We start from the raw sequence: 72,089 nt of genomic DNA on the forward strand, positions 1-72,089 counted from the left end.
TAGTAAAGGGTTTGTCAGTTTGTTGCCCTCCAAATGTTTTAGATGACATCTGGAGGGGACCAGGTTGGCGAAGGAAGCTTTAGTTCCCCATCATCTAGCCAATTCAGACATACCATACTTTTTTAAAGCACATACCCCCCCGGTCCCAAGAATCCTGGGAACTGTAGTTTACTCACAATTTCCAGCACCCTTAACAAGTTACAGTTCTCATGATTCTTGGGGTGTGTAGGTGAGGAATGTGCTTTAAGTGTATGGTGTGTATACAGCCATATGGCAGAATATGTTGAGTAGGGATGTGGGATGGAAATTTTTCCACTGTTATTTTTTCCTGTAGATTTCCCCCTTCTTTTAAATAATGCATTTTAATAAAAATAAGTCTGTTCAGAAGCAAGCCCCACAGAGTTCGGTAGGACTTATTTCCAGTAAAGTGTGGCTAGGATTGCAGCATTAGTCATATAATGGATGTATACAGCACACAAATATGAATATGTTAACTGTTTTTTGTGCCATCCTGTTTTTGAAAAATAAATGTATGGGAAACTAAAGCTGTTGATTTGTCATGTATTAAAATATTCACAGTATTCTAATAAAATAATTCAACTCACTCAATATGTGCCCTGTTTTTTAATTTCCACCCTCAATCAAATATTTTAGTTCAACTGATTTTGGCTATTGGGAAAAACAGCACGTAAAATTAATATGGCATAGTTTTTTTAAAAAAAGTGTTGTTACTAAATTTAAGTCAAATATTTAGGAGTAGAAACGGGGGAGAAATTCATCTTGCATTTAAGCCAAAATTATAAAATTCACAGTTTCTGAAACAACATGAGAACAGAAGCATAGCCATCCTTTGAAATTGGGTTTTATCTGAATTTGGGGCTGCAGTTCTCCAACCAAACAGTGTTTACAAAAATGCATATATTAGAGGTATGTGTGCATAAAAATGAATATATGAGTGAAAAGAACATACAAAAGTGCATTATTTTAGGAGAAATTGCTTGCAAAAGTGTGTACATTAGACAAAACTGCATACAAAAATGGGTTTATTAAGAGAAATTCACACTAAAATGCTGAAGAACTTTCATGAGGATTTTTAAAAACACAATTCATGAATTGCTGCTGTTATATGTAAAGCTTAATGGAAAAATGAAAGATCCAACATTGAGAGATCATTCCATTCCTACTTGGGAGTGAACGCTGCTGAACACAGTGGGACTTAATTCTGAGTATATGTATAATATTGCATTGTAAATCTGATCTTGTGTTCTTGTTCCTTTGTGCTGAATATAGACCTTATCAAATTATTAAATTTGAATGTTCCTATTGCAAGTTCCTCTTTATCCTCAGAAAAGGTCAGAACTACCCTGTTAATCCATTAAATGTTTTCAGAATGGCAGAGTCCACATCCACAATGATGGTTTCTGTCATTGCCATCAAGGCTGGAAATTTAAGTTTAGATTCCAATGGATCTGGAACTTATATTGACAGTTTAATTTGTTTATCCACTGTAGTTTGAACTGATCCAGTTCTATGGTTTTGTTCCACAGGCAAAAGTCATGTTTTGCTACCAAATAGGAGCACAGGATTGTATTCAATTAAGTCTACTCAGAATAGACCCATTGAAATTAATGAACCTTAGTCATGTCTACTAACTTCGGCGGGTCTGCTCTGAGGAGGACTAGTGTTGAATACCTTCCTAAACCAACCAAGACCGATGGTCACTTTCTTTCATTTCCTCCAATTCAAATCAAGGAAAGGGTGTGAAATATTGTATATTGTAGAAGTGAAAGAGGTTTGGAAAAGGGCAACCAAAATGATCAAGGGGATGAAGAAAGGTTGCAGCATTGGAGGCTTTTTAGTTTAGAGAAGGCTAGTAAGAGGTGACATAATAGAAATGTATAAAATTATGTATGGCATGGAGAAAGTGGAAAGAGAAAAGTTTTTCTCCCTGTCTCATAACACTGGAACACATGGTTAAATGTTAAACTATGAAATTTGCTCGCACAAGAGGCAGTGATGGCTTTAAAAGAGGATTAGACAAATTCAAAGAGGATAAGGCTGTCAACGGCTACTAGCCATGATGGCTATGCTCTGCCTCCACAGTGGGAGTTGGTATGCTTCTGAATACCAGTTGGCACAAACTGCAGGAGGGGACGGGTGCTCTTGTGCTGAGGGGGCTTCCCTATGGGGCTTCCCAAAGGCATCTGACTGGCACCTGTGAGAACAGGATGCTGGCCTGATCCAGCAGGCTCTTCTTATGTTCCTAAATCTAGAGAAAGTAAACTATTTTACTTTACTTTCATTTTCCTAGCATAGCTAGGATGTGTCAAATATATTAGAAGTTATTACTGCTGACCAGTTGGTTCTCCTGTGTGGGGGTGTGGCCAGTTGCAAAACTGGGCAGAGCAACAAATGTTATCCCTCCCTCTTTTGTACAATACTTTCTACATGCACCCTGTCTTTCATCCCAGTAGGCAAGAGACATGATCAGAGTTCAAGGGCACCAATGGAACCAATTCCCTAGGGAGGTGGTGGCCTCTCCAACACTGGAGGCCTTCAAGGGGCAGCTGGGCAGCTAGACAGCCACCTGTCGGGTATGCTTTAAGCTGGATTCCTGCATTGATCAGGGGGTTGGCCTCATTGGCCTTATAGAATCTAAAATTCTATGATTCAACCAGGCAAAAACACTCAAGGAAGGTGTGAAACAAGAGTGGTGAGGGGCGTGGCCTGCAGAGAGAGGATGTAGCTGAAAGGGTGCGTGGAGAAGTCCAGAGTGCTTGCTTTGCAGCCAGAGAGCTTCCCTACTTCAGAATGAGAAAGGTGCCAGATAAAAACAATGTGTACATTTGCAACCAGCATTTGACCAGAAAGGGAGAGGCACTGCCTGAGAGGCTATATATACTTCCCAGTCTCCCATGGGCCTGTGCTGGGATAGCCATTCCTCATTAAGTTATGAGCTTGCCTTCAAGTCAGCTTGGTTGGCTTGCTCCCAGGTGTGGGCAGCTGATGGTGGACTAAGTGCATTCCTAAATAAAAGTACAGGGCCTTGTTCCTTGAATCCATCATGTTGGACTCTGATGGTAAAGGAATAACATGAAATGAAATGGACTGCCTTCAAGTCAATCCCGACTTATGGCGACCCTATGAATAAGGTGTTTATGGTTAGCGGTATTCAGAGGCGGGTTATCATTGCCTCCCTCTGAGGCTAGTCCTGCCCAGCTGGCTAGGGCCTGCTTAGCTTGCCACAGCTGCACAAGCCAGCCTCTTCCTTGTCTGCAACTGCCAGCTGGGGGGCAACTGGGCTTCTTGGGACTATGCAGCTTGCCCATGGCTGCACAGGTGGCAGGGCACATAGCCCCTGAGTCACTCGCTGTGGGGTGATCTTTAGCTGGCCCTTGACACCCAGGAGACACGAGCGGGGATTGAACTCACAGACTCTGGACTCCCAGCCAGCATGGCTTTATTGGGATGACTACCATGGACAGCTCTGGGTTCTTGGGGGGGGGTATTAGCTGGAGCAACTCCCTAGTCAGAGCGACAACTCTTTCTCTCTTTCCCTGTCCAGTAAGCTGCCAAGGAAGCTCTTGGTGGAAGTCTGAACTAGGCACACCATAGGAACATAAGAAGCTACCATTGGTCCATCAAGCTCTTTTTTGTCTATACTGACTTGCAGTGGCTCTCCAGGGTTTCAGGCAGGAGTCCCTCCCAGCCCTACCTGGAGATGCCAGGGGTTGAACTTGGGACCTTTTGCATGCAGGGCAGATGCTCTACCACTGAGCTAGAGTCCTTCCCTGATCACTGGTGAAGGGCTTTTGAAAGTACTCTTAGGGCCACAAATTGCCTACTCATGCAGCAGGCCTGGCAACCGAGGGCACCTCCAGACTGTTGTTATTTGGGGGTGGGATTCAATCACAATGACAGTCAAACAAACCCACCTCTCCCAAAGATAGGACTTTTTTGAGGTAAGGAAAGTGATGAGAAAATGCACTGGAACGTGTGGGGTAACACTTGCTCTGACACATCATTTAACTTCTCCATAAGCAAATCAGAATGAAAGCTCATAAATAGCCTAGGCTAATCTCCCCGCCACCAAATGTTCAGCAAAAAGGCCAACTGGAAGCACCCTAAGTGGTGGCGGTTACTGGTACATATCAGGATTCAGCAGTAGGTTCTTGGTAGTTGCCTGATGGTCCTAATCCCAGGCACCAGCCTCAAGCTGATGAAATGGAAAGGTGTATCTCAGAGAAGCCAGCAGAGGCTGATCCATTAGGGCAAGTGGGGCACTGCCCCATAATGATCAGTTTGTCCTCAACTGCCTGACTTAGAACCAGTCTAGGGAATGGGAGTGGCATTGTCTATCAGCCTCTTCCCTCTACGCCTCCTCTTACATCTCAAGCTTAGTGTTGCCTTTGTAGCGCTCAAAAGAGAGGAGCATGTGGACAAAAACAGAATTAGTTGGCTCGGCCTATCATGGTTCTGGCTCTGCTAACCATTTGCTCTGGTTCCACCTACTGGTTGGCCTCCCTGTCTTCTGCCCCACCAGTCCTAATCACCAGCCCCCCCAGGGAGAAGCCACTCCTTGGCTTGTGGCCCCAAATGTATCCTGATTCAAGAAGAGCCATTTTGCTGTTTTGCTACATTCAAAGGAAGATATAAGAGGAAATTGAAGTGATAACAGTTTTTTTTTTTGTAAAAAAGAAGGCAGACACTTAAGATGGGGCAGGTTTTTTTTTAATTTTCTCTCAGAAGGAATCCACCACAGGCTTTATAATGTTATGCATCTTTTTTTTAATTATAAAAATAAGCAGAGAAAATAACTTGCATCTTTTCTTGTTGCTGCGATAGGTTTCAAATAATCATTATATGAACATATGGAGTTATTTTCTTCTTTTTTAAAAATGCAATTTAATAAATAAAAATGACATATACCAGATATGCTCACTGTTTATTCCAGTACTTGGCAAAAAAATTAAATTATAAATACATACTTAATATTATATATATTTTATATATATATATGTATGGAAATGGCACAAATTATCTAAAGTGCAGAAAAAAAATCACAAATCATGCAATTTTTTTCTTTTAAGATAAGCCAACTGCCAGTTTGGAGTGGGAATCTTCAATATTATAAGGCCAAACATATTTAAGAGTTGGATGAATGAACGTCAATCATATTTTACACTGAGTGATCACCTTTTCCCATCAAAACTCTATGGACTTATTCCAGTGGTTGTGTTATTAATTTACTGTAGGCTCATTAAAAAAACTGTTAGGGCTATCCCAGGCAGTTATTAAACAATGAAGGGCATTTATAGTGCAATCTTATACATCTCTACTTAGAAGAAAGCCCCATTGACTTCAACAGGACTTGCTCCTAGGTAAGGCTGCAAGTCTAAGCACACTGACTTGGGAGTAAGTTCCACTGAACTCTATGGGCTTAGAAGTACTCAATGGACTGAGTAGGGATGTATTTATTTATTTTATTAAACAAAATTTATATACTGATTGAATGTAAAGACCTCTAAGCAGTATAGGATTGCACTTTAAGTATGTCTTGGACTACAGCCCTTAGGCTTCTGTCTTGTTGTCAACAGGGATATCTCAAGCAATTGTGATGGGCCAAGTGAAAATTAACTGTGCTTTCCCCTAACCCTTTTATTGTAGGAATGGAACTGTTTCCTTAGCAGAGTCCAGGCTAGAGGAGGACTTGTGTTCCCTCCTTTAGCAATTTCCCCAGTGAAACTCCTTTCCCTGTTCTTTGCAAGTGAATGCAAGAGAGAGGGACCACAATCAGGAAAACTGGAGGAGGGAGGAGACAGAGAGTTGCTCCTGAAATTTAAGTCCTATTATTCTAAGAAGCTGAGAGGGGGAAGAATTGTGTCCTCTTAGTGGATTTGCCAATTAGCCTGGGGACAGTGGAATCCCACCACCCTAGGCAACTGCCTATTGCAGGGATAGCCAAGATGGTGCCCTTCAGACGTTGCTTGACCATAGCTCCCATCATCCTTGACCATTGGCCATGCTGGCAGGGAGTTGGAGACCAGCTAAATCTGGAGGGTGCTAGGTTGACTATCCCTGGCTTATAGGGTGGAGCCACCGTGACCTCCATTATTGGCATACCTACAGCAGCACCTACCCACTCTCAGTCACTTCCCCAATAAACTAACTAGCAAAAGTCCTATTGATTTCAGCAGACCAAGGATTTTATTATCTCTAAATTCCATGAATCAAACCATGTGCAAGTCAGGAGGTTAACGTAACAGTGGAAAAGCTAAAATGTAAAGCAAGACCCAATAATATGGTAAAATACTCTTGAAAAGAGGCTTCTCCCCACCTCCCACCCCATTCCAGCATATAGTTGAGATCTGGGCTATATATCAGCTGCATTTTGGCTTCCACACCAATGGCCTTTTGAGTAATATAGACTTTGGGTTATATCCAACTCATTTCTACTCAGAGTAGACCCATTGAACAGACCTAAGTTAGGCCTGTCTATTAATTTCAATGGGTCTACTTTGAGTCAACCTCATTGGATACAACTCACAAGGACTGACCCATAGGGTGCTAACTACTGCCCAAGATCAGGCCAAAATCCAGAAGGGGATGAGTCCCCCTCAACCCCTCCCAAAATTAATTTTCAAGCACTTTGAGAAAGGGTGCAATCCTGCAAAATAGGAATCTAGTTTACCTGAAAATGTTAAGATTATATTCTGCAGCAGCCCACCTAGACTGAGCTTGACTGCATATTACAGAGTATAAAAATGTCCTGCCATTTGCAATTTCTTCCTTTTTTGCTGCTTATAATCCTAGAACAGCACTTTCTGGGCTACATACATTGTAAATGAAGTCAGCAAAGACTGTGAAGTGCTGTCCCTGGCTTGCAAGACATTAGCAGCAAGTTGCTGCTTAAAGGCTTCATGGTAAACATTCTATTGCTTTTGATAGTTTTCCATGAGAGGTGTACTTTCCAATGGTTCTCCCCCATTTCCCCCTCCTTAACTAACTGGTAGGCAGGCAGGCAGCCAGCAGCCATGTGGCTGTAGCTTCCCTCAGCTGAGCACTTGGAATGTACATGGAACCAATCCTTACTGATGTGGACCGCATGCGACATGGTTTCTCATCCTTGAACTGAATGCACCCTAGAAAGAGGCCAAGTTTGATTCTTATCTGGAAAGTGCAATATGTAAAGTGCCAGTTCAGATTCCTGTTTGCAATTTTGTAAGCATGCAGGTTGAAAAGCCCAGCTTTGCAGGGGAATTGTAAAGCCTGGCCTAGTCAAACAACTTGTCACAGGGTAAACCTATCCTTGGAATTTTAAACTGCAGGGGTGTCGTGGAATTCCCTGATGGAATACATGCTCCTATTAACAGGGGTGGAGAACTTGTGGCCCTCCAGTTGCTGCTGGTCTACAACTCCCCTCATCAATCATTGGCCATGACTGACGGGAGCTGTATGTAGACCAATGACTCCCGAGTCCTGCTCTAAACAAATTACCTGCTCAGAGACGACTAGATTGTCAGAAAGATACGCTGTATGTTCTCTTTGATACATTAGGTTTTTTTAATTCAAATGTACATTGCAGGAACAGCTTTGCCAGGTCTGGCATCAGCAGCCAGCATCCTCGAGCAGGCGCTGAAGGCACCTGCAGATAGCTGTGAAAGGTACTTGGCTATTTACATTTTGAAATGACAAGATGGTGGGCTTGCAGCAGCCTGCTGTAGATTGTGCTGCTGCTGCTGCCTATAGTCAGTAAGCACACAGGGTGGGTGGGTGTATGTCAGGAGAGTTCATAAGATGGCACTTTGCTGGGGGTGGTGGCTTGAACCTGGAGCCAGCCCCGAATTTTACTGGTTTATCAACTGATGTTTCAAATGCCACAGCAGAACCAATTGATGTACAGCAGGGGTAGGCAACAACATGATACCCTCCAGGTGTTGTGGACCACAACTCCCATCATCCCTGGCTCCTGGCCAGGGATGATGGCAGTTGTAGCTCACAACATCTGGAGAGCACCAGGTTGGCTACCCCGATGTACAGAGTTATGGCACGCCCCAGTCAGATTGCTCAGTTACTTTTAGACTCTCCATGCATGGATTGGTTTTCTGAAGTCATTCCTTCCAAGCTGTTGCTTGAGAAGTTTTCTTCAGTTTAGCCATAAGTAGAGGCTATCTGACAAGGAGCAAAGGAGCTCTCTTGTCCAATCCCTTGTCTTTATTAAAGTAGCAGCATATTTTTAATAGCATGGTATCTTCAGAACTGGGGTGCCTGTCCATGCACGAATGCACAATGCGATCCTAAATATGCATTACTCAGAAGTAAATCCCACCAAGTTCAATAGGGGCTGACTCCCTAGGCCAGGTAGAAGGAACCTGTAGCCCTCCAGGTGGTGTTGGCCTCTATCTCCCACCATTCCCAGCCAGCATGGCCCATGGCTAGGAATGATGGGAGTTGTAATCCAATGAAGGCCGGAAGGCCAGAGGTTCCCCAGCTATAGGCAGTGTGCTTGGGATTGCACCTTCAATCACTCTAGGGGCACTTAAGCTGTGTTCAGCAGTTCTTAAATGGTATCTATGGAGAAGCAGTGTGGCCTGGCATGTTGGCCCTGCTTCCTATACCCCTGATCAACAGGGAAAGGTTTCAAGGGGGATTGCAAGAGCATTCTGCTAAATGCACTTAGATGTCTCCCCATGGGAACCCTGGTAACACTAAGCTCCAGATCGCATGAAGGACTGCAGCCATGTTAGGCCCAACATGCTAATGATGATCCCCTTCAGATATTTCCACTCAACATGGATTGAAGGAGCAGGGTTAGTATGCATGGGTCCACCTATCTGGCAGGAATATAATTTAAGAATGCCAGAATAGGGCTTTAGAATAAAAAATATATAACATTTTACTAAACAGGTGCCATGCTTTTAATGGAGGCGATGTTTAAAACTACCGGTGCCCGGGGGGAAAGAAAGTTTGAAGTCACAAAATTAAAATGTATGTTACAGTGTTATTCTGTTTTGCCTTCAAAAACAGACTCCTCTGGAAATGATGTACAGTACATGAGTTGTACTACTTGTACCACAGAGTAAGGCTTGAGACTCTGTTATCAAGACAACTGCCTCTTGCTCAAGATTCCTTTTAAAGCACTGAATGAAGATACAGTACATAAAGTTATCTGCTTTCTTTAAAGCAATGCAAGAGCTATGCAACTGCTGCAGTCACCTCAGACTTTTTTTGGGGAGTAATTTCGAACACCACAGAAAAAGTACCCTAGTAGAAATAGAGGCCTAGTGCTTACCGAGATGGTAGTTTCTGGACTGTATCACTTCAGATGGCAAGTAGGGGCTCCAATGATTAAATATACCTCTGTCTTAAAAAACAACCACCACCAAACAAATCCTCCCTCTACATAGAATCAAAGTTGGAAGGGACTTTGCAGAACATCTAGTCTGACAGAGGGGGAACCTTTGGCCTTCCAGGCATGGCTGAACTACAACTCCCATCAGCCCCAGTAAGCATGGTCAATGTCCAGGGATGACGGCAATTGTAGTTCAGCAACATCTGGAGGGCCAAAGGTTCCCCAAACATGATCTAAGTCCAACCCCCTGCTCAGTGCAGGATCTGCCATGCAGGATGCAATGACAGCATCCCTGAGAGCTGGCTCTACTTAAATACCTTCAGTGAAGGTGATCCTACCTTCTCCTGAGGCAGTCTGCTCTGCTGCCCAATAGCTGCTACTGCTAGCAAATCAAAGAGAAGGGTTGTAGCTTAGCCTACATGCTAACGTTTCATGGTTGGTACAATCTAGACACAGGTTTACCCCATCAGTGAGAACTAGGCTAGGGCCTATTTTGCACTGCTGCTATGATCTCCAGCAGGGTCTCCAGTTGTTGCTGGCCTCCAACTCCCATCAGCCTCAACCAGCTTGGCCAATGGTCAGGGATGATGGGAGTTTGTAGTCCAACAACATCTGGAGGTCTGCAGGGTCCCCATTGCCATGACCTACAGCAGGTCTGGCCAACTTGCAACACACCATCCATTTATGGTAGCCCTAAAATGGAGCACAAATGACCACCCAACATTTCCCACCCCGTTTGCAGGCAACAAAATTGGAGGAGGGGCCATTTCACTGCATGTGCTCCAATGGAAGGAGGAATTCTGTAACACAGAGATGGGGGACCTGTGGCCCTCCAGATGTTAACAGCCCTTCAGCTCCTGTCATCCTAACCATTGGCCACGCTGGCTGGGGCTGATGGGAGTTGGAGGCCAGCAACAGTTGGGGGTACCAGTGATGCCAACATGGCTTCTTAAACATTCCCTTAAGTTTTTTTTTTTTTGCTGCTGCTGCTGCAAGTAACGTTAGCAGCAGTGACCGTGGTAGTGATAGCCTAGCTGTGATATAACATCCCCACAAAGCTCCAGATCTAGCATTGTTCTGGAACACAAAAAGAAAAGAAAGTTAACACAAAAAAAAGAAAAGAAAAAAGTGGGAATATTTGGCAAAAAGACCCACTTTTCAGGGGTGGGAAGAGAAAGCACTCAGACTCCCCCCCCCTAAAAAAAAAACCTCCTGAGAATTTTTGGCTGTTCTATTGTCGATAAACCTGTTTTTTTTGGGGGGGGGAGGTGATCCTCATTCAGCTAGTGTGCACAGTCACAAGCGGTGCTAGCATGGCCTACAGCAACTATTGCAACAGGATTCTCTCTATGATATGGGTAGGGAACCTGTGTACCTCTGGGGGCACTTAGGCTACAACTCCCATCATTCCTGATCAATGGCCATGTTGGCTGGGGCTGATGGGAGTCCAATGACACCAGGAAGGTTACAGGCTTTCCCTCTTGTTGCTCTACAGGCAGCACAGTGCTAGAATCCAATTCTGGCATAAAGCAGGCATTTAAGGAACCACAGGCTTGAGGAAATTAAGACCACAACACTGAGACCAAGAGTCCAGATATGACATTCATATTTGGGCATGGCCAGAACTGCTCGTAAGACAAGTTCCAAACTGACATCTATAGGCTGTGCAACAGTTGCATTTCTGACCTGCCATTGTTTACCTGCCAACTTAGTTTAGCAGAATTTAGTCTACACTAGTTGATTGCGCTCTCTTCAAACGGCAAAGGTGTTTGAGCTACAGTACAGTGATAGTTTGGTGCTTGCTGAAGAAGTGCTGTTAACATTGCTTTCAAGAAAAGCCCAGATTCATTGGATTTCTTTATGGAAAGGCGAGGGAGAGAAACACAAAAGAGGATATTTCCATTTCAGGAATTAGGGGATCCCCTCCCCAACCAGAAACCTAGCTCCATACAGCTTGTTGAAGAGGGGGACAGCAAATAATCAGAATAACCCCCCTCTAAAACAAGTTTCCAGGGGCCAGTCTATACATTCATATCCAGCATATAGTATAGGCTTCCTAAGACTGTACCACTTCAGAATGTGGATAGGGGATTGCACGGCTGATTTGCCGAGGTGGGTAAGGAGCAGGCATAAACTCCTTCTTAATGAAAAGCTAAGGTGTCAAGGCCAGGGAGAATATCATACAGTAGTTCCCTGCAACATGCTAGTTTCTTTTTTAATGTGTTAAGTCTGAACTTGTAGCCAATGCTAGTGTATTCACAGTAACCAACTGAAATCTTAATGGACTTAAGTTACTCATGTGCACTGATTTCAATGGGTCTACTTTCATACAACCCCGTGTTACAGGATTGAGCATTTAAACTATGTAACATCCCCCATCTGTACAATGAAGCAGTTCAGTCCTAGGAGGACTATACTACATGGTTGGTTTTTTTGAATGTGTAGATTGGCTCAGTGTTCTTTAAAATCAGTTTACAGTACATTGCTGATATGTATTGAATGCTAAAGGAAAAGAAGAAGTAAATTTCCTACTTTGGTAGAGCTTGGATTCCCTACACCAGCTTCACCAACATAGTGCCCTCTGGCAGTTTTGGACTACAAACTCCCATCAGCCCTAGCCAGCGCTGGCTGGGGCTGATGGGAGTTGTAGTCCAAAGCAGTTGGAGGGCACCAGGTTGGTAAAGACTGCCTTACACTTTCCACTCTCTTGTGGAATCTTACACACTTTCTGAGGAAGTACGTTTAATGTGGGACTGAACAGGTCCCTCTCCCCGGAGATTCCTGAAATAGATTTTTAGCTTCTGAGGCTCAGTGATACGTCTCCGGTTGAAGTCTGCTCTAGGATGGATTTGGGCGCAATGATCCGTTTGCAGGAGGTGGAAAAGGCTGGCCATATTTGGTCCGATTTTTGCCATCAAACTGTCTTTTATGGTCCCCACCGTCTCTTCGTCGCATTCCAATAAGCTTCTCACGAGCTTGTTGTAATACCTGTGTTAAGATCAGACAGTTAGCATCCATATTTCTTCCCACCGCTAAAATGAAAACATTTATATGGCGCTTTATAGAACAAGGATAGGCGAATATGTCCATTTCAATTTTTGCCTTTTTCTGATCTTAAGCTCACTTCTCCACATTATTACATCAGTTTGCAAATTTGTTTTTTTTAAGTCCTCGTGAAAATGTATCAGGATTTTAGTGCAAATTTGTCCTAAAATACACATAATGCGATTTTGCCTAATATACATATTTTTGCAAAGCATTTTCCCCAAACATAATCCAGTTTTGTATGCTACATTCAGTAACATAGGCATTGAGATGCACAATTGACACTAGCACATGCATTTGTGCATGTATTACTTGGCTGGAGAATTGTATTGCCAAAATCTGGAAAACAGTGAATTATGAGGGATGGCTATGTTTCAGTTTGCACATTGTACTGGAAAGTTCAAATTAGATAGGTTCACCTTTTAATGATATCAGATTAGAATTTCTCCCCCATTCCTACTTCAGTGTGCTCAAAAGGACTTAAGGGGCGTTATTTCATAATTAGTGTGCAAGTACCCTGTCACAGAGGTCAGAAGGGGAGTAAAAAAAGAGTTTAATCCTAGATGGTGGTGGGGACAATTTCCATTGGGAACACAGCATGCAGAAAGTTTAACCCTTTCCAGCCCAGCCACAATCCCAATAGAAATCCTCCCCACCCTTTCTGTGCTGCAATTAGCAATAGAGTTCACATTTTATTTATTTATTTATTATTTGATTTATATCCCGCCCTTCCTCCCAGCAGGAGCCCAGGGCGGCAAACAAAAGCGCTAAAAACACATCAAAACATCATAAAAACAGACCTTAAAATACACCAAAACAAAACAACTTTAAAAACATTTTTTTAAAAAAGCTTTAAAAACATCTTTAAAAAAGGGTTAAAAAAACATTGTTTTTTAAAAAAAACATTAAAAAGCAATTCCAACACAGATGCAGACTGGGATAGGTCTCAGCTTAAAAGGCTTGTTGAAAGAGGAAAGTCTTCAAAAGGTGCCAAAAAGATAACAGTGACAGCGCTTGCCTAATATTTAAGGGGAGGGAATTCCACAGGGTAGGTGCTGCCACACTAAAGGTCTCTTTCCTATGTTGTGCAGAACGAACCTCCTGATAATATATATGGTATCTGCAGGAGGCCCTCACCTGCAGAGCGCAGTGATCGACTGGGTATATAACGGGTAAGACAGTCTTTCAGGTATCCTGGTCCCAAGCTGTATAGGACTTTGTACACCAATACTAGAACCTTGAACTTGGCCCGGTAGCAAATGGGCAGCCAGTGCAATTCTTTCAGCAGCGGGGTGACATGTTGGCGACACCCTGCCCCAGTGAGCAGTCTCGCTGCTGCATTTTGCACCAGTTGCAGCTTCTGGACCAACCTCAAGGGCAGCCCCACATAGGGCACATTACAATAATCCAGCCTGGAGGTTACCAGTGTGTGGACAACAGTGGTCAGGCTATCCTGGTCCAGAAATGGCAACAGCTGTCTTACCAGCCAAAGCTGGTAAAAGGCACTCCTAGCCACGGAGGTCACCTGGGCCTCTAGCGACAAAGATGGATCCAGGAGCACCCCCAGACTATGGACCTGCTCTTTCAGAGAGTACGACCCCATTCAAAGCAGGCAACTGACCAATTATCCAAACTCGGGAACCACCAACTCACAGTGCCTCCATCTTGCTAGGATTCAGGCTCAGTTCACTGGCCCTCATCCAGCCCACCACTGAGTCCAGGCAGCGGTCCAGGGCTTGCACGGCCTCTCCCAATTCAGATGTTATGGAGAAATAGAGCTGGGTATCGTCAGCATACTGCTGACACCTCGCCCCAAAGCTCCTGATGACCGCTGCTAAGGGCTTCATATAGATGTTAAACAGCATGGGGGACAAGATGGTACCCTGCGGCACCCCACAGCTCAGCTGCCAGGGGCCCAAAAGACAGCCACCCAATGCTATTCTCTGAGAGCGACCCTGGAGATAGGATCCGAACCACTGTAAAACAGTGCCTCCAATACGCATCTCACCAAGTCGACCCAGAAGGATACCATGGTCAATGGTATCAAAAGCCGCTGAGAGATCATTTTAGTCTCTCAAGCTACTATACAACACCAGCTGGTCAATCCAAAGGTCTCCTGGTTCCTCAAATGATTCCACCCCATTCTCCTTTGCTGCCTTGTTTGCTTAGAGCAGGTATGGGGGAGGCGTGGCCCTCCAGATGTTGCTGAACTACAGCTTACATAATCCTTGGCCATTCGGCATGCTTGCTGGGGGCTGATGGAAGTTGTAGTTCAGTAGCATCTGGAGGACCAATGATTCCCCATCCTTGGTTTAGAGAATGGACCTCTTCTCTAGGAGTTCCATGTATATGGAACGCTCTCCGCAGAGAGGCCCACCTAGCACCAACTCTGTCATCATTTCAGCACTAGGCAAGGATGTTTTTGTTTTGCTAGGTCTTTGGGCAGCACCACTGTTTGGATGTTTTTAATACAATTATGCATTTTTATTGTCACATTTTATTTGTTGTAAATCACGTTGGGACTTTTTGTTGGGGGAAGCGATGCATAAATTCGAAAACCCTAAACCTTGCAGCTGCTTCCCAGAACACCTTCATGGTGCAACTTCAAGTCCCTACTCAAAACCTACCTTTTCTGGGAAGCCTTTGGCTTAATGCCCTAGTTTCCAAGCCCAAGAACATACCACAGTTAACTATCCCACATCCCTCCTCCATTTATTTTTCCTGTCTCCACTTCATCTGTTCTTTTCCCCAGTGTCAGTTTTTAGACTAGAGAGATGTCCTCTTTGCTGTCTAAAGTGAGTTATATCTATCTAATCCTAAAAATAACTCAATCAGCAGCCAGAATAAACAGTGACACATCTACAAGGTATCAGTTACTAGGGAAATTGTCTCCAACCTAGCTTTGGAAGCTCAGAACTAGAAGTACCCATTCAATCACTAATGAAAAACCTCACCTATCCTACCCTTACCATTCCTGTGTTGGGCTGAGACCTGACATCAGCATTCTGCTGCAATGGGAAGACAGATGTGGGAGCTGAAATGGACTATTAGTTTGGAGAAAACTGTGATTCCCTTGTCAGTTTCAGCCCTCGCTGCTACTCTTCAGGACCAAAACACAGCAAAGATGCACTTGAATTGACCAACTCCGTAAGCACTTAAGTGGCCTTTTGCATTTCCTGTGTCCCTAACTTGGACATAGAATCATATAGTTGGAAGGGGCCTATAAGGCCATCGAGTCCAACCTCCTGCTCAATGCAGGAATCCAAATTAAAGCATACCCAACAGGTGGCTGTCCAGCTGCCTCTTGAATGCCTCCAGTGTTGGAGACATTAGCTAGCTAGAACTTTCCGGCCCTTGAGACGCAAGGCTAAAGTAGACACAATGCCATTAGCAATGGCAGACTTAGCTTTTCTGAAAGTGAGCTGCAGGTGCAGGGCAGATCAGGACCATGGCATACAGGTAGCGGTGACTGGTGTCCATTGGAACTGGTAGGGCAAAAGGCAGGAAGACCAACAGGTGTTGGAAGCCAATGGCAGGCAGACCTGGAGGCTATAATAGACCAAGCTAACCAATCCTGCTTTTATCCCTGCTGAGTTCTGCAAGGGCAAAACCTAGACTAAAGAGGAGGAAGGTGATCATCAATGCCTCCCTCTCAATGGGTTGTAAGTAAGAAGGCAGGCAAGTGGGGGCTGGCTGAGGGCAGAGTCCCAGTCATCCTAATGGAGCAGCCTCTGCTGCATAGGGGGAGGGCTTTGATCATTTGCCCCTTCTATGGTCCTGATCCAGACTGGGGTCCACCCGCCTGTTATTGGCACTAGGGGGAAAAGCTTCCACTTGCTTCAGTGGGAGCCACCCTGCCCCATGCAAATATATGTGTACATGCATATAGAAGTCTAGATTGGAACCACAGTGGAGGAGATACTGGATCTGGCATGCAATTTATATTTGAAAAGCCATTCATGTAATTGCTGGTTGCATGAATGGGGTCACATCCAGATTGGCCCACAGCTCTGCCTCTTGTGAGTCTTTCCCACTGAATCAGGCTCTGCAGACACCAGCCACCGGGGTTGGGGGTGGGGGATTGCCTCACAGGACATGCGAAGTCTGCTCCCAAAGAGCCAGACAGTGGCGTCTTAAGAATCTGAAATATTTTGTCCAGCCCTACAATAGCTGTTCCAGAAATGCAAGACATCTTTCATTTAGAGAAAGAAGGTTTTCACAAACGATACTAAGAACGCTTTAAACATAGAATGCATCCATTCCGAATGAATTAAAAAAAAGTAAATTTTAAATGAAATTAATGTTCTGGTCAATGTAGCTTTTTCATTCAGCTACATACACAGGAAATAAATGCAAAAGATCACTTGAGAGTTGTGCAACCGGTCCATTCTAGAATGCTCTTGCTACATTTTTGAGCTAGGCGTGGTTGCTGGAGCTGAAACAGGCAACAGAATTCCACATTTTACTTAAATGTAGCCAGTTAGGAATTGATGTGGTGTAGCGGCTTAAGAAAGCCTTGAATTTAACAGCCTGCCTAGTAGCCACTAGGGATGGGCAAACCTGTTAATTTCAGCTTGTTTCATTTTTCCAATCTTAAATTCAGTTCTCCACATCAGTTTGTGTGTTTTTTTAAAGTCCTCATGACAAGTCATCAACATTTTAGTGTGAATTTGTCCTGATAAATATTTTTGTATGTAATTTTGCTTGCTATTCACATTTTTGCAAAGCAGTTTCCCCTAAAATGGTCCATTTTTCTAAGCTATTTCCACAAATATATGCATTTTATGCACATTTACCTAGTATGGGCATTTTTGTACCCCTGGAGAACCTTTGGCCTTTCAGATGTTGTTGAACTACAACTCCCATCAGCCCTAGCAAGCATAGCCACTGGCCAAGGATGATGGAAGCTGTAGTTCAGCAACATCTGGAGGGCCAAAAGTTTCCTCCACCTGCTGTACACAATACTTGGCTGGAGAACTGCCCTGCAAAATCTGGAAAAGTGTGACTTTCAAAGGATGGCTGTGCTTCAGTTTGTACTGTTTTGGGATGCGTAAACTAAGGAGATTTGCCTTCAAATGTGAACTGAATCTAAGTTCTCCTTCATCCTTAGTAGCCACAACGGAAAAAGTAGTTTATGCAGGCAAGTAAGTGGGATGGGCCAAGAAGTGGCAGATTCTCCTCCACCAGCCCAATAGGTTTCCATGCTGGCCACAGAGAAAGGCAGGCCCATTCCTCAGCTCCATCCCTTTTTTTACTAGTCTGCTAAGAGGATGGCATCCTGGATTTCCACACTGTCTGTAATGGATGGGGTTTTCCTTCCTCACCTCTTATTAGGGCTAGTAAAACATGTCTGCAGGCTAGCAACATTTATGGGATTCTTTATAAGGCTGGCTTAAGGAACTGAGCTATGAATAAAATGAGCCCCCAGTTTGAATCTGGCCTCTGCCATGGACTCAACAGATGTCCCCGGGCAAGACACTTGCTCTTAGTCCCCTCTTCCCATTTGCAATATAAGGATTACCACCAATGCATGTGAAACACTTCATGAAGCTGTCAAAGCACCATGCAAGCGATAACAATTAGTAGTTATCTGCACCTGATAACTCTTTGGTGCTTTTCTTTGTTCTGTGACCCCCACCAGTGACCAAGCAGCCAGTCTTGCTAGTTCTATGGTCCTTCTCAGCAAAGTGTAGAAGGCATACGGAGAATCTAACATATGGTTATTTTTTTGATATTGCTTCTGCACGGGCAGCTCCAGTATAAACATGGCCTTTGAACCAGGAGTGTGTGCCAAAGTGAGGCTTTCATTAGGTGGTAAAAGTTCCCAGGCTCTGTCTCTTGTTGCTCCAATGGGCTGGGATGACTGGAATTGTAGCCCAGCATCATTTAGAGAGGCTCAGGTTCTCCATCTCTGCAGTAAAGCCAGGCTGGTCTTTGCATTTGGGCAGTTTTTAAGGTAGGAAATAGTTTTTAAAAGTTCCTGGGAGTGAATCCCGATGGTTAGACTCAATGGTTTCCTTATTAAAGGGCGTGATGGAGTGTTTGGCGAATTTCCTGCACGGGACATCAGACTCATTTCCCAGCTCACATTACTGAAGAGAGGGATGAATCCTTTATTAAGAAGCTCCATTCTCTGAGTAATCTTCCCACAGCAATGGGGAACACTTCCAAATCCTGAGAAGGCAAAGGACCCCCTTTCAAAAACCACTGGCTTGATAGACAAAGGGATTCAGCTTCCGATTGAAAACAGCTTTTTTGTCTGATCACCTGGATTCACTTTCAACAGTCTGACATAGCAGACTCCAAGAAGCATTCAAGCAGAGACAGGGAACCTTTGGCCCTCCAGATGTTGCTAGACTACAACTTTCTGTTGGTCCCAGCCAGAGATGGAGCACATGCAGGGTCCCAGGTTTGATCCCTGGCATCCAGTTAAAAAGGATTAGATAGCAAGTGATGGAAGAATTTCTGCCTCTGATCATGGAGAGCCAATGCCTGTCAGAGTAGAGACTACTAGGCTAGATACAGATATACTGGAGAATTTCATTCAGTCTGAATTCTTAAGTGAATCAACCTAATTATAATTTGAGTCTGGGAAGTGTGAGTCCTACTCAGAGTAGACCAATTGAAATTAATACACATGGCTAACTTAGGTTCATTAATTTCAGTGGGCCTACCCTGAGGAAGACTTAGCTGAATAAAATCCTAACACAGAGATCAGAGTTACAGTATCTTTCAGACTGTACACTTCTCCAAATTTTGCAAAGCACTTTTCAGTTCAAAAAATACCTGTCTTATCAGGATGCCCAAAGGCAGAAGATCTGGCACACATTTATTGGAATGCCCTTTGTATTTAGATCGGAGGATGTTACCTTGAGCCCCTTATTGTTGGGATTAGAAATAAATTTCTGTTAAGCAACATTTTTATTCATCTCAGCCAGAACAGATGTGACATTTAGGACTAGGAAATTTATAAAACTGGCTTTAGGGAAACAGAAGATGATTACAGCATTAGATGACAGTATATGTTAATATATGTCAACCAATTATGAAATAATTTTAATCACATTTTAGCATAGCTTGTGTATATACTTAATTGGTTATTGTTTTTATTCTCTGTGTATGCAAATGGCCAGATTGGCTAATGACAATAAGCTTGTTACAGTTTTATCAGGAAAATGTACACAAAATGTGTATTTTAGGGACGAAGGCATATAGTTTTAAAGCACATTTTAATGAGTTTTTTAATGCAGAAAATGGGACAAAACAGACTCATGACTGAACTATGTGAAATTGATACAATTGGGAAACAGACTGATCCATTAGTGGCAGCTAATTGTTCCCTGTGAGTGGGGCCTGCTCTTTGTTTTAGTCTGAACTTTCAAGGAGCTGTCCAAGGAGCTTCAAACTTCATACTAAAACCCAGAGCAGATTCCATTGCCTCACTGGCATGGAGCCACCAACCATCACTGGATCCATCCATCCCCTAACTAAAGAAGCCAACGAATGCTTCTTATGATCCATCCGTTACTTTCGAGCAGTATATTTTCAAAACAAGCTTCTTTCACCTTGCTGGTGCTCCTCCATTTCCTTAAGCATCTGCATGGTAAGTGGAGACCTGGCAATATGGACCAGCACCCAGACTAGCTGACATTACTAAGTGGAGTGTACGGCAACATCTACAGAATGCAAAGCCTCAATCGTGAGTCTAAGTTAACATGAGAACAACTGGGAAAAGGGTAAAACCAAAGATTCACAGGCAATAAAGCTATTTGCAACTCATCTAGATCTTCTACAGAAGTTTCCCCAGAAGTGTCACTATTTACGAAGAGTTACATTGATGAGGGGAGGAGACAGGACACTGAATTCCAGCAGTCAGATGTTCCTTTGCAATGATTTCTTTTTGAAGTAAGCCATAAGACAAAACTACTCCTGACAGCACTCATTCACAGTACAGATATACGTGTGTGTACATGCGTGTGCGTGTAAGTAACAGCACTCACTGGTACACAGAACTGCCATCCCTTTCTTCCTGCCCATGGCAACCATCTTGTGCTGGCACCCATGGCACCTATATCAAGATGCGAGTACTAGCACCTCATTTTTTAACAAAAAAAAAAAAAGCACTGCCTATGTGTATATGAAAAACAGGGGTAGGGAACCTGTAGCCCTCCAGATATGGTTGGACTACAGTTCCTGTCATCTGTGATCAATGGCCATGCTGGCTGGGGCTGATGAGAGATGGGAGGCCAGCAACATAAAAAGGCCACAGTTTCCCACTGCTGCTCTAAAAACAAGCTGCAAAGTACTTAGAGATGGCTAATTAGACAAGAGTGCATCCAACCCATTGGGTAGAGAGTTCGCTCTCTCCCCCAAAACTTAAAGTGTGCTCCTGATTGCTTCTTTGCAAACATGACTTGCACCCTCTGCATGCAATAGCATGTTTCAGCACTTAGAATTTCAGTTTTAGGAAAATAATTATAATTCCAGACTTTAGGCTATGAAGTCTGTAAACAATGCCTGGTGAAACTGCCAAAACCAGGAAGAGGGTTCAGTAAAATTTCAGTAAAAAGACCTCCTCTACAGACGATTTAAGTCTAGAGTCTAAAGTTATCTAACTGCACAACTGACTGAGTATTACCCCTGCCTGTATCCCTAAGAAGCTGCTGCGAGTCAAAATAGACCAGGTATGGGGAGCCTGTGTCCAACCAGTCAGTATGACCAAAATTTGGGATTAGGGGAGTTGTAGTCCAAAAACATATTTCACATCCCCTCTCTGAGTTAGGTGAGGTTGTGCATGTGCTAAACTGGTGCTTTGATTTGAAAAGAGGCTGGATGAGCACCAAGTTAAAGTGTACCCATGCACATAGAATTTTTAGGTTCAAAATGAGCAACTGTAGTAATCTCCACTGTGTTTAGAAGTGCCTGCTATTTAAGATTTTTTTTTTTTTTTTAACACTGGTGGCTTTTTATGATTGACCTTCGTGTTGCACTCTGCCACGGCATTGGCAATGATAAAAGGGAGGGCTGTAGATCTTCCAAATAAAACAAACAAGCATACCTCTGGAGAGAACACATCTCCCTTTCCCCTGGAGTTGACAGTACAGCAGCGCGGCTCATGGCCTGATTTCATATAAGGCAACACCACATATTCAAGTTGAGAAGTCATTGTTTCCGATCAAATTAAAATTAAAATTAAAAATTAAAGAAACTGTCGTTTTTATAAGTCACACTGAAGTTTCAGCCGGGTATGCACACACACACACATTTCAGTTTTTTCTCCCAAGACTAATCACAGAAAGGTCCTCTGACCTTTCAATGACTTCCGGTTGCAGCGCAGTGCCATCTAGTTCATGCTTAGTTTCTGTTGGAGACAGCTGTTAAAAGAAGGGTTACTTCAGGAAAACGTGTGTGTGCACTTATGCTGGGAAGCTGGGCAATCCCATTGGTTTCATTTCCAGCAGCACTATGACCCATATCCTTCAGCCGCTCGAACTCCACAAGGTGGAAGAGTTTATTTCCCTTATTTCGGAAATGGCTCTTCCCTGTTTACATTCTGTTCTCTCATTATTGGAGCGGGAAAGGGTGTACAATGGCAGAAAGACCAAGAGCGGCTGCAGTTGTTCACAGGAAGCTGCCTTACGTGAGTCAGGTCACTGGCTCATCCATTTACACTGATTGGCAGCAGCTCTTTAGCATTTCTGACCAGGGACTTTCTCAGTCCCAACTGAAGATGCTGGGCATGGAACCCAAGTCTTTCCTCATGCAAAGCATGTGCTCTACCATCGAGCTGCAGCTCCTCCAGATTTCTCTATAGCATTACAATTTCAAGAGAATGTTTAGCTTTTGTGGGGATAAGAAAAAACAGTTATCCGTAACTGTTTGGTAAAGTAAAATTGGAACTACTTATACCCATTATAGGAACCATAAGTAGTTTTTATTTTACTTTATCTAGATTCAAACAATGGTGCCGTTTCAGATTTTTCATTGGCACAGAGGTATGCACAGAATAATGTCCTCATAAGCTTCACTAGATAGTCAAGTACTCCCCCCAGCACCAACAATGGCTATGCAATATTACACCAGCCAGATGAAATACTAAACCATAGTTTAGCATTACAAGAACAAATTAAGCTTGTATGCTCTCCCTTCCCATTCTATGGTGCCGCTATGGAGAAGAGATTGGAAGATTCCCTTCCAGATTAACCACAGTTCTGAATGTCATCTGTCTCCAAAGACCTGCTTAATCTTAACTATGGTTAGAGAAAACAAGCCAGCTATGTTTTTTGTCACACAAAATTTCTGACATGACAGGCTGCAGTTAATCTTCAAAAAGAAGAAGTGAAAGCTTCCAAACTTCACCTTGTGTCAGAGGACAATGTGAGGGGGCAGTGAAGCATGCAAGCCCAAAGCTGACCTAGGCTCATTCTTGTAACGCTAAACAATGGTTTAGCATTATGTCTGAGCAGCCCACTGTTTAGAATGAGCTGGTATTAGAACGTCTCTTTTCCTCTGCTTTCCTTGAAAGCCTTTTTCCTACAGGTTTAAGAAGTTGGCTTCTATTTTACCTACCAAATTACTCAGGAAATTTATGGTGGGGAGGGCAAAGAGACAGAGGACAGAGTCCAGAAAAAAGAGCACCAAGCCTAGGCTACACCACCATGGGCCTGACTGCAGATATCACTAATATTTGTGACATTTCTGAGTCCCTTCCATCAGGGCTCTTTTCTTAAAGCCCTGCCCCATTTCCGCAGGTATTGCAAAGTCTGCTGACACCCTCTTGTGAGCAGATGGTGCCTACCTGTTTGAAAAGTGGTTTGGAAGCTGGACGACTTCTGTGATTGCTTCTGGGTTCTTTTTGGCAATGCTGCAGATGTCCAGCTTGCTGTAACATTCCTCCTGCACCTCAGAAATCATCCGCTGGAATGTGGAACACCTCCGAATGGCAAGAAAAACCTTGGATGTGATGCCATTTGCAATGCACTTCAGGCTCTCCTTCACAAAGGCTTTCCCCTGCCAAGCGAGAAGGATGTTAGCCTGTAATCAACTGGGTTCACACAACGTGACTGTGCATCATTGTCATGGACACTGTTTTTGCCAGCTGAAGTTAATGACCAACAAATGGGGCCAGCAGTAGGGATAGAGATTCTGTCACTTTCATTTTCTCCTTTCTCTAGGTCTTAAGTTCTCCACATCTGTTTGTGATTTTTTTTTCTAAAAAAGGCCTCATGAAAATTCATCAGTATTTTAGTGCTAATTTCTCTTAACATACACATTTTTGTATACTACTTTTGCTAATATATGCATTTGCCTGCACACTTTACCCCAGTATAGGCATTTTTGTACATGTTACTCGGCTGGAGAACTGCACTGCAAAATCCAAGGAAGTGTGTAGTTCGAAGGACGGCAGAGATTCAGTTTGCATATTATTTCGGAAAGTGTGAATTAGGTAGGTTCACCTTTAAGTGTGAACTGAACAAAATCCTCCTCATCCTACCTGCAACAAAAAGCTGCAGTGTGCAACACCTCACTTCAGTGTTTCAGCTAATCAGCTATGCCTTTTCCCAAGATGCTTCATTCTACTCCCCTCCCACATGGTTTCCCATTTCTGTCTCCCCATTCCATCAGCATGCTCAGCGCTCAATGGGTTATTTTCTCCATCCTTTGGCTTGTTTCCCTGCACCTCCAGTTTTTTGTGTGCAAACGTCAGAGTACTTGTACGTTCATGGGTGCTGCCATTTTGGCTACATAAGGAGCACCAGTCAGAGAACCAAATTCAATCTTTGTATAGACAATAACTGCAGCTAAAGCACCAGCCCATATACAGCTTACTTGGCAACAGTGAACCATTTTTCAAGCTGGAGGCCCAGTTACATTTCACAATGGATTCCCAGGTTTGGTTGATTTATTATCCAAGCTGAGAATATACTAGCTAGTTTGGTTTGCTCCACACATAGGCATCTTCCTGCAACAGAGGGTGCACTCCCATAGGCAAGATGCTTAAACCGTGAATTTAGCTGCTGACCTGACCGTTCCCAAGACCAATCCACATCAGGGAACAGTACAGGCTATTACTAACTTAAACTAGCTTTAATAGTCATGCCAGCCCCCTTTGATACATTACTAATGCAATTACTGAATGATCTACATGCCTGATCCTGCCTCTAGAATCATAAATATTGTCTGGCCCCACCTCCAAATGCCCATGTGTTAGTATGGTTGTCTGCAGTGGATTGTAGCTCTGTCATAGAACATCAGCTTTGCATGCAGAAGGCTCAATCCCCAGCATAACTTGGTAGGGCAAGGAAAACTCTTGCCTGAAACCATGAAGAGCTGCTGCCATTCAGTATAGACAATACTGAGATAGATCAACTGATGTTCTGACTCTGTATAAGGCAGCTTGCTAAATACTAGTTCCCTTCTGTTTGACACTGGTTAGTCCTCAACTTGAGCACTATGCCCAGTTCTGGACACCACACTTTAAAAAGGAACAAACTGGAACAGGTTCAAAAGAAGGCAACAAAGATGATCAGGGGACTGGAAAGAAAACCCAATGAGGAGAGATGGAAAAACTGGGCATGTTTAGCCTGGAGAAAAGGCTGAGGGGAGATATAACACTCTTCAAGTACTTGAAAGTTTGTCAGAGGACCAGAATCTCTTCTTGATCATCCCAGAGTGTAGGACACAGAAAAATGGGCTGAAGTTACAGGAAGCTAGATTTCAACAGAACACCGGGGAAAACTTCCTAACTGTTAGAGCAGTATGACAATGGAACCAACGACCTGGGGAGGTGGTGAGCTCTCTGACACTGGAGGCATTGAAGAGGCAGCTGGACTGCCATCTGCCGGGTATACTTTAACTTGGATTCTTGCATTGAGCAGAGTGTTGGACTCAGTGGCCTTATAGGCTTCTTCCAGTTCTACTGTTCTATGATTTGTATAGGTTGGTCCAGTCACTTCCTCTTAGCGTAAGATTACTTAGTGAGCTTCACAGCTAAATGGGAGATGTGAACCGAGATTCGCTTACTGAGGTCTTACTCAGCTCTCTAAACACTACATCAGGCTGGCTCTCCCTAGCAAGGAAGGTTGGTTACAGCCCTCAATGGTTTCAAATTCCTCTTCAGGCATGACACTCATTGGGAGATTATAAACTAGTTAAGCGTTAGGCCTAGTTTTCCTCAAGGATACAATGAGGGGAGAATGGATACTACCCCAATTTCCTTGGAGGCCGGCTGGGAAAAAAGTGTAAAATATTTGCAAAGATATTTCAGCTCCAGCATTTTTTTTTAAAAAAAAGAACACTGACACCCGACAGCTAAGTACTTTAGGGTATTTAGCTTTCAAGTTTCTTAGCAGAGAGGCTGGCCCTCTCGCATGATGCATTTTGCCATGTAATCACAGACACTATCCCCATCCGCTTGCTCAACTCCATTCGCATTGCACAATATGACAGCATCACCCGCTAGGTCTAATGGGGGCTGTACTTCAGCAACATCTGGTGAGATGCATGTCCCTCATCCTTGCTTTAGACCCTCTGCTACCCAGGGATGCTTGAAGCAAAAAAATCCATTGCTAGTGAAAAAAAGAAATGAATGTCAACATTTGACAGTTTGCTGCCCTTTATTAATGGTAGCTTAAAATCTGCTCCCTAAGTCAGGTCACTTCACCATGCCCATTAGTAGAGCTGGCTAGGGCTGCATCCTCGGTGGGTTAGGTGCCAAGTCTTTAATTCCTAGTCACCTGTGATGCAAATTATGCCAGGGCGATCTGGCTCTACATAGCCAAGAACAGAGCCTTCCAGCCCCCCCCCCACAATCTTATCTCTCTGCCAGCTCCCACAGGAGGAGTGGCAGTGTGATGAGAACGTTCGTTTCCCCTTCAAAGGGAAACTTCATTCTCCACCCCACAGGACATCCTTTGCCAAGCCCTCACACACAGCAAGTGGAAAATGTACCGTCACAGAACGTGTCCCGTGTCCCAACCTGCCATCAACAGAGCAAAATGCTGTGAACTAAAGGGCACTTGCATGTATTTGCTGTATAAACAAACAGGGAAAACATCTAAAGAAGCTTTCCTTAGGTACTAGTTATCACATGCTTCCAGCTGATGAAGGTCCTGGGCAGAGCTTGGAAAAGTTACTTTTTTTGAACTACAACTCCCATCAGCCCCAGCCAGTGGCCATGCTGGCTGGGGCTGATGGGAGCTGTAGTTCAAAGAAGTAACTTTTCCAAGCTCTGGTCCTGGGATATTTGCATGTACATAGAACATGCGTATACCTTACTGGACAAGGGACAATGCAGAAACGCTTCATGCAAGCAGCAGCTCTGTTTCAGCTCAGTACTGTAGGTAACTGACTGGCAGTGGCTCTCCAGGGTTTCAGACAGGAGTCTTTCCCAGACTGACCTGCAGCTACCAGGGATTGAACCTGGGAGCTTTTGCATGCAAAATATGCAAACCTTATTTCCTCGCATAGCTGGGATTGCACCAGACTTAAGAGCAAAATGGATCATTCCATTTGGCAGTCACAGTGGAACCAGGACTCGATTCATCCAGCATTACACATAAAAGTAGTTTGCATTCTGTCACAGATGACTTAGGCAGCCTATTTGGAGTGATCACGAGCACCAATTATGCAGGGGAAAAAGCAGCCGCAAGCAGTGATGAAAATGCATGTGAACAGGGCCACATTCACACTATACATGTATTCCACTATTATTCCATTTTAAACAGTTGTGGTTTCCCCCAAAGAATTCTGGGAAGTGTAGTTTGTGAAGGATACTGAGAGTTGTTGGGAAACCCTTACAGGCCAGCAATTCCCAGAGTTCTCTGGGAAAAAGGACTGACTGTTAAACTACTTGGGGAATTGTAGCTGTGTGAGGAGAATAGGGGTCTCCTAGCAACTCTCAATACCCTTCACAAACTACACTTCCCAGGATTCTTTGGGGGAAACCACGACAGTTTAAAATGGAATAATAGTGGAATAAATGTACAGTGTGAATGTGGCCTTGATTCCACTCGCCAATGTTATAGTTCTGCCTCACAAGTCATGACAACCCATTTGCTTTAGGAAAAGCAATGCTGGCAAGTGTCTTGTGCTACCTTTCCCAACCTTTGGGTCCCTACATGTTGGACTACAACCCCCATCAGCCTCAGACAGCATAGCCAATGGTCAGGAATGATGGGAATTGTAGTCCAGCAACATCTGGTTGGGAAAGGTTGGCCTAGAAGCAAGGCCTACTTGCACTCACAGAAAACATTAGACACCTTCAGTTCAAGTTCCGTTTGTGTGGCAAACCATGATACAGGCAGGGAGTAGTGGAGGGATGCAGGCCTTATCCAGCTGGCACCTGAGAGTCCAGGCTTGCTTTTTAAAAGCAGGTTTTTAACTGAAGGCTGCAATAAGATCTGGAAGTGCATGGGCAGTTCTGTGTGAAGTTTCAGAAGGGTCTGCGCAGATGCAATTAAGATTTCCAGTTGGCAGGATGGGAGCACTGAGCTTTAGCATTCTGTGCAGTTCTTTGTCCCTTCCCACAAGTTGGCAGAATTATGCAATATAGGTACAACTGTTCCCATAATTTTAATCAATCATAAGAATTTTAGCCAACTATATTTGCATGGGAGGAGATTATGGTTCTACAGCAGGGATTGGGAGCTCAGTGCCCTCCAGATGTTGTTGGACTATAACTCCCATAATCCCTGATCATTAGTCATGTTGACTGGGGCCAATGGAGTCCAATGTCTATCCCTGTGTAACATCTAACACTTCATTTTTAGATGTGTGCATGCATCGCAGCAACCATCATCTTAGAAAAGACTTTCCCTCCTCTGCGTGAGGACAGAAGAATGCTTCATTTAAGACTGCATTGGATTATCTGCAGTTGTCAAAAGCCAGGGCTTGAGAATCTCCAGCCTGCAAGCCTAACTAGGCCAGCCAGATCTCCCCAATGGCTCTGGGAGGATGTTTTTGGCCAAGCCATGCCTTATAGCTCACATCAGATGTAGGGCAGGTAAAGATGGGCTTGGATAAAAGGTGCCTTGAAAGCCTCTTGCACAGTGTTTCCCAAATACTCAGGACCTGCTGGTACTTGGGAAGTGCAGCAGACACTTTTTGTGCCCGTGTGGCCTGATTTCAAACTGCTTGGGCAAAAACGGGTCACCTGACATTTATTATTGTGTTAAATTTGTATCCTGACCTTACCCTCAAAGGAGCCCAGGGTGATGTCAGTGTCATGTCAGGTGACTGATGGGGCTGTCTTGTTCACCTGTCAAACTTGACCTGCAAAGGGTGTGTGGAGATAAGGATCTGGCCTGCCAGCCAGGCGCAGTGCTCCACTCCTCTCATAAGGCTCTGTAATCAAGCTTTGCTTTTTTATTTATTTATTTAAAGAAAGAGGTCTGTGGACCAATCAGGGAAACTCTTAAAAAGAAAATGAAATGGAGTTTTATTGTTTTAAAAATGGTTTGAAACAGATCCACTAAACACTGCAGACTTAAAAGATAAACAAATGTTATATAAGCTTGCTTAAATTTGAATAACTCTACAGAGCACTGGAGGCTGGCCCATCAGGTTAGTGGGGCAGTGCCTATCTTCTTATTTACAACCAGCTCAGGGGGCGATGCTGCCTGTCAGTTTCCTCCTTCCTAGACTCAGGGTTGGCCTTGTAGGACTCAGCAGGGAGGAGGATGGAAGAGAATGTAGAATTAGTTGGCTCTGGCTCCACCTACTGTTGGGCTCCCTGCCTTCCACCACATGAGTCCCAGTGAGCATGAGCCACCACCGCTACAAAGGCAGCACTACATGAAGGGAGCTGAATTCTGAGAACCTGTATACAACCATAGATATAGTACTGGCTGCAGCAATGCATCAGGCATAAGAGTTACAGAAAGTCCCCTTACACTGCTGGTCAACATAATTCAGTATTATCTCCTCCAGGGATAGGAGACTTGAGTCCCTCCAGATGTTGGATGGGGCTGATGGGAGCTGGAGTCTAACAACAGCCAGAGAGCCATAGGTTCCTCACCCCTGATCTACACCGACCAGCAGAGACTCTTGATGGTTTCAGACGGGAGTCTTTTCCATGGACATGCATCTGCAGGGAGATGCGGAACTGCATCTGGGACTTTTTACATGGAAAACGTGGGTTCTACTACTGAGCCTTCTCCTGCAAGGAAGCCTGCAAAGAAAAAGGCATTAGGCTTATGCCATACCTGAGTATCGAATTTAGCTGCGCTGTACAGAAAGGATTTGCAGATGTCATACATGCCACCCGTGTCACATGTGGAGTTTTCCAGGCAGGCAAAAGCACCACATCCTACCTGGAGGGCACTGTTTAAACATCGAACCACGTCCGCTGCAAAGAGAAGGGGGAGGGGGAAAAGGAGAGAACATCTTAATACAGATTTCTGTCATGCCTCATGTTTCCATAGCAGCTTTCCACTCAGCTGCTGCAGGTATTTGCCAGCAATTGCCAAGTCATGCTTTACCTCCGGGGTGTGCACATTTTACAACATCGCCTTTAATGAGCATTCAGATTTAAGCCACTGCACCTCAAATGAATTTGTGCTCCAAGAGTCAGCTTCCAGCACCTTGGAGAGTACAATTTCTGCATCAAACTTTTTTTTTTAGTTAAATACTTTTACCATGCAGGAGGACAGCCTCTTGAAGTCCAGCCAACCCAAAGAGTCTTAGTGCACAATTGGTCAGGGGCCATACAGGTGTCTGGTACTAAGCTAAACTTCACAATGAAGCCATTATTTGTTCCTCACAAATGCAGCAAGCCAGCCCTGCTGCCTTTTGGGATCTTCCTGCTCATTCTGGTGAGTGAGGCCCTGGACTTCTGCCCTAAAATCCTGCCCTCGCAGCACCACTGGATTTAAGGATTGAAAGACATGGTGTCCAAGAAAACAAAAACACTAGATCTGTTGGGTTTTATCTGATGCTAGTCTGACTCAGAGTAGCCCTGTCGGAATTAAGGCACATGGCTGATTTAGGTCCATTAATTCCAATGAGTCTACTCTGGGTAGATGTTAGCTGCATATGACCCATTTACAAAGTAAGCAAATTGTAGAGGCCAGTGCAGAGATGGCTCTACTCTCATCATGACCCCCTGTGTAACTATTACATTCATCTTCCCCAACCTGGAATGCTCCAGCTGCTTTGGACTAGAACTCTCATCAGCCCCAGACAGCATGGCCAATGGTCAAGAATGATGGGAGCTACAGTTTAAAAGACATGGAGGACACCAGATTGGGGAAGGCTGAATTAGATGACCCTTCCCACCTGGCTCTTCCACACTGGTGCCATGAGGAGCAACGTAACCTGGCTTTACAAAGCAGAGGAGATAATACACATAGTTGTAATCCTGGAGTGTGCCAGTCTACAATAAGCAATGAAGTTGAGACTTTTGGGGTTATATCCAGCCAAATTCTCTTTGAGTAGACCCACTGAAATTAGTGGGCCTGGGTAAGCAATGTCCATTAATTTTAATGAGTCTCCTCTAAGTGTGACTAATATTGGATACCACCCTTGAGCTATTACTACTGCATGTTTTAAATGTTTAGTATAAACAGAAACACATATCCCCGAGTCCTATATATTTCTATGCTGAGATACCAACTTTCTGTCCATGCATTCAAGGTGGTTCATAGTTTAACACAGCCTTTCCCAAATTTTGGGTCCTCAGATGCTGCTAGACTATAATGCCCATCATCCCTGACCATTGGCCGTGATAGCTGGGATTTGCGGTCCAACAACTTCTGGGGAAAGGTTAGGAAAGGCTGATCTAACAGTTTACAGTTTAATATCCACAATGCAAAAGGGACATGTAGAGAAGAGGTACATAAGCAAATTCAGTACCATGGCCAGTGCAAGACAGCTCTGGGCTGGAGGAGGAGCCAAATGGCTCTTTGTCCCAGCTAGGACACGGTGGGGGGGGATCACTGCATCACCTCTTGCTTCAATGCAATCAGCACAATCCCTTATTCATTCATTCAATTTATATCCGACCCTTCCTCCCAGTAGGAGCCCAAGGCAGCTGGGCACCCCTTAGGGGTATGGAACTTGTGGCCCACAGGCCTAATTAGGTCTGCCAGCCTCCCCATTTGCCCAAGCCATGCCCACCTGCTTTACACCAGACAGGTGGAGGCCAGATAAAGATGCTGCTGCACCAAAAAGAGGCTTACAGGTACTGACGATTAGCTGATTTGTCAGGGCTTGTGTAAGCACTGCACCTTTGCTCACAGATCACCTGGCATCATGAGGTTAAGTGGGTAGCCCTGCCACCTGCCAAACTTGGCCTAGGGGTGGGGTGGGGGAGATATGGACCCAGCCCAGTGGCCAGATCCAGTTCCCCACACCATTAGACCAGTAAAGCTTGCTTAAGGCCACACAGTGAGTTTATGGCTGAGCTTTGAACCACTGGCTTTTTTGGTTAATAGCTCACACTTGACTATTATGCTAACTGAGGCTGTAATCCTGGGCCCATTTACCAGGATGTAAGCCCCATTTGACTTAATTGGACTTGCATCTGAGTAGCCATGTATATATATTCTTGGACAACCATGTTTTAGGTCAGGTGTAGGAACATTTGGCCCTCTAGATGCTGCTGAACTCCCATAATCCCTGGCCATCCTTGCTGGGACTGACGGGAGTTGTAGTTCAGCAACTTCTGGAGGGCCACTGATTCCCCACATCCATTTTTCATATTGCATTTTATGCTTGTTTTACACAGTTTTATTGTCTTTTATGCTGCAAGCCATTTGGTGACACTCTTCTGTGTGAAAAGCAACAAATAAACAAAACATTAAATAATGCCCAAAGACATCTAGATGCTTAACTGGAAAAATCCAGATGGCACCTCTGTTCTTTCCACCAATTAACAGGAAAACACAAACATGCTCTTCAGCCGTTGCCGTTTTTATTCAGGAGAGCTCTCTGCTGGATAGTCTCTCATTGGGCAGCTCTGCCAACCTCCAGTTCTGCCACCTTAATGGTGCCCAAAATCCATCTCCTGAAACAGCTGTCTTATGGCAGGGACACCTTTAGAGCCCCAGGCATGAAGGGGTTACTACAGGAAGGGGTCCATCTGCACAGCTATCCTTTCTGTTCCATAATGGAGCTCTCTGTGCTTCTGGCTTAATGCACTAAAAACTTTAAATACAGGAAACTGGAGTCCCTTATATTTAAAGACAGAAAATACATTCTACTTTCATTACATTGTTCTATTTCTGCATGGAGTGGACACGGCATGGGCAACCGCTTGCGCTCCTGGCTGAGCACTGCAGCGCACAGCCAGGAGACACATGGGACGAGAACACAGAAAGAGGCAGTTTAGGCTTGCCCTGGAATGGTCACTGTCAACAACAGTGGGCCAACATTTTGGCTCTCCCCATCAGCTATGAAGGCAAGTAGCTGAAGCAGTAGGAACTGAAGCTTGCAACGTGTTGGCAATTTGAACTGGATGCACTGTGATGATGCCCAGCTGATCAATAAGCATTCACTGGAGCCACCAGGTCAGGATTTGGGGGCAGGGCTCCATCCAGTGATGAGCAGAGGGCTTTGAAATACAGCAGGCTGGCTTACCACATTGGAAGTAATGTGTACTACATTACCACCTGAAGAGGGGAACCCATAAACCCAGAGTCTAAACTTGCCCCATGACATTACTGAAAGCATTTTGGACAAACATTTATTGGTCTTTTGACCCCAGTCTTAAACGTTGTGACTAATATACAATAGGGAATGGCCATAACTCAGTACTAGAGCATCTGCCTTGCATGCAGAAGGTCCCAGGTTCAATCCCCGGCATCTCCAGATAGGGCTGGGCAAGATTCTCTGCTTGAAATCCTGGAGAGCCACTGCCTGTCAGTGCAGACATTACTGAGCTAGATGGACCAGTGATCTGACTCAGTATAAGACAACTTTCTATATTCCTACTACAGGGGGTTGTGGCCAATGCTTGTCCTACTCAGAGTAGATCCACTGATACTAAAAGACATGACAAAATTCAGTCCATTAATTTCAGTTGGTCTACTCTGAATAGAAATTAGTTGAATACAACCCAGGATTTCTAATCCCACTAAGTGAACCCAGAATTTCTAATTCAGCTAAGTGGAGTGCGAGGCTCAGATTAAGATTCTGCAGAGAGTCCCTGGGGTGAAGGAGTGGAAGTGTCAGATTAAAACTGTGGAGATCTAGGTTCAAATCTCCATTTAGCCATACAACTCCCTTGCTGACTTTGGGCCAGTCTATTTTTCTGCTTAACCTACCTTACAAGGTTGTTGAGAGGATAAAATGGGGCAGACAGGGAGAAAACCATGTATATCACCTCCAGTATCTTGGAGGAAAATCAGGATAGCAGTGTAATAAATATAATGAAAGGGAACAACTAGCTCAGTGGCTAAACTCATGGAGATGAGTAAAGCATCCTAAAGAACTTAGGAAAAGCCATCAGGGTTTATATATAAGAGAACACTGAACTTTTACAATGTGTCCGCATGACAATTTTCTCTCAGCAGCTGCCTGACAATCCACCAGAAAAATATTCCCTTCAGATTCACTGGTATTAACCTTTTTCTCTAAGGTGAATTTCTACACAGTCATGCAAAAGCATATCTGTTATTTTTGCCTGATCATGTTACAGATGCTACGAATGAAGTGTAAACCTGGACTTTAAAATACCCACCCACCAAGATGCTACTTTGCAAGAAATGGGAACATTCTAGAGAACACTCATTCTAGAAGCCTGGTGGAAAGCCCCGAACTTCCAGTCTTTAAGTATAGCATCTTGCAACAGATGCCTTTTAAACCAAGGACACTGTGTATGTACCAATATGTATCTTACATGGAAGGAGAGAGAAATATTTGATAAGATTACACTCCTGCAATCCATCCCTTACTATCCTCATAAAGATACGTTTCCATGGATTCAAGTTATAACTTTGCACTCAGCAGATTTAATATGCATTAGGCCTCTTATTGTTTTAGGCACAGTGGAATAAGCGAGACCCTATGTTTCTATAGCAACCAAGTACAAAAGGAAATTGAGCAAACACCCTAGACCTGTGCTGCAGAGCCTTGCAGACGTGAAATAAAAGCTTCTCTTGGCAAGTGTCAAATTAGGGGAGTATAGTTGCCTTTATTTTAAAATGGGGTTAAGATGCAAGAGATACCTGCAAATGCTGGAAGCCAAAGATACAGCCAATGATTTAGCACTTTGAAATATTTAGTTTTAGGATTACTTGCAGCAATGGGTAGTCAGCAAAGCACATTAAGAGGCTTGTATCCAATCCTAGTCTTACTCAGAGTAGACCCATTAAAGTTAATAGACCTAACTAACTTTTAGTTCATTTCAGTGAGTCTACTCTGAGTAGAACACAGCTGGACACAATCCATAATCTGTTTCACAAATGGAAATAACTTGTTTTAAGGCTGTGTGTTGCTAACATGCAACATGAGAATTCCTGGTGGTAGTGCAAAAGATGATTAAAAGTTAGAAGCTAGAAAAGGAAGGCATCTATGGACAGATTTTTTTTAAAAAAAATGGCATAGATCTTCACACACACACACTTATATGGAGCCTCTAGCTCACCAACATAGCTATTTATACACCAAGCACATTAAATATTATTTCTATTTCCAGGGGGGTAACCTAAGCCTTGTTACATCTGCTGCAGCAAAAGCAATACAGAGTCTTAGGGCACCTTGAAGAGCAACTGATTTTATTGTGCCTGAAGTGCCAGAGCAGTACAATCCACTTCATCAGAGGCATGAAGCTAGGAAATTGCTGCTAACTTGAAGCTGGGTGCAACATTCTGCCTCAGGCTGCATACCCACCATACGTTTAACCCCCCCCCCCGTTGCCAGTTAAGGGTGCTGGCAACTGTAGCTCCATGAGGGTAAACTACAGTTCCCAGGATTCCTTAGGAGAGAAACGTGCTTTAAAAGGTATGGTGCATACACAGCCTCAGTGCAATTCTTCAAGACGGTTGTAGGGCTCAGCCTTAACTAAAGTGGAAGGTGCAGTGTGTGGACTTCATCAAACACCGCCCGGGATTTCTCTCAAGACCAGAAGCAGATAGGATTGCAGGAGAGATTCTTAAACCAGCTCCTGAAAGGAGGGAGCGTCCTTCATTCATTGGGCTCTAGCACAGGGCCAACGCTCCTGACAACATTACATGGCAGTTTGTAATGAACAAAAAAAGACTATAATTTAATCCCAGCGGAAAGTTCTCCTGCGCACGCTCCCCTCCTCTAACACAGTTGCCGTTCGTTTCGACGGGGCGGACAAAGCGCGAGGGGACGGTGAGCTTTGCGCAGGAGAACTTCCCGCGGCGTTTGTGCCCAGAGCCAGCAGCCTGCGGCGAGAGCCAGCGAGGTGCAACAGCTGTCGATAGAGCCAAAGGAAAGGGGACAGGATTGGGGGCGGCCGGGGGGGGAGAGAGAGGGGTTACCTGAGTTTTGGGCGGCAAGCCTCGCCTTTCTGGGGCTGAAGGAATCATTCTGCTCAACTTCATAGGACGCAGAAGCAGCGGCCGCCAGCAGCAGGAGAATCGTGGACTTTTGGAGCATTCTCTGCTAAGTTTCCGCTAAGTTCGCGCGGCGGGCTCGCTGGCTCCCTCTCTCCCCCCTGGGCTTCGATCGCTTTCTTCCCCCTTCCTCGGCTCGAGCCAAGACGCGGACCCGGACGCAAGAGCGAGCGCAGCAGAGGACGGGGCTCGAGGGATGGCTTGCGCGCTGGGCCAGCAGAAGTCGCTGCTTACCCTCTCCCCTTGGATTCCAGCTCCTGCGCCCTGCAGGTGACCAACCTGGAGTTTTTATAGCCTCCCTTATCGGTGCCTTTTCTCCTCCCCACCCCCACCTCCAGGATCAAGAGCCAATCAGGAGGCGCAGCGGGCAGCCAATGGGAAGCTGTGCTCATTCAAGCACAGGAAGCCCTGGCACTTCATAGGAAGAATTTTTTCCAGCCTATTAAAAGAACCTGCCAAAGAAGAATATTAACCAAAAAGAGAAGAAGAAAAGTTAGTTTTCATTAAAGTTAAAAAAAAAGGAGTGGGGTGGGATGAGGATTAAACTCAAGCTACATACCATGAAGCGAATGGCAGTATAAAGTTCAGAGAGTCTTCTGGCACCTTAAAGACTAACAAATTCATTATGGCCATAAACGTTCTTAACACTAGCTCTTGAATTATTATTATTATTATTATTATTATTATTATTATTATTATTATTATTATTATTATTATTATTATTATTAATAATAATAATAATAATAATAATAATAATAATAATAATAATTTATATCCCAGTATTTCTCAAAGAAGCTCAAGGTGGGGTTAATAATTTATATCCCAGTATTTCTCAAAGAAGCTCAAGGTGGGGTACATGCTTCTCTCCTTCTCCATTTTATCGTTACAACATCCCTGTGAGGTACGTTAGACTGAGAGACAGTGACTTGGCCAATGGCACTCAGGGAACCATGGCTGAGTGGGGATTTGATTCCGGTTCTCCAGGTCCCTCTCCAACCACTATGCCCCGCTGGCTGTGTGGGACTGTGGTGAAAAGTAGCACAATGATGTGAAATCTTGGAATATATAAGGATGGTGGTGGTTAAATATTATTATTATACATTTATATCCCACTTTCCTACCACCCTTCACTTTATTTAATTGTATATTTACCTCACCTTTCTTCCATCATAAAGTCCAAGTCAGCATACATGTGGCTCCCAAGTGGCACCAGCCCCCACCGGGACTTGGGAGGGTGGAAAGCAGGGAGCCCAACTGCAGGGGGAGGCAGAGCCAATGACAGACAGAAGCAACTGATTCTAGTTTTGTCTCCATCCTCCTCCCTGCTGAGTCCTACAATGGCAACACTGAGACTAAGGAGGAGGAGGAGGAAGAAGGTGACAAGCAGGCCCACCCCCTGGACGGGTTATAAGTAAGAAGGTGTGGGCTGGCTGAGGGTGGACTGAGATTGATGAGGCAGAGCCGTATTTGTCCTAATGGGCCAACCTTCACTGCAGATGGTCACCCATCCAGGCCCTAGCCAGGCCCAGACCTGCTTAGCTTCAGCAAGGTGGGGGCCTAATGTACCTTCAGACCATATTTATTTATTTATTTGATTTATATCCCGCCCTTCCTCTCAGTAGGAGCCCAGGGCGGCAAGAACACAAGAGCAGTCCTGTTAGATCAGGACAAAGGTCCATCTAGTCCTGTATCCTGTTCTCACAGTGGCCAGCCAGATGTCTATGGAAAGCCCACATATTTAACACACTATGCCGCCCTGGGCTTCTGCTGGAAGGGCGGGATATAAATCAAATAATAAATAAATAAATAAATAAATTATGAAGAACTGGTGTTGGGGAAGGAAAAGCAGGCACATTTCCATACCTCCATTTAAGATTTATACGGTGCGGGACCACGATACCTTGCGGAACGCCTCTTCCGATATGAACCGGCCCGTGCACTACGTTCTGCTACGAAGGCCCTCCTCCGGGTTCCAACTCACAGGGAGGCCCGGAGGGTGATGACAAGATCTAGGGCCTTCTCAGTGGTGGCCCCCGAACTATGGAACAGTCTCCCTGAGGAAGTACGCCTGGCGCCGACTCTGCTCTCCTTCCGGCGCCAGGTCAAAACCTTCCTATTCTCTGAAGCATTTTAAGTTACACTGATTTAATTTTAAAAATGTTTATTGTGTTGGATTGTTGCTTGTATTTTAGTATTGTTTTGTTATTTATTGTATTTTTATGCTGTTTTATGTTCACCGCCCAGAGAGCTATTGCTAGTCGGGCGGTATATAAATTTAATAAATAATAATAATAATAATAATTTCTGAAACATGTTTGGATAATTCATGCAAATCTTCATCCTCCCATGGTTATAGATGATAACAAATAGATGTTGTGTCTTTGTTTTATTTATTTATTTTATTATTTATTAAATTTGTATCCTGTCCTTCCTCCCAGAAGGAGCCCAGGGTGGCTCTGCTCCTAAGTACTTCTTTTTTGGACGCTTGCTCCTGTCGATTTCAGTGGGTCTTTACTCTTTCCATCCACATAATCACGCTCAGGAGGATTGCACTTTGTACCAACTCAATGTGAGACCTGAATACAAAACTATAGAATTAGAGAGAGGAAGAGGGAGGGAGAGAGAGATCCTAGCAGCGGATTTCCCGCATCAACAGGAGGTTGAACTAGGTGACCCTTTTGAGTTCCCTTCCAGCTCTTGTGGTTATAAGAATGTAATGGCCATGCATCAGCCTTCCACTGTCACTCCTCACCAAACTCTCACGCCACATGTGATTTGTACAGTTTTTGCATTCTCCTTTAAGATGTGTGCCTAATGGGTTGTATCAAATGCTAGTCCTATTCAGAGTAGTCCCACTGAAGTTAATGGACATGACTGACTTAGGTTCATTCATTTAAATGGTTCTACTCTGAGCTGAACGCAGTTGAATACAACCCATAATATGTTAGACCCACTTTATATGTTGGACAGCCTGGTTCATGCCACATCATGTAGCAAAGGGACCATAGCTCAGTGAGAGAGCATCTGCTTTGAATGCAGAAGGTCCCACGTTCAATCCCCTGGCATCTCTAGTTCAGAGGATCAGATAGCAGGTGATGGGAAAGTTCCTGGAAAGCTTCTGCCAGTCAGAGTGGACAATAGTGGACAAATAGTGTGATGCAGCTTTTCATGCATGCATCATTGGATTACTGGCAGCTAATTGTGTGGACTGATTCCATTGCACTTGTAGAGCTATGAAAGTTTAATCTCTGATGGTCCATTAGGGCCATAACTCAATGGTGGAGCATCTGCTTCATGTGCAGAAGGGCCCAGGTTCTATCCAGGTATCTCCAGGTAGGCTAAGAGAGATCCCTGTCTGAAACCTTGGACAGCCACTGCCAGTCAATGTAATTAATACTGAGCTAGATGGACCAATGTTCAGTATAGGTTAGCTTCCTAGGGGTGGTATTCAACCCTAGACCTATTCAGAGCTGACCCATTTAAGTTAATGGACATAAGTAATTTAGGTTCATTAATTTCAATGGATCTACTCTAAGGAGCTGAGTGCACTGAAAAGCATTTTCTGTGCAATGATATGGAGGGTTCTCTCCATGGTGTGTGATACCTATGATGGCCCATTAAATCATTACTTGATTTTTGCAATCATCCAGTAATGTGCATGCATGAATGAATCAGCCTCCCACCTCTTTATGCAGATATCTGGTTTACACATTATAGATTTTATGTGGTGTAGTGGTTAAGGTGTTGGACTACGACCTGGGAGACCAGGGTTCATAAGAACATAAGAAGAGCCTGCTGGATCAGGCCAGTGGCCCATCTAGTCCAGCATCCTGTTCTCACAGTGGCCAACCAGGTTCAAATCCCCACACAGCCATGAAGCTCACTGGGTGACCTTGGGCCAGTCACTGCCTCTCAGCCTCAGAGGAAGGCAATGGTAAATCCCCTCTGAATACCACTTACCATGAAAACCCTATTCATAGGGTTGCCATAAGTTGGAATCGACTTGAAAGCGGTCCATTCCATTCATTTTTGCCCAAAAGGCTTTGCTTGTGGTGGCAACTCAATTCCATGGAGAATCTCCACTTCAGTGCCAGACACTACCAGGACTAAAAACAGAATCCACAACATCAAGGAAAGGGTCATGGCCTCGTGGTAGAGCACCTGCTTTGCATGCAAAAGGTCCATGTTTCAATCCCTGACATCTCCAGGTAGGCTGGGAAAGAAACTTGTCTGAAACCCTGGAGATCTGTGCCAGTCAGAGTCAACAACAGCGAGGGAGATGGATTGATGGTCTGACTCAGTGTAAGGTAGGTTCCCAAATTCTCATACATAAAATGGCCTGTAAAGATTTTTTTAAAAAGTTAATTATTTCAATAGTTAAGGCTCTGCCAAATAGCCTGGATATCATCACATCAGGCATGAAAGATCCTAGGAACCAGCTGTGAAGGAAGATTTTTTAAAAAAATCAGTAGGGAAGTAAGTGTGGCTTCCCAATCTCACTACTATGCAAATTCCACAAGAAGGATGCAATAAACCACTACAGTTAATTCTGATTTTGTTCCCATGGCAATGGCAATTTCATAGACTCTCTGGGGTAATTTGGGCGGGTGGGGGGCGGAGTATAAACCAATGACAGAAATCCAACAGATGCAGGTGAGTTCATAATAACATCTAAGGTAAGGCTCTGTATATTTCAGTAGCATTCAGTAGCATTCCATCTGCTGAGACCTAAGGCCCACACTTTTCTGCAATCTGCGATGTTGGACTGACTTTGTGCTCATTTAAAATGTTGGTGAGTCGTTCTATAACAGTGGAATATCCATTTGGTTTGGAAAATCTAGCCCTTTTCCTGTCTGGTCAGGATCAATGGACCAGTTACTCAGCAGTACCTTGGAAGAAGTGCACACCTGATTCTTCTTCCAGGGGAAGAGTTGTAACTCAGTGGCAGAGCATCTGCATTGCATGCAGAAGGCCCCGGGTTCAATTCCTTGCATCTCCAAGTAAGGCTAGGAGAGATGCCTGTCTGAAATCCCAGAGAACTGCTTCCAGTCACTGTAGACCTGGTCACCTAAGGCCCGGAGGTGAAATGAGGCCCCCCAGGTTTCTCTTGTCTGGCCCCTCCCCAGCGACACCCTCTTTGACAGTTTTTGCCTGGCTGAAATTTGTCCTTGAACAAATTTGCCTGGATGGGAGGACAAAGGGGGCATGTGCGTAGGAACCAGGCTACTTTAGAAAGGTAACATTAACATCCATTGTCCCACCCACATTTGCCTCTGTCCCTGCCCACCATTGGGGGGTGGGCACTGGAAGGTTGTCCAGAAGGTTATGTGGCCTTACGTTTGGAAAAGGTTCCCCCTCATCTCTGGTGCAGGCAATAGGAAACTAGATGGACCAGTGGTCTGACTCAGTATAAGGCAGCTTTCTATGTCCTAAGTTCCAGACTAAATCTATCACCTGCTTTCTCTGCACGAAAAAAAATGGAAATGGACTGCCTTCAAGACGATCCTGACTTATGGTGACCCTATGAATAGGGATTTCATGGTAAGCGGTATTCAGAGGTGGTTTACCATTGCCTGCCTCTGAGGCTGAGAGGCAGTGACTGGCCCAAAGTCAGCCAGTGAGCTTCATGGTTGTATGGGGATTCGAACCCTGGTCTCCCAGGTCATAGTCCAACACCTTAACCACTACACCACACTGGCTCTCTTTTCTCTGCACATTGGTTGTTTAATGAACTCAGAATGTCAGTTATGGATACCTCTACAATTTCTTGCAGTCACCTTGCATGGAGATGCTTATTCTGCAGCTGCCCTATTTACCTGTTTTTATTTGTTACCTGCCTGTCCCTGATAAAACAATGTATTTTTGTGCTCCTTTTTTCGCCTTTTGAGAGAAGCGTTGTTAAAATATTGCTAGTGTGAGCTGTAGCATTGTCAGTCTTCAAGCCTCTGCTCTTTTCCGCTGACCCTTGAGTGGTGTGGCTGGGATGGAATGCATCTTACCTTTGATCCACAAGTAAAACAATGCATGTTGATGCACAACCTGCCATTTCATATGCTGATGCTATGGGTAACACTGTATTTCAATTTCAATTTATTAAATTCTATCCCACCCTTCCTCCCAGAAGGAGCCCAGGGTGGCAAACAAAGGAAAAAACAGTAAAACATCTTAAAACATCTCAAAAACAAAACATCTTTAAAAAAATTATAATTTTATGATAATTTATGATAATGAGTAATTTATGATAAGATGGTATCTGCAGGAGGGCCTCATCTGTAGAGAACAGTGTTTGACTGGGTGTATAAGGGATACGACAGTCTTTCAGGTATCCTGGTCCCTAGCTGTATAGGGCTTTGTACACCAAAACCAGCACCTTGAAATTAGCCCAGCAGCTAAGGCAGTCAGTGCAATTCTTTCAGCAGTGGGGTAACATGTTGGTGATATCCTGCCCCAGTAAGAAGTTGTGCCCCTGCATTTTGCAGCAGCTGCAACTTCTGGACAAACCTCAAGGGCAGCCCCACATAGAGCGCATTACAGTAATCCAGCCTGGAGGCTACCAGTGCAAGGACAACAGTGGCCAGGCTATCCCAGTCCAGAAACAGCTGCAGCTGTCTTATCTGCTGAAGCTGGTAGAAAACACTCCTAGCCACTGAGGTCATCTGGGCCTCTAGTGACAAAGATGGGTCTAGGAGCACCACCAGACTATGAACCTGTTCTTTTAGAGGGAGTATGACTCTATCCAAAGCAGGCAATTGACCAGTTAACCAGACTCGGGAACCACCTACCCATCTTGCTAGGATTCATACTCAATTTGTTGGCCCTCATCCAGCCCACTACTGTCCAGGCACCAGTGCAGGGCTTGCACGGCCTCTCCTGATTCAGAGCTGGGGATCATCAGCATACTGCTGACACCTTGCCCCAAATTTCCTGATGACCACTCCCAAGGGCTTCATATAGATATTAAACAGCATTGGGGACAAGATAGTACCCCGTGACACCCCATAGCACAACTGCCAAGGGGCTGTAAGACAATCACCCAATGCTATTCTCTGAAAATGACCCTGGAGATAGGATTGGAACCACTGTAAAATAGTGCTTCCAATACCCATCTTACCAAATTGTCTCAGAAGGATACCATGGTCAATGGTATCAAAAGCCACTGAGAGATCAAATAAGAATAACAGGGTTGCACTAGCCCTGTCCTTCTCCTGATAAAGGATTAGGGTGACCAAGGCTGATTCAGTCCCATAATCATGCCTGAACCCAGGTTGGAATGGGTCTAGATAAGCTGTTTCACCCGAGTACTTGCAATTGCTGCACCACAACACTCTTGATCACCTTTCCTAAAAAGGGTAATTGCAACTGGTTGGTAGTTGTCACATGCCTGTGGGTCCAGGATGGGCTTTTTCAGGAACAGGCAGATCAGCACCTCTTTCAGGGTGGCTGGGACCACTCTGTCCTGCAAAGATGCATTAACCACACCCTGGATCCACTCAGTCATATGCCCTCAGCAAGCTCTAATGAGCCAAGAAGGGCAAGTGTCAAGAGGACATTTTGCTGGTTGTGTCATTGCAAGCATCTTGTCCACATCATCAGGCTGCATCAAATGAAACCAATCCCCTTTTTTGGGCGGTAGTCCAAAAGTTGCAGCAGACATTGCACTGGACACCTCACTGGGGACCACAGTAGGACAACAATGGTTTCCTAGGATATCTTTAGTCCAAAGAACCAAGGGGTGAATATATGAATATTATATAGCACACAGCTAGGGTGAGGGAGAAATTGAATTTATTGTGGTTGTTTTTATGCTCTGTAATAACTAGCAGTAAAACACTCTGGAAGAATTGTGTGTGTGTGTGTGTGTGTGTGTGTGTGAAAGAGAGAGAGAGAGAGAGAGACTGCCCCTATCACTCTGAATGAGACTGTTGGGTTAAAGCATTTCCCAGCGGTAGAATAAAAAAAGCTGCCATACTTTGGTGAATGGCTTTCCTCCCTCTTGCTGCAGTAAGAGATCTCTGCCCAATCTATCCCCTTCCCCTCCTCCAAGTCTAACACTAGTTTCCCTCTACCGACTTTGCTGAGGATGGACGTGAGCAACTGCATTGCTTCAGGAGTTAGCCATGCTTTGCTGATTTGTTCCCCACACAATCCTGGCACGTCAGTCCCTTTCCAGCAAACAGGACCCAAGACACGCTGTATATATTGCCCCCATTATACTTCTTCAACTCTGCCTTGCACCATCCTCTTTGAAAGATCTGATGATACATAAAAGCACCTTTATAGCATTGGACAAAGACTGCAAAATGCAAAAACCACCAGGACACAATGAACAGGACTTTAGTTTCTAAAGTCTAAACGCAAGGCACCCTTTCTTTGCTTAGGGATTTATGGTTCCGTTCTGCAAAGGGGCTCATCTAGTGCTGGGGCCATCCTTTCAGTGCAATATAGGCAATTTGAGCCATTCAGGGAAGACTGCTGATCTCAGGGCTTTCCACAGCTACTCTTATGGGCACTACAATTTAATCTGTACACAGCAGAGAGGCAACATGATCCTTGCTCAGTTGGCTTATGCTCCATAATTGGCAGACAAGAAAGTGATGGGGTGGGAGAAGTTGAGGGTTGTCAACAAGCAGGATGACCCATGGGCTCTACTTTTATAATTCGATGGAATTGCCCAGTCCAACTCTGGTTTAGTGATAAAGGACCATAAGAAAGGAAGGAGTAGGTCCTTGGAGTTGCTCATCAATGGTTAGCACCTGGACAGTGGACTGAGCAGGCATACTGGTCAGCTGGTCACAATCTGAACCTCAGGGCTCTCCCCAGGTGACAACTCCTCTCCAGTAGTGTAGTGGCAAATTCAGAAGTCTAGGGTCCCTTCATGTTAGTTACAGCCACGGCCCTCCCCATTTTTTTACTGCGGGATGGAGAATTTGATCCTTGTTAATGCCTTCTCTCACAACAATAGGCATCCCTAGGAGTCAATAAGCATTAAAGAGGAAATTGTTAGCTACTGAGAAGAGTCTTCTTAGTGGCTGACTCATCACCTTTCATTTTTATTGACTCCCAATCAGCAGGAAAGAACAAGGAAGCATGTTAGAAGATTCTTCTCAGTGGCTAACATACTCCCTTTTATGTTGATTGTCTTGTAGGATGCTGGAGACATAGGAACCCTGGTGGGACCCTGCTCCCCAAAAAGAAAGGGCTCTGGACAACTACACCTCTGTTTTTCTCTCCAGGCCATGCACCTCACCAGCCCTGCTCTGTCCCCTCCCACGTGTTTTTGTCTGGCTGGAAATTGTCAGTGAACTTGGATGATACTTGCCTGGTTGGAGGACTGAAAGATATGTGTGTATGTGTGTGTGTGAGGGGCTGTAGTTTATTTTGCAAAGGTAAGCATCATAGCCATTGTTCTGCCCACTTTTGCCTCTGGCCTTGCCTACCACAGGCATGTGGCCAGATGGTGAGGTCTGGAGGGCTGCATTTGGCTGCCGGGCCTGAGGTTCCCCACTTCTGGTATAGACAATGGTGGCTGTTGTCTATTGGGACTGGTAAAGTGGAAGGCAGTAGATGGAGCCAGAGGCTGACAGGCATAGCTAACTAATTCTAGTTTTGCTTCCCCCCCCCCCGAGTTCTACAAGGGCATCATCAGGCAGTGATACTACCCACTGGCCCGGTTGTAGGTGAGAAGGCAGGCAGGTGGGGGCTGGCTGAGAGCAGACTGAGGTTGGTAGGACATTGCCCCATCTGCTCAAATGGACTAGCCTCCACTGGGTATAGAGTGCTTCTTGGCAAACAAAGATTGTGGATGCCAAGGATCTCACCAGGACTGAACTTTGCAGTATGCTCAGCTGACCTGAAAGCAAAGTAAAATGCATACACACGTGCACACACTCATGGGAAGAGGTAAGAGATGTGAGCCCTGCAAACATAGTTCACCATTCCCTAGCAATGCCCAGGTTAATGGGCTCCTGTGCATCAGGGATGGGGAACCTGTGGCCCTCCAGATGTCATTGGACTATAGCTACCATCTCCTTTGATCGCTGGTCATGTCAGCTAGGGCTGATGGGAGTTTGCATCCAGCAGCATCTGGAGTCCAGCTACTACCCTTGCTGTAGAGTCACTGCTGACTGCAAAGCTGGCTTTGCCTCCATGAACGTTGGTGAGCTGGCAATGTTTGTCCTTAGCTTTCAGAGCAAAATGTCACTTTTTTTCCTCTTCCCAAAATCTCAAAGGCCAACAATTCCAATGTATATCCAAATCATATTTTCTTAAAAGAAATTTTTAATCAGAAAAAGGAGCTGATCTGATTAAGGCATAAAATTAGATACTTCTGAACGAAGATATTGGCACATTACTATGGAGATTTCTCCCTCCCTCCATTTATCGCAGCCCGCTAGCCCTTGATGGATAATTTGCATTGGAAAGCGGCAGTTCCACATACCATTAACAGCTGTGAAATTGGTGTCATTCTTAAAGGTTAAAATAAAAGCCCAGCTTCTCAGCTGAGCTGCCAAACATTTCTTCATAAAGATCTATGGTCAGAGGGCTCTGAATCAGAAATATGCCTTCATCCTTCCACTTAACTCTGTTCCTCTGAGGCTGATGGGCAGGATTGCAGTGCAAATATCATCCCTCCGACAGGATCTCTCTGATGCTACTTCTCTCAAATTAATCTGAAGCTTGATGTGAAAAGGGTGTTCTCACATTACTTCCATCTCACCAGCATGGCTGGTTTCGAGTTGAGGAGGAGAGGGTGTAATTGAATCCATAGCTTCAGTCTTCTTTCTTGTAAAGAATTGCTTTATCTGCCAAGGACTCTGCCTTTCCGTAACAGCAAGGTGGTTGACTCACATAGCTTGAGCTTTGCATAAAATCACAGGATAGTAGTTTCCCACATGCGGCCCTCAGGCCCATTTCAAATGGCCGCCGGCCTTATGTGGATGGCAAGGAGGGGAAAAACAGGGAAAGGGAATAGCAGAAGGGTAAGAAAGGCATAGCAAAACCTCCACTGTCTGAGGCAGTATGCCTTTGAATGCTAGTTGCTGGGAATCACAAGTAGGGAGAGTGCTCTTGTCCTCACGTCCTGCTTTTGGGCTTCCCATAGACACCTGGTTGGCCACTGTGAGAACAGGAAGCTGGACTAGATGGCCCTTTGGCCTGATCCAGCAGAGCTCTTTAAAAAAGGGAAAGAAAAGGGGATGGTACAACCCTACCACTGGTTCTGGCCTCACTCCCTTTTGACCCTGCCCACTTTTTCACTTCAGCTCCGCCCACTGCTGGTATGCAGCAACTGACAGATTACCTCTGCAAGCCATGGAGAGCAGGAAGAAAAAGCTACCCACCTCTAATTAGACAATATGTTAACTGTCATCATTTGTGGGCATGTGCATGTATTGGTGAGAATAACATACACAAATGCATTATATTAGGGAAAATTGCTTTGCAAAAATGTGCACCTTAGGCAAAATTGCATAAAACATGTATTTTAGGAGAAATTCTCACTAAAATACTAATGAATTTTTATGAGGACTTTTTAAAACAAAAAGGATGTGGAAATGTGGAGAACTTGACTTAAATGTGGCAAAATAAGAAATGGAGAGAAACCTAAATCAACAGATTTGCCCCTCCCTACTCATAAGGGAGGTGTGGGAATGAGCACCCCTTTGTTACAGGAGGTGTTGGCAAGATGCTTTCAGTAGGCTCCCTTTCTGAGTGCACCCAACTCCTCCTAGCCAAAGGAAGAGCATTCTAAAATGCTGTCTACAGCTAATGGGCATCACTGCTTCCAGTGGCAATGAGTTCCATAACTTATTTCTGCACTATAAAGGAGGTTAGAATGACTTTAAGGCAGTGGTTCCCAATCATCTTTCCTCACGGTCCACTCAAGAATGGCCGAGGGTCTTGTTGAGCCACTTAATCATTTGTCTGCCAGTTGCAGCAATTGCAATGCGCTGTGCTGTATGTTTTTTAATTGCACTTTTATTGCTACTTGTATTTCCCTCTATATTGTATTTCATGGTGTTACAGTTTGAATTCCATAGCATTCAAGTCGTAATACAATAAAATATAAAAGGAGAAATACAAGAAGCATTAAAAAGACAATTAAAAATCAGCACAAATATTTAATGTGATGGATGTGCTGTCTCCAGTCTTCAGTGCAAATCCACATGCCACGGACCACTTGAATGGAGCTCATGGACTACTGGTGGTCCACGGACCACAGTTTGGGAACCCCTGCTTTAAGGTATTTCAAAAACACCATGCCCGCCCATCTGTAGCCACTCCCTTAAAGTGATTTTCTCCCAGATGCGCCCACTTCTACCACTGGAACCAGCTGAGGGCAGAGGGAGTGGAGAGAGAAGATCAAGAGAAAGACTGCCTCCTGAATGATTGTGTGGAAGAAAGCTGTGGAAACTGGGTTGGTTCAGCTCTCGCTCCTTCCTGTCAGGCCTTTGCTTAGCTCCAGGGTTGGGATGCAATGAGGTGTTATGAGCCCTGTAGAGAACTGGAAGAGCGATCAGGAGGAGAAGGACTGTGATCCTGTGGAGTGGTGCAGAGGAAGAAGGTTGAAACTGGAGAAGATTTCAATTGCACTAGATGGGATGTTGTCTGCAATTGCACCCCACCTGTTACCCCACCTCCCATCTCTGCCATGCTTCCCAAGCCACCCCCTGCATCACCTCTGAGGCTAGAGGTGTTGGAGGTGTGACCAGAGATGGAGACCTGTGAGGTGCTGGCTGCGGTGTCTCTCTACCCCATTGCCAAGGATGTGGCACTGGCAGCGCAGGCATGAACAGCCTGCTTTTCAGCCTGTCTGTAGTTGTTGTTGTTATGTGCCTTCAAGTCGATTACGACTTATGGCGACCCTATGAATCAGTGACCTCCAAGAGCATCTGTCATGAACCACCCTGTTCAGACCTTGTAAGTTCAGGTCTGTGGCTTCCTTTATGGAATCAATCCATCTCTTGTTTGGCCTTCCTCTTTTTCTACTCCCTGCTGTTTTTCCCAGCATTATTGTCTTTTCTAGTGAATCATGTCTTCTCATGATGTGTCCAAAGTATGATAACCTCAGTTTCATCATTTTACCTTCTAGCGATAGTTCTGGTTTAATTTGTTCTAACACCCAATTATTGGTCTTTTTTGCAGTCCATGGTATGCGCAAAGCTCTCCTCCATCACCACATTTCAAATGAGTTGATTTTTCTCTTATCAGCTTTTTTCACTGTTCATCTTTCACATCCATACATAGAGATCGGGAATACCACGGTCTGAATGATCCTGACTTTGGTGTTCAGTGATACATCTTTGCATTTGAGGACCTTTTCTAGTTATCTCATAGCTGCCCTCCTCAGTCTTAGCCTTCTTCTGAATATAGACTATTGTCTCCATTTTGGTTAATGACTGTGCCGAGGTATTGATAATCCTTGACAAGTTCAATGTCCTCCTTGTCAACTTTAAAGTGACATAAATCTTCTGTTGTCATTACTTTAGTCTTCTTCACGTTCAGCTGTAGTTCTGCTTTTGTACTTTCCTCTTTAATTTTCATCAGCGTTAGTTTCACATCATTACTGGTTTCTGCTAGTAGTATGGTATCGTCTGCATATCTTAAATTATTGATATTTCTTCCTCCAGTTTTCACACCTCCTTCATCTCGGTCCAATCCCGCTTTCCGTATGATATGTTCTGCGTATAGAGTAAACAAATAGGGTGATAAAATACACCTCTGCCTCACACCCTTTCCAATTGGGAACCAGCCGGTTTCTCCATATTCTCTCCTTACAGTAGCCTCTTGTCCAGACTATAGGTTGCACATCAGGACAATCAGATGCGGTGGCACCCCCATTTCTTTTAAAGCATTCCATAGTTTTTCATGATCTACACAGTCAAAGGCTTTGCTGTAATCAATAAAGCACAGGGTGATTTCCTTCTGAAATTCCTTGCTCCGTTCCATTATCCAACGTATGTTTGCGATATGATCTCTGGTGTCTCTTCCCTTTCTAAATCCAGCTTGGACCTCTGGCATTTCTCGCTCCATATATGGTAAGAGCCTTTGTTGTAGAATCTTGAGCATTACTTTACTTGCGTGGGATATTAAGGCAATAGTTCAATAATTACTGCATTCCCTGGGATCCCTTTTCTTTGGAATGGGGATGTATATAGAACACTTCCAATCTGTGGGGCATTGTTTAGTTTTCCATATTTCTTGACAATTTTTTGTCAAAATTTGGACAGATTCAGTCTCAGTAGCTTGCAGCAACTCTATTGGTATGCCATCTGTTCCTGGTGATTTGTTTCTTCCAAGAGCAGCTTTCACCTCACATTCTAAAATTTCTGGTTCTTTATCATATGGTTCCTCCATGAATAAATCTGTCCTCCTTACATCCATTTTACAGAGTTCTTCAGTGTATTGCTTCCATCTTCCTTTTATTTTATCTCAGTGAGTCAGTGTGTTCCCCTGTTGATTATTCAACATCCCTACTCTTGGTTTAAATTCCCCTTTAATTTCTATAATCTTTTGGAATAGGGCTCTTGTTCTTCCCTTATTGTTGCCCTCTTCTATTTCTATACAGTAACTATTGTAATAGTTCTCTTTGTCCCTACGTACTAGTCGCTGTATTGTTGCATTTAGGGTTCTGACCATCTTTCTATCTCCTTTTGCTTTTGCTTTCTCTCTTTAATCATTTTAAGAGATTCTTCAGCCATCCATTGAGGTCTTTCTCTTTTTTTAACTAGAGGCATTGTCTTTTTGCGTTCTTCCCTGATAATGTATCTGACTTCAATCCATAGTTCTTCTGGTTCTCTGTCAGCTACGTTTAAAGCCTCAAACCTGTTCCTTATTAGATCTTTATATTCTTCTGGAATGTTATTTAAATTGTATTTTGGCATTGTGATTGTGTTGTTCTTCTTCTTTAGCTTTACTCTGATTTTCAATATTACCAATAAGATCTGTAGTGCAGTCTGCTCCTTGTTTTCACAAAAAGTATGGAACTTCTCCATCTTTTGTTACCAATTATATAATCAATTTGATTCCTATATCGACCATTTGGTGATGTCTGTATACATGGACTGTATAGTCATCTTTTTGATTGCTCAAAAAATTTGTTCGCAAGAAACAAATTATTGGCTTCACAGAATTCAGTAAGTCTCTTTCCTGCTTCATCTCTATCTCCTAAGCCCCATTTCCCCACAATTCCTAGTTCTTCTCTGTTCCCTACTTTTGCATTCCAGTCCCTCATGATTATCATCACATCTTGTTTTGGTGTGTGATCAATTTCCTCCTGTACTTCTGCATAAAATCTCTCCAATTCTTCTTCTTCTGTGTTTGTTGTTGGAGCTTAGACTTGGATGATGGTTATGTTAATAGGTTTCCCATTTAATATCATCGATATAACTCGCTCAGACCTTGCATTGTAGCTCCTAATTGCTTTTGCTACATCACTTCTCACTATTAAAGCAACCCCATTTCTTCTTGATCTCATTTCCTGCATAAAATATTTTGTAGTTGCCTGGTTGAAAATGTCCCATTCCCATCCATTTTCATTCACTCACGCCAAGTATTGTAATGTTGATGCGTTCCATTTCTTGCTTGACAATTTCTAACTTTCCCTGGTTCATACTTCTCACATTCCATGTTCCTATTGTATGTGTCGTACAACTCTGGACTCTCCTTTCGCATCTGTGTGCATCAGCCTCTGGGCTTCCTTTCGGCTTTGACCTGGCTGGATCATTAGTCACAGTGCTACTTGTCCTTGTCCTTTGTTCTTGTCTGTAGGAGTGCCCATTTGTTGGCCCAGTCTTAATCTGGGGAGCCTTTCTGGCTTAAGTAGTGAGCCCGCCCCGAGCCTACTTAAGTGGTCTCAGGGTGTGTGTCAAGTTACTGTGAAAGCTACTTTGCTTGAGTAGCTGTGTCTAGCTATGCTGTGCAGAGCTGCAGAGGCCTGTGGTACCTGTAGACTGATCTATGAAATGTTCTGAGCTGAGATTGTGCACTAAACATAATGGAGAAGAACACACCAGTGAGTCTCAGTCTGATTCTAATGGGATTGGCCAGGACATCTGGGATTACGGATGGATAAATCTATCAATGTCTGTTTTTCTCATTTTCTCATTTTTCCAGTTCCAAGTTCGGTTCACCTCATTTCTGCATATGTCTGCATTTTTTAAAAAAAATTCTCATGAAAACATAGGTACATTTTTACATGCATTTCACCTAATATATGCATTTTTGCAAGTAACTGTGGTCAGAATATGCATTTTTGCAAACAATTTCCCCTAAGACAGTGGTTCCCAAACTCTCCCTCCAACTTACCACTTGAAAATTGCTGAGGGTCTTGGAAGTCCACTTAGTGATTTTTCTGCCTGTTGTAGCAAATTTAGTTCCACAGAATTCAAATTGTAATACAATAAAAATAAAATATAACAAAGAGAAGAAGGAATACAAATGCGGTTAAAATCAATATGTATATTTAATGCAATGGATGTGTCATCTCCCACCTTCAACCAGAAATCCACGGATACACTGTGGACTAGTGGTGGTCCACATGCCACAGTTTGAGAACGCTTGCCCTAATTAAATGCACATTTTTGTGTTATTTTCAGCATTTTATGCATTACTGCATGCACTTTTCACTAATATAGATATTGTTGATTGCCTTGTTTGGTTGCAAAACTGCACTGTAAAGTGTAAATTTCAAAGGAGAGATGCATTTAGATTCATGTATTGCTTTGGGAACTGCAAGTTTTGTAAATTTGCATTAAAATGTGAACCAAAGAAATGTCTCATCCATATCCAGCTGGGGTCCATTTCAGATACAGGCCAATGAGAATCAGAAGGGCAACATATACATGATTGACAGGCTGGAGATTAGGATCAGGGAGATTAGAATCAAAGGGTCAGAAGCAAGTGTGGAGTCAGAGCATGGGCAAAAGGTCAAGTTCGAAGGCAGGAACAGATGGCTGAAGGAGCCCAAAGCAGATACAAGATCAAAGGCAGGCAGGGTCACAATCCAAGGGAGCAGTCTTGAAAAGGAAGGCAGGGTCCCCCCATTCAAGTCAGATTGTTCAGAGTGATAAACTGGTCTGGCCACAAAAGCTTTATAGGCCCTGGAGTGTTGCAACTGGCTAGGAGAGTCAGCTGGCTGTACTCAAGTTGAGAGGTCAGCCAACTCTCTTCAGACTAGAATGGCAGACTAGAGGGTACCTTTTCCCCTTAAGACCTGGCCTGTCCAGCCACCTGGAGACTAGAGTGCTGGTGTGAGATAAGACACAAGAAACTAGTTGCTAAAGGCTCTGGCTTGAGATCCCCCCATAGGTCACATCCACACCATATATTTAAAGCACTTTTATAACAATTCAACAGTCATGGAGAATCCTGGGAACTGTAGTTTGTTAAGGGTGCTGGGAATTTTAGCTTTGTGAGATCAGCTCTTTAGTTTCCAGGATTCTCCATGACAGCTAAAGTGATATAATAGTGCTTTAAATGTATGGTTTGGATGTGACCACACACTCTCCAACTGCATGGCTTTTTGCTCTAAAAATGGAGCTCTCCTCTCCATTTTCCCAGCTCTAGAAAGGCTTCAAAGAAAGGGTAGCTTCATGTGGCTAGCTCCTTTCTATCTCATTGCCTCCTCTGCTGCTGTGGCCCTGGGGGTTAGAAGGGGGCGGGTAGCTGACAGTGGTGGCTGGAGATTCCATGTCAGTGGGGCAGTGGAATCCACTCTGAGTTTTAGTCTGAACTTTCAAGAAGCTGACAGCTCCTTGAACATTCAGTCTAAAACCTGGAGTGGATCCCACTGCCCCACTGACATGGAGCCACCAGTCTCCACTGGTGTGAGAGCTGACTGGGAACCCAGGCAATTGGTGCAGAAATCTCTTTTTCTGTGGCTGGAATGATGGTGTCCAAAGGCTATGCAGGAATGGTGGATTCTTGATGATCTCCAGCTGTGCTGTGTTGGGTTCTGCTCCCCCTCTAAGGAGACCATAGGTTGTAGGTCTGGGCAGGTCTGAACTCTTGCATCCCTTGCTTAATATGCAATTTAGACGAAAGCAGTGGCTTTGCCACTGTCACAGGCAATCTGAGCCAGTGGTTCTCGGACTTTTATCATGATAAATGTTTGATTTCAAAGCAAGTGAACTTACCTAAACTTACCATTATTTATTTATTTACTTATTTATTTATTTAATATCCTGCCATTCCTCCCAAAAGGACACCAGGGTGGCAAACATAAAAATAAAAGCACTTTAAAACATCTTAAAAACAAAGACTTTAAAACATATTAAAACAAAACATCTTTAAAAAACAACTTTAAAAAGATCTTAAAAAGCAATTCCAGCACAGATGCAGACTGGGATAATGTCTCTACTTAAAGGGGCTTGTTGAGAGAGGAAGGTCTTCAATAGACTCCGAAAAGATAACAGAGATGGAGCCTGTCTAATATCTCTAAGGGGAGGGGATTCCAAAGTGTCGGTGCCACAACACTAAAGGTCCACTTCCTATGTTGTATGGAACGGAGCTCCTGATAAGATGGTATCTGCAGGAGGACCTCACCTGCAGAGCGCAGTGATCGACCGGGTATATAAGGGGTAATAATCATAGGACAAAGTACATGGATACCTTGTGTTCCTGACATCCAATCACCAGTTGAAAGACTGAGATGTAGGTCCAGGTTTAGTCAAACATAAACCCACACTGATTTCAATATAAGACTTACTCAGAAATAAGCGTGCATAGAATTGTAGCCTTAATTTATTTTTATTTTATTTAATAGACAACCTATACCATCCTGCACAGCCTAGTCCTATGCCTTTTTACTCAGAAGAAAGCCCCAGTGAATCAGCAGAGGTCAGTCGGAGATCACAGAGGCAGTTGCATTGCTGACCTGGCTTCCCAATGCCCTGCATCACTGCCAGTTATCAGGAGGGGGGGGCAAGGCAGTGGATAGCTTGGCGTGTGTGCAGTGGCAGAGCCAATCCAATACTCCCACAACTGTGCCCACACTGCTGCCTTGCCTCTCCCCCTCTAGGTAACTGGCAGTGATGCACTGCATTGGAGAGCCAGGTCAGTAACGCAGCCCTACTAGCAACACCACACAGACGGCCAGTACATCAAATGGAGATTACTTTCAAGTAGGGGTGGGTGAGAAATCCAATTCAGTTCTCATTTCAAGCTGAATCTATCAAATTTGCACTTTCCAAAACAACATGACAACTGAAACACAGCCATTCTTCGAAATTCAAACTTATCTGAATTTTGCAATACAGTTTGGCAACCAAAGAATGTTTACAAAAATGCATATATGAGGGGAAAGTGTGCATACAAACAGCGGCATCACTAGTGGGAGTGCGGGAGGGGTGCGGACTTCCGGCGCGCGCCCTCCCAGGGGCATGGACAAGGTGGCTGGGCTTGTGAGCACGCACGTGCGCACGCACTCAAGGCCAGCCACCCTGTCTATGCCCCTGGGAGGGGCACCCAGCCAGAGAAGGCCTGGGAACGCCGGCGCGCCTCCCTCGCCCCACCGATGCTGCTCCCTGTCTTGCCCGCCCTCCTGCCTCCGAGGAGTTGGAGCAGCCTTGCTGGGCAACGGTGCGGTGCGGGGCAGCTCTGGGTGTCACCCCCCTCATGGTGACACCTGGGTGCGGGCCGCACCCTCTGCACCCCGGTAGTGACACCCCTGCATACAAATGAGTATATGAGTGAAAATAACAAACGAACATGCATTATATGACAAGAAATGACTTGCAAAAATGTGTATGTTAGTCAAAACTGCCTACAAAAATGGGTTTATTAGGAGAAATTCACACTAAAATGCTGGAGAATTTTCAATTTTTTTTCATTAAAAAAATTGCAAATTGCTGCAGAAATGTGAACTGATTTAAGATTGGAAAAATGAGAAACTGAGGGAACTGAAATTGACAGATTGTTCCATCCCTATTCTTGAGTAAATGTGCAGAATTGCAGTCTTCCGATTAATCTTAGTTGATTAATAATACGAGTTTTAGCTAGTTAATAGATTTATTAAAAAACCTGAGGTCATACATATATGATAAACAATAGTTTTAAAGAACAATAATACTTGTTTTTAGGGGATGTACACATATATTGTGACAGGCATCAGCCTAGAAAAGGCATTTCCACTTTCTTACTCAGGAAGGAATGACTCTTTTAAGTTTTTAGGAATGCTTGTATTAAAAACAAATTTAAAATATGTTGCCTCATTCATTGGAGGCATCTTTCAATCAAAATGTGTTGGACTGCTGGGTCCTTGTGCAGCTGCCCCATGTGGTGAGCCTCTGAATTGCAGGAGGCAGCTTTGCAGTTGAAGTACCTTCAGGCCTGGATTGTCTCCTCCACCCATCCTGATTGGCATTGGATCCTCCTGGGCAGGAAGGATTTGAAAAGGGTGTCTTGTTTCAGTTGAGCCTTGCTTGAGCCCTATGGAGGTGTTCTGAATGGGGGTCACTCTGACTAGGTCCACCTCCTGCATCATAACCCCATTGCCTGTCCCTGCCGCTCTCCATGTGTCAGAGCACAAACCACAAACATCTGCAGTGAGTACCCTTCTGTTCTTATGGAGCATCACTGTGTGATTCAGGACCTTGATTAGGCAGGGTTCTAAATATGAGGGGGTGGCCTTCCACAAATACAGCAGGCTATCCAGGCAGATGTTTGCCCTCCAACACACGGAGAGAAGCAGGCCTGGGACCTGATAAAGGAAGTGAGGCTAGTGAGCACCTCCTGGCCCTCCTCCTCATTGCACGAGGAGAATACTTGCATAGGGCTACGTTCCTAAGCCAGGGATGGGAAACTGTATTCATCCAGATGTTGCTAGATTTCAGCTCCCATCATGCACGGCCATCATCCATGCTGGAGTCCTCCGGAGGGCCACAGGTTTCCCATTGCTGTCATAGATGATCCCCATGACAAGATACTGCAACCGACTGTATATGCTGGCTAGTAATATTTTTCAGGTGTTAACAGCCAGGAATGTCATTTTTATAGTTTACATAGTGTATCTACCCTGCAACTGACCTGTACCCTATGCTCTTCATCAGAGGCCCTTCTTTGTGTTATAAGCTTTTAAATTTGGGCACAAGGCAACTAACAAATGAAATAAATAAATAAATAAATCTACATTGGTCAACAGGCGTCTATCTACAAATATATGCACTAAGCATGGAGGAGTGGGGAAGTATCAAGGATGCTCTTGATGTGGGACGGAGAGCTTTAAGGAAAGGGCTGTAAGGTCTGAGGTTCAGTCCCTGGCATCTCCAGGTAGGGCTTTAAATGTTCCCTGTCTGAAACTCTGGAGAGCTGCTGCCTGTCACTGTAGACAATACTGAGCAACGTGGACCAATGGTCTGCCTCAGTATAAGGAAATTTCCTATGATCCTTGTGGCCCTCCAGATGTTGCTGGACTTCAGCTCCCATCATGCCTACCCATTGTCCATGCTGGCTCAGGCAGATGGACGTTGGAGTCCAACATCTGGAGGGCCACAGGTTCTCCCTCTGTCTATGCTCTGGTGTGCTCTTGCTTTCTTGGTTATTCTTTGGTCCTGACTCCTGGCTTGTTCTCAAGTTCAGACTTGCTAGATGGCTTCTTCTGGCTCACCCTGTATTGCTGCCCATGACATAGATTAACCTAATCAATCATTTGATTAAATGTTGAATCCCTAATGTTTGCTTCTGTGCATTTTCTTCAAGAACAAAAGGAAAGGGATGGGTGGAGAATCTATAGCAGAATTGTCCTAAATATTTGAGGAGGGCCCTCCAAATGCCCAGTGTCCTCTTCTTTGGATTTGGAGATGACTGCCAGTGTTTTGTGACAGAGCATGCCAGGAAATGTAGCTTTGCACAATCAGAGTGGTATAAAGTGCTTCGTTGTCCTAGCAGAGGGGTTCCCAAACTGTGGTCCACTGACCAGCAGTGGTCCATAAGCATCATTCAGATGGTCTGTGGTGTGTCTCTGAAGAACAGCAAAAGAAGCAGCTGTGAACAAGCCTGGTGCCAGTGGGTGGCCAGACTGGGCACTGACTGAGGTCTCCTAATGCTGGCTGAGGGCCCCTGTGGCTGGGAGGGTGGAGCTACTGCTCTGCAATCCCCACCAGCATTGGGCCGCGGGCTGCACCCGGACAGTGGTGCAGATTGCAGAGCAGGAACTCCACTCTCCCACTCGACATCACCCCTGCATGCGTGCACAGCTGGCAGATGCTTAAATATACGCTTTTGCGCCACCTTGCACATCAGTGTGCATGCTTGCCATCACCCAAGATGGCAGCAGGAGTATCAACATACCCCCACCGCCATCTTGGATGATGGCAAGCAAACGCACTGACACGCGAGATGGTGCAACCGGAGTATATTTAAGTGCATGTGATTGCACACAGGTGCACGCAGACACAGGGTGGAGGCAAGGGCCCAAGGGGGACTGGTACTGGCCCTGGATGTGAACGGCAGACCCAGTCCATTCAATATTCAGTTGTATTTTTAATTGTATTTTTATTGCTTATTTTCTTTCTTATATTGCATTTTATATTTTATTATTGTACTTTATATTGCATTATATGGAATTATATTGACTTCCATGGAAAGCGAGTGTGTTGTAGAGTTTAGTGTGCTGGGACTAGGGCCTGGGAGACTGGGGTTTGAATCCCCACTCAACTATTAAGCTCACTGGGTGACCTTGGGCCAGACAGTCACTGCCTCTCAGCCTCATCTACCTCACAGAAGTGTTGAGGGGATTAAATGAAGAGGGGAAGAACCATGGAGAAAAGGTGTGATCTAAATAACTAAATAAATCCAATTTGTAATACAATCAAACACAATATAAGAAATAAAAGAAACAATAAAATACAATTAAATATCATGCAGCATCTAGCACAGCACGCTACATTTGCTGCAACAGGCAGGAAAATGATTAAGTGGCCTGTCAAGACTCTCAGCAATTTTCCAAGTAGCCAGTGGGGGGAAAAGTTTGGGAGCCGGTGTCATGAGTCCCATGGAACGGCCTTGAAGCGATGAGGAAGAGGAGGAGGAGACGGAATGGGACTTGGAGAAGGGCCCTAGTGACTTGCAGGCAGAGGGTGCTGAGGCTGAAGGCTTCAGTGCCGTTGACGGTGACAGCTCCGCCGTGGTAGCTCCAGTTACAACTGATGAGATGCTGCTTGATCAGGAGGCTGTTCTTGCCTCTCCTTTTCACCCCCTTCCTCACTCACATGGCCACCATCGCCACGCACCCCTCCTCCCAAGGAGGGAGACCTTGCTGAAGTGTCCCCACCGCTCTAGCCTCAGTCCTATTGGCAACTGTGCCGGCAGGCTCAAAGAGGTCCCACAGTCCCCCTTAGGAGGAGCACTCATGTGCCCCGTGCATTCTCATTCAGTGACACCTTCCTCACACAAGTAGAATGAGCCCACTCGCACTTACTCAAGGGTTGTAAGGGTGTGTGTCTAATAGCTGCAGCAATGTCTTAGCTCTGTGTTAGTCGTGCCAAGTTTGCTGTGTAGGGATGCTGAATCCGGTGTGACCTGTAAGCTGATCCATGAAGCAATCTGAACTGCAATTTCCCATTAAACCTATTAAAGAAAAGCACACCTTCATGTCCGAATCTGACTTTGGTGGCCTTGGGCATGATAGCCAGTGCCCTAGAGCAACGTCCGCTTTAAAAAGGAAATGGCCTTTTTGCGGTTAGTAAAGTGGCTGGGAAATGCATTGAAAAGCATGGAAGGGACAAATGGATTAAAGGCAAGATGCACAAAGACCTCTTAGAATCATAGAATCATAGAATTAGTTGGAAGGGGGTTGGACTCGATGGCCTTGTAGGCCCCTTCCAACTCTACTGTTCTATGATTCTATGAAATAGGTCATGTGCAAGAGCCCTTTATTCATGATTTTGTTAGGAGGGATGCAGATATCCCCAGTGCTGCTCTTGGGCCTCTGACTGGTGACTGTCCTTTTCCTCATTTTTTGTAGCCTATTTTAAAATAATCTTTGTTCATAGGGGTTGATGTGTACACAAATGGAAAAATATCCTGCCATCTTGGATTTAAGATCAATAACCAAAAAACGAAGATGTTGGTGAAAAATTTATCCTTAAGAGATCAAAAAGAGTTAATGGAGAAGATAGATTTTAAAATAGAAGAAAAGGTGAAATATTTAGGTATCATTATGACAAATAAAAATTCAAAGTTGTTTCATAATAATTATGAAAAATTATGGACAGAGATTAAGAAAGATTTGTTAAAATGGGATAAATTACAGTTGTCATTAATGGGTAGAATATCTGTAATAAAAATGAATGTATTGCCGAGAATGATGTTTCTATTTCAAACAATACCTGTCATATCCTCTGATTTACCTTTTAAACAATGGCAAAAAGATATTTCTAAATTTGTTTGGCAGGGGAAAAAACCAAGAGTTAAATTTAAATTATTACAAGACGCCAAAGAAAGAGGAGGACTGGGATTACCAAATTTGAGACTTTATTTTGCTGCTTGTTGCTTAGTCTGGATAAAGGAATGGATTGTATTGAGGAATAAAAGATTATTGGATTTGGAGGGTCACAACCTGAAGTGGGGATGGCATGGATATCTATGGTATGATAAAGTAAAAGTTAATGTGGATTTTAATAATCATTTTATAAGACGTCCTTTGTTGAAAATATGGAATAAATACAAAACAAGGTTTTTTTCGAAAATACCACTATGTGTTTCAAGTCAAGAAGCATTTTATAGAAGAGAAATGGCTGGAAAAGAGAAATGGTTAACTTACCAAGAACTATTAGAAAATGTGCATGGAGAATATATAATGAAAGAGAGAGAACAACTAATAAAGGAAGGATATAGTTCACAATGGTTTGCCTATTTACAATTGTTAGAAAGATACAAAACGGACAAGAAAATGTATGGGTTTGAAATAAATAAATCTGATTTTGAAATAGGTTTGTGTACAAATGATGAATGTATAATTGCAAAAATGTATAAATTTTTATTGAAAATGGACATGGAAGAAGAACAAGTAAAAAAGTGTATGGTTAAGTGGGCAAAAAAGTTTGGTTATAATTTACAAATGGATCAATGGGAAAATATGTGGAAAAAAGGTTTGAAATTTACATTATGTTATAATCTTAAAGAAAATTTTTATAAAATGATGTATCGTTGGTATATGACTCCAGAAAAGTTGTCAAAAATGTATAGTAATGTTTCTAATGTATGTTGGAAATGTAAACAACAAGAAGGATCTTTTTATCATATGTGGTGGTCGTGTAAACAGGCAAAATTATTTTGGGCACAGATAGGTAGGATGATGCAAAAAATCTTAAAGATAAATATTCAGTCAAAGCCAGAATTTTTTTTATTGGGTTTTATGGATAAACAAAAGGAAAAGAAATATGGAAGAATAATATTATATATGATCACGGCAGCAAGATTATTATATGCACAAAAGTGGAAAATGGAATCGATACCAACAATGGAAGAATGGCTATTGAAATTAATGGACTTAGTTGAGATGGACAAATTGACATGCCTTCTTAGAGAAAAAACGACAGATACATTTCTTAAGGAATGGAAGCCTCTTTTGGACTTTTTGTTGAAAGAAAAAAATAAAATGATGATAATGGGATTTGATGATTAATCAAGATAGACTATGGAAAAAAGTGAATTTCGTATGTTTTAGGGGACAGATTTGATATATATTATATACTTATAGCTGATCTGTAACAAATCAGAAGTCAAGTTCTTTTTTTATTTATTTATTTTTGTTGTATTGTTTTTGTTGTATTTGTTTTATAAAAATTTGAATAATAAAAATTATTATATAAAAAAAGAAAAATATCCTGCCATCTTACCATCTTGTGCTTTGTGTTTCCTTACTTCACACCCACAATTGTTTTAAATGAGCCTGTTTTAGTGAAGCACATCTCATTGTTCTGAACCAATCTTGTAGCAGAAAAGTGTTCTGTGTTCTGTTGAAGAACACTTTGTTTTAGTCCATCACTCTGAAGCTGCATTTGAAAGGCATTACTTCCCACAATGAATCCTGGGAACTATAGTTCTTGAAGGGTGCTGGGAACTGTAGCCTCTGAGGCTCCTGAACAGAGTTTGGAATAGAGGCAATTTACACTGGCATAAGTTTGTTGTTGTTGTTATGTGCCTTCAAGTCGATTACGACTTATGGCGACCCTATGAATCAGCGACCTCCAAGAGCATCTGTCATGAACCACCCTGCTCAGATCTTGTAAGTTCAGGTCTGTGGCTTCCTTTATGGAATCAGTCCATCTCTTGTTTGGCCTTCCTCTTTTTCTATTCCCTGCTGTTTTCCCCAGCATTATTGTCTTTTCTAGTGAATCATGTCTTCAGTTTCATCATTTTGGCTTCTAGTGACAGTTCTGGTTTAATTTGTTCTAACACCCAATTATTTGTCTTTTTCGCAGGCCATGGTATGCGCAAAGCTCTCCTGCAGCACCACCTTTCAAATGAGTTGATTTTTCTCTTATCCACCTTTTTCACTGTCCAACTTTCACATCATGACATAGAGATCGGGAATACCATGGTCTGAAGGATCCTGACTTTGGTGTTCAGTGATACATCTTTGCATTTGAGGACCTTTTCTAGTTCTCTCACAGCTGCCCTCCCCAGTCCTAGCCTTCTTCTGATTTCTTGACTATTGTCTCCATTTAGGTTAATGACTATGCCAAGGTATTGATAATCCTTGACAAGTTCAATGTCCTCATTGTCAACTTTAAAGTTACATAAATCTTCTGTTGTCATTACTGGCATAAATTACACTGGCCTAAATTCTGTCAGTTTCCTGTAGTTAGGATTGGTCTGCTAACAATTATTTAAAACCTCCCTCATTCATTCATTTTCATTCATTCATTCATTCATTCATTCATTTTCATTCATTCTAAGGCCTGAGGCTCCTGAGATCAACGTTAAGATTGAAAATGTGACTGGACAACAGTCCTGCCGGAAGTCAGTTGGCATCCATTGAAGTACTTTGTCTATATTTGGTATGGCAATGAAAATACTCTTGAGAAAGTGATTATAGAAGGAATGGTGAAAGGTCACTGCTGCAGGGCATGGGCAGAGAGGAGATGAAGCAATGGTATGCAGAAGATTCCTCAGAGGACAGCTGCTGGGCGCTCAAGGCTAGACTTGGATTGAGAAGGCTTTTGAACGTTCTCTAAGCAACACTTGTATAAGTGAGTTTTACTTATATGATACAATAAGGCCACATTCACACCATACATTTATTCCACTATTATTCCATTTTAAAGGTCATGGCTTCCCCCAAAGAATCTTGGGAAGTGTAGTTTGTGAAGGGTGCTGATAGTTGTTAGAGACTCCTATTCCCCTCACAGAGCTACAATTGTCAGAGTTCCCTGGAAAGAGGGACTGACTGTTCAACCACTCTGTATGTTGCTTTCACTAACATATGCATTTAATGCACATTTTACTCTAATATACATTACTTGGCTGGAGAGCTGGGTTGCAAAATTTGGATGTGTGTAAATATCAAACGATGAATGTGTTTTGGTTTATGTATTATTTTGGAAACTGTGAATTATGTGAATTATGTTCACCTTTAAATGTGAACTGAATTGAACTTCTCCATCCCCAGCCACTTACAATACCCCCTTATAGAATCATAGAACAGTAGAGTTGGAAGGGGCCTATAAGGCCATCAAGTCCAACCCCCTGCGCAATGCAGGAATCCAAGTCAAAGCATTCCCGACAGATGGCTGTCCAGCTGCCTCTTGAATGCCTCCAGTGTCGGAGAGCCCACTACCTCTCTAGGTAATTGGTTCCATTGTCGTATGGCTTTAACAGTTAGGAAGGTTTTCCTGATGTCCAGTCGAAATCTGGCTTCCTGCAACCTGAGCCCATATTCCGTGTCCTGCACTCTGGGACGATCGAGAAGAGATCCCGGCCCTCCTCTATGTGACAACCTTTCATGTACTTGAAGAGTGCTATCATATCTCCTCTCAGTCTTCTCTTCTCCAGGCTAAACATGCCCAGTTCTTTCAGTGTCTCCTCATAGGGCTTTGTTTCCAGTCCCCTGATCATCCTCTGTTGCCCTCCTCTGAACCTGTTCCAGTTTGTCTGCATCCTTCTTGAAGTGCGGAGACCAGAACTGGACGCAGTATTCAAGATGAGGCCTAAGCAGTGCTGAATAGAGGGGAACTAGTACTTCATGCAATTTGGAAACTATACTTCTGTTAATGCAGCCTAATAAAGCATTTGCCTTTTTTCCAGCCACATCACACTGTTGACTCATATTCAGCTTGTGACCAACAACAATCCCAAGATCCTTCTCACATGTCGTATTACTGAGTGAAATATCTCCCATCTTATAACTGTGTATTTGGTTTCTTTTTCCTAAGTGTAGAACTTTGCATTTATCCCTCTTGAATTTCAGTCTGTTGTTTTCAGCCCAATGCTCCAGCCTATCAAGGTCCCTTTGAATTTTCTTTCTGTCTTCCATGGTATTAGCTATGCCCCCCAATTTTGTATCATTGCAAATTTGATAAGCATGCTCTGTACCTCCTCATCCAAGTCATTAATAAAAATGTTGAAGAGCACTGGGCCCAGGACCGAGCCCTGTGGTACTCCACTCGTTACTTCTGCCCAGTTTGAGAAGGAACAATTGATAAGCACTCTTTGAGTACGATTCTAGAGCCAACTGTGGATCCATCTGATAGTTGTTCCATCCAGCCCACACTTAACAAGCTTGCTAATCAGAATATCATGGGGCACTTTGTCAAAAGCTTTGCTGAAGTTGAGATATATTATGTCCACAGCATTCCCACAGTCTACAAGGGTGGTTACCCGATCAAAAAATGAGATTAGTTTGGCAGGATTTGTTCTTCATAAATCCATGTTGGCTCCTAGTAATCACTGCATTGTTTTCAAGGTGTTTACAGATTGCCTGCTTTATAATCTGCCCCAGAGTTTTTCCAGGGATTGATGTTAGGCTGACTGCTCTGTAGTTCTCCGGTTCCTCCTTTTTGCCTTTTTTAAACATAGGGACAACATTAGCTCTCCTCCAGTCATCCGGCACTTCACCGGTCCTCCATGATTTTGCAAAGATAATAGACAGCAGTTCTGAGAGTTCTTCAGCCAGTTCCTTCAATACTCTAGGATGCAGTTTATCAGGCCCTGCCGATTTGAACTTGTTCAAAGTGATTAGGTATTCCTTGACCATTTGTCTATCAATCTCAGGGTCCAATCCTGACCCTTTTACTTCATGTTTCCTGGGAGGGTCATAGGCCCCTTTTTTGGAGAAGACTGAGCCAAAGTAGGAATTGAGCACTTCTGACTTTTCTTTGTCATCCGTTATCATTTTGCCATCCTCACTGAGTAGCTGTGCCACCATTTCTTTTCTCTGTCTTTTACTACGGATGTACCTGAAGAAAGCTTTTTTGTTGCTTTTAGCATCTCTCACTAACCTCAGCTCATTCTCAGTTTAAGTCTTCCTGACACCATCCCGACAATTCCGTAATACCTGCCCGTACTCTTCCTTTGTGGCCTGGCCTTCTTTCCACTTCCTGTAGGTGTCCTTTTTTGTTTTCAGGTCACCTCTAAGCTTTTTGTGAAGCCACATTGGCTTCTTCTGCTGTTTCCCCCCTTTTTTCCCTGTTGGAACTGCTTGCCATCGCGCTTTTAGAATTTCCTTTTTTAGAAACTCCCACCCATCTTGGACTCCTTTTCTCATTAGGGTCGCTTGCCATGGAACTGTACTTACAATTGTTCTGAGTTTATTAAGATCAGCTTTCCTGAAGTCCAGGGGGCGCGTATGGTACTCTCAGCTTTTGCTTCTGTTAAAATCATGCATATTCATAGAACTTGCTCTGAATTGCCAAATAGGATAGCTATATATATTTTAATCTTCTTACATATTTTCTCCTGCCTCTCTTGTCAAGGAATTGAAAGCATCTTACATCTGGGTCAGGGCCTGCCTCCTTGGTTAGTCCCAGGGATTGTCAGACTCCCAGGGAGTCTCTTACATCAGAGAGCACCTGGTGAGCACCTTTCTCTCACAAGCTGGAATGCTCAGAAGATTGTCACTGATCCTGTCTGTTGTGTACTTTATTCCCACAATCCGTACTCCCTTTCCCCTGCCCCTGTCCTTTCCTTAGCCTAGGATCCCTGCTTCCACTCCCTGAAGCCCACTGTCTGGCAGTGGTAAGCTTATTAATGCATGTGTGATAAAAACCCTGATCCCTATTCAAGCCACAGGTGATACAACTGAACTTCTTGATAAATTGCAATTTAGCAGCTTCATGTTGCAGTCTCTCTTTGAAATTCCTTTGTTTAAAAATAGCCACCTTAAGGTTAGTAGCAGAGGATCCTGGGAGATTGAAATGTCCACCCTCCAACTTTTTTTGAGGTGGGGTGGGGGAGATATTGCCATTCCATATGTCAGATTTGCAGAGCTTGGAAAAGTTACTTTTTTGAACTACAACTTCCATCAGCCCAATCCAGTGGCCATGCTGGCTGGGGCTGATGGGAGTTGTAGTTCAAAAAAGTAACTTTTCCAAGCTCTGCAGATTTGTATCCATTTATTCTTTTCCGTAGCAACTGGCCTGTTAGTCCTATGCAAAAGGCCATCTCTGGCAGATAATAGCATATGTATCACATTAGAAGATGAGCTGGTGAGTGAACCCTTATCTATAAAATCAGTATAGGAAGGATGGGGAAAAAGGTCAAAAAAGTTAAAACACAATCCATTCCATCCTTTGGGTTAATTGGAGATGACCCCCCAGCACTATTCAGCACTTTCCCCCCTCACCTGTGGCTTGATGTTCAATGTACCGGGCCACTATCTTCAATGTGGGGTTTGTCCACACCTCCTGTAGAGACTTCCAGTGCCCCTGCTCCTCCCCAGGAGTCTAGCATGCAGGCTACTCATGCTTAGAGCTGCGTGTTTCCAGTGCTATCCTGGCTTGTTAGTAAATGACTAGAGTTGTGGTATTAGATCTGGGATTTAGCATCAAAAAAAATTGTGGAGTGTGAAATAGGTTGTTGTGCTGTTGAGCATATGGGATTTAATAAGGAGCTAGCTAAGTTTCTAAAAAAGAAATAGATGAGAAACGATAAAAGAAATAGAAAATGAAGATAAATATTGGTTCCTTTCAAATCTTCAAAACTTTATACTAATAGTCAGTGCTTTTTCAGTAAAAAATGAGGTGCCGGTACTCATATATTGATAAAGTATTGTGGGTGCCAGTGCAAAATGGCTGGCATGGGTAGCAAAAAGAAAGGTGCTCTGTACTGGTGTCACAAATTTGCCCTGCTAACAGTATATCATGGGACAAATTACTTGACTAGTTTGGGGGCAGGCAGTGTGCTGGCTGCCCTCGCTGCTGGCCTGGCTCTGACAGACACAAATACAAAAGTGGTGCAGTGCTGTAAGGTGCCTTTCTAGAGTCTAGACCAATAGCTCCATATTATTCAAAAAAGCAAGACCAATAAATAGAGGGAGCATAATAGGAGACCAAGATCCAACCCTATATCAGCTTGCACTGGATCTTGGCAGATGAGAATGGCCTGAATCAACTACAGTCATTCCAAGGTCAATGGTCTATTCATTGAGGGCGCTTTCTGTTACAGGCTGCCAAGGTGCTGATTGTACTGCTCCATCCCAATGTATGCACAGCCCTCATCACTCTCCTAGTTCTCATGAAGCAGGAGTAAATTCTGAGTTTCTCCACTTACAGACTTTCTCTCATCTCGCTCTTTAAAAATGCACAGCCCTTGAAAAGATTTGGCCTGACAAAAACACCAGAGCAATTTGAAGCTTCGTTGCTTGTGATATTTAATCCTTAGAAGCGACAAAGCCCTAGGAAGCATACAATCTTGGCCTGTTGGAGTGAAGGATTATATGACCCCTCGCCCAAACTTTTTTCCATGACTTCCTAGCCAATGAGTTGGAACATGGTTTCACTTGCTACAGTCAAAGTGCTTTCAGGTTTATGACAATGCTTGAGGAATCTCAGATTTCTTTTACTTTTCTTCAGTTGGCAAGTTTCTCATTGAGGCTATGGGACAAGTAGGCTGCTAGCCAGACTCTGAAAAGTGAAGACAATTGCTCTGTCATGATTGTTGTAATAAGAGAGTCTAATGGGCTAATGAATACCTAATCCTGAAAAAGATTAGCAAAGCTTTGGAAAAGCTTTTTACCAACATCATAGCAGGAAGTCATTTAGTTCTTAACTGGCTGATAATCTCTCTTGTTTTACTAAAGCAAAAACAACTAAGATTTGATTCCAACAACATTATCCATGGATATTTCCCCCCATTCTATGTGAATAGCTGAAACAAACTCACACATTTTTTCCTAATCCCTGTCAATGGGAAGCCCCCCTGATGAAATGTTACCAGCTATGAGCCACCGATTCCGCCACAGATCTGTTTAAAATGCATCTGAATCCTTTCCTAAAATCTCTGTTTGGTTCAGAAGCAGGATTTCTCTAAGTCACTCCCCCTTCTCATAATGCTAGAACACCGGGTTATCCCATTAAACTGACTAGAATTCAGTCTGGGAACAGATTAAAGGAAGTACTTCTTTACACAGCACATCATTATGGTTCCCACAACCAGAAGAAGTTATGACAATGGTGATCATAAAACCATAGGTTCAAATCCGCATTCTAGGTAGTCACTACCTGTCAGCCTAACCCACCCCACAAGGTTGTTGTGAAGAAAAACAGGTGTGGGAGGAAGACCCAGCATAGAGCCTTGAACTCCTTGGAGATAACATGGGAGGATGGGCAGGGTAGAAATTTAATAATACTACCTTCTGCGTGCAAAAGAAACTTAGGAAGCTGTCTTATACCAAGTCAGACCATTGGCCCACCAAGCTCAGTATTGCCTTCACTGACCAGCAGCAGCTCTCCAGGGTTTCAGACAGGGAACATTCACAGCCCTCTCTGGAACCTTCTGCATGCTAAGCAGATGCTCAACCACTGAGCTACAGCCCTTCCCAAATGTGTACTACTACTGAACTATGCCCCCAGCTCTAACATCAGCTCAGTTCAGACACAATGCCAAACCCTGGTTTACCAATCCTGTTTACAAGGCAACCACAAACCATAGCTTGCCAATCTGGAGAATATAATGTCAGACTATCCCCCCACCCCCAAACCAGAAAGGGACTAATTAATGCATGAGGCAGGGATGAAGTGGGAATCTATGGGGCCGAGGCTCCTACCAGCCTCATTTTTTGTAGCATTATGTCTGAACTGAACTAGTGTCATATTGTGTGTTTTTCCTAAAAGTGAAAGAACAAGCACACTTTTTTTGTTTTACCAATTCTTTACTGCAGATTTTATCTCCCCTCCCCAGTAAAATTGCTCCAAGGGCCAAATGAAATCAGAAAGCCATCAACTGCACATTCCAGATTCAGTGTAATACTTTATCCAGCTCTAGGCCTCATTCACACTACAAATTTATTCCTGTCAGGCCCAGGATGTGACTCAGGAACCAGACCAGCGGTTGTAGTTAATTCGTGTTTTATTAGGGTAATGTCCAAACAAAGACTGCGTTTTCTCATGAAGCAATACAGGGATACAGGTCCTGCGGCATTGGGAGAAAGTTGACAGAGCAAGGGACTTCTTCCCGCCTGTTCTTTAAGAAGGGGCCAAACGGGCGCGCAATCTTCCGCTCCTCCTTAACTGCCCCTCAGGTACTGCCCGCCTTCCCCCCTTCTCTCTTGTCTTTTCAGCTGTCTGTGTGTGCGCGGTGAGGGGGGAAGCATCACCCCCTCCTCTTCTGAAGTTTCCGGTTCCAGGATGGGGGATAGGGGAGGGGCTGATGGTAAACTGCCTCCCTGCTTTTCGGCTGTGAGCAGCCCTCCCTCTTCCCCCTCTTGCTCTGAGCCTGAAAGAGGGGGAGGCGTGAGAATGTCCAGGGAGGGCTCAGGCTCCCCGTTGCTAAGCAACCTTATCACTGGCAGTTCCTCTGTTTCGTCTTCGCTCCAAAGGGGGGAAGTTCCTCCCCCTTCCCTCTGCCATCCATCCGAATACTCTTCTCCCAACTCTCCGGGATCCAGCTCCCCAGGATTGGGACCCCAGCTCTGCCTTCCGACACCATCCCCCCTCCCAGGCTGTGCCCCCCTCCCCTTGTCTGGCTTGGGACGGTGGGGAAAATGTTGATGGAAAAGTTTTACCAATTCTGGAGCATGCACATCAGCTGCATCTTCCCATGATCTGTCAGCCACCCCATAGCCTTTCCAGTGAATCAAGTACTGCAGCTTGTGGCGTCTGATCCTGGAATCTAAGATCTCCTCAACTTCAAACTCAAGCTGCTCATTTACCAGGAGTGGAGCTCCGGGAGGTTCCTCCGGCCGTAACTCACTGGGAGGGGCGGCTTTCGTTAAGAGGGATCGATGGAACACAGGATGTATTTTAAACGTGTCAGGCAGCTTCAGTCGGTACGCCACGGGATTAATTTGAGTTTCTATTTCGGAAGGACCCACCCTCTTGTCTTGTAATTTTCTACATTTGCCCGGCATCTGGAGGAAGCGGGTGGACAGCCATACCTGGTCTCCCGGTTGAAGGGGGGGGCCCTCCTTCCTGTGCAGGTCAGCAACTCGCTTGTACTCCGATTTGGCTTCGTTTAACTGCTGTTTCAGTGTCTGTTGCGCCGCTTGCAATTCCTTAAGGAAGTTCTCAGCTGCCGGTACCAGCATTCCTTCTGAGCTGCTTGGAAAGACTTTAGGATGGAATCCATAATTAGCGAAGAACGGGGTTTGTTGAGTGCTGGAGTGCAGAGAATTGTTGTAGGCAAACTCTGCAAAATGCAAATATGATACCCAGTCAGTCTGTTGATAGGACACATAACTTCGTAAATATCTTTCCAAAACGGCGTTCAAGCGTTCCGTCTGCCCATCTGTCTGGGGGTGATGGGCGGAGGAGAGTTTTAATTCCGTCTGCAACTGTTTCCACATTGCTCTCCAAAATTTGGCTGTGAACTGAGTTCTTCGGTCTGAGACTACGCTGTTTGGCAATCCATGCAGCCGGTAGACTTCTTTTATGAATAACTTGGCCATTTCTTTAGCCTCTAAGGCCCCTGCACAAGGAAGAAAGTGTGCCATTTTGGTAAGTAGATCCACCACTACTAAGATGGCTGTCATTCCTTGGGACTTGGGTAGATCAGTTATAAAATCCATGGAGAGGTCCTTCCAGGGTTCGTGTGGGACAGGCAACGGTTGTAACAGTCCTGCTGGTGTCCCTGTTTGTGTTTTTGTCCGCAGACAGACAGAGCAGGACTTTACATAACTCTCAATATCCCGACGCATTTTAGGTCACCAGAAGTCCTTGGCCACGTTCTGAATGGTCTTGTAAATCCCAAAGTGTCCCGCTGTGCTGGAATCATGGCACTGGCGTAGGATTCTGAGCCTTAATTCCCCTTCTGGCACATATCTGGCGGTTTTGAACCATAACAGTCCATTTCTCCAGTGAAAGTTTACTTCTGAGTCTTGACCTTGTCCCGTCTCCTGCTGATATTTTAGCATGTCTGCATCTTCTTGTTGTGCCTTTTTGAGTTCCTCTTCCCATGAAGGCTGGCATACTCCCAACGTTAATTTCTCTGGCGGGATTACGTACTGAGGCTGGTCCTTGGATTCACTTTCTTTGTATTGTGGCTGTCTGGATAAGGCATCCGCTCTCTGGTTTTTGGCTTGGGCATGGTAAGTAATCTGGAAGTTAAACCTAGTGAAGAACTGGGACCATCTTATCTGTCTCTGGTTCAGCTTTCTGGCGGTTTGGAGGCTTTCAAGATTCTTGTGGTCGGAGCGCACTTCAATTCGATGAGAGGCCCCCTCTAGGTATTGTCTCCAGTTTTCAAAAGAGTTCTTGATGGCCAGCAGCTCCTTCTCCCAAACTGTGTAGTTCTTCTCTGCAGGCTTTAACTTCCGAGAGAAGTACGCACAGGGGTGCAGCTCCTTCCCTTCTTGGTCTAATTGTAGCAGGACCCTCCCGATGGCAAAATCTGAAGCATCTGCTTCCACTACGAAAGGGCGGTTCGGATCAGCAAAGCGCAGAATGGGCTCAGTAGCAAACCTTCTCTTCAGCTCCTCAAAGGCCTCGGTGGCGTTCTCTGTCCATTGAAACTTCTTCTTCCCCCTTAAACAGTCAGTCAGAGGAGCTGTTAATTTGGAAAACCCTGGAATGAAC

At 44.1% G+C, this 72,089-nt stretch overlaps 1 protein-coding gene across 1 annotated transcript; it reads right to left on the reverse strand.

Annotated features, from left to right (window-relative positions):
* Positions 1 to 11,196: 11,196 nt before the first annotated feature.
* STC1 (stanniocalcin 1) lies at positions 11,197 to 36,202 on the reverse strand. The gene is made up of 4 exons (XM_061593014.1): positions 35,845 to 36,202; positions 29,602 to 29,744; positions 23,196 to 23,407; positions 11,197 to 12,340 (listed from the first exon to the last, which is right to left on the reverse strand). The coding sequence occupies exons 1-4, from the start codon at positions 35,960 to 35,962 to the stop codon at positions 12,070 to 12,072; spliced, it is 744 nt and encodes a 247-aa protein (XP_061448998.1). The 5' UTR covers positions 35,963 to 36,202; the 3' UTR covers positions 11,197 to 12,069.
* Positions 36,203 to 72,089: the final 35,887 nt, after the last annotated feature.

The sequence above is a fragment of the Rhineura floridana genome, chromosome 12 (assembly GCF_030035675.1).
Source record: "Rhineura floridana isolate rRhiFlo1 chromosome 12, rRhiFlo1.hap2, whole genome shotgun sequence".
Classification (NCBI taxonomy): domain Eukaryota; kingdom Metazoa; phylum Chordata; class Lepidosauria; order Squamata; family Rhineuridae; genus Rhineura; species Rhineura floridana.

Excerpts from the sequence above, each read along its gene's own strand:
- STC1 (XM_061593014.1), bottom strand. The coding sequence starts at position 35,962 with ATGCTCCAAAAGTCCACGATTCTCCTGCTGCTGGCGGCCGCTGCTTCT. Across the intron at positions 29,745-35,844 it reads GCTTGCCGCCCAAAACTCAG|CGGACGTGGTTCGATGTTTA; the intron begins GTAACCCCTCTC and ends TTCTCTTTGCAG. Across the intron at positions 12,341-23,195 it reads CCAAACCACTTTTCAAACAG|GTATTACAACAAGCTCGTGA; the intron begins GTAGGCACCATC and ends ATCTTAACACAG.